Source organism: Populus nigra, chromosome 11 (genome assembly GCF_951802175.1).
Source record: "Populus nigra chromosome 11, ddPopNigr1.1, whole genome shotgun sequence".
In the NCBI taxonomy this organism is placed as follows: domain Eukaryota; kingdom Viridiplantae; phylum Streptophyta; class Magnoliopsida; order Malpighiales; family Salicaceae; genus Populus; species Populus nigra.
The window spans coordinates 7,751,109-7,823,197 of NC_084862.1; the positions used below are offsets into that span (position 1 = coordinate 7,751,109).

General features: G+C 33.7%; 3 protein-coding genes, 4 long non-coding RNA genes and 2 pseudogenes across 13 annotated transcripts; 1 reads left to right on the plus strand and 8 right to left on the minus strand.

Annotated features, from left to right (window-relative positions):
* Nucleotides 1–1,791: 1,791 nt before the first annotated feature.
* On the minus strand, nucleotides 1,792–4,767 carry LOC133706278 (uncharacterized). 2 transcript variants are annotated; one of them, XR_009844482.1, is made up of 3 exons: nucleotides 4,113–4,767; nucleotides 3,330–4,022; nucleotides 1,792–2,739 (listed from the first exon to the last, which is right to left on the minus strand). It is a non-coding gene; the product is annotated as an uncharacterized LOC133706278 (long non-coding RNA). The 2 variants fall into 2 exon arrangements; XR_009844481.1 differs by having other exon boundaries at nucleotides 3,330–3,365; nucleotides 3,457–4,767.
* A 3,923-nt stretch (nucleotides 4,768–8,690) lies between these two features.
* LOC133668700 (uncharacterized) lies at nucleotides 8,691–10,988 on the minus strand. The gene is made up of 5 exons (XM_062088650.1): nucleotides 10,982–10,988; nucleotides 10,656–10,861; nucleotides 10,359–10,439; nucleotides 9,615–9,808; nucleotides 8,691–8,726 (listed from the first exon to the last, which is right to left on the minus strand). Exons 1-4 carry the CDS (start codon nucleotides 10,986–10,988, stop codon nucleotides 9,701–9,703), a joined length of 402 nt encoding a protein of 133 aa, XP_061944634.1. The 3' UTR covers nucleotides 8,691–8,726; nucleotides 9,615–9,700.
* Nucleotides 10,989–12,209: 1,221 nt separating this feature from the next.
* Nucleotides 12,210–17,279, minus strand: LOC133667989 (uncharacterized; annotated as a pseudogene).
* Nucleotides 17,280–30,906: 13,627 nt separating this feature from the next.
* LOC133667990 (uncharacterized) lies at nucleotides 30,907–38,827 on the minus strand. Of its 3 annotated transcripts, XR_009833612.1 has the most exons (9): nucleotides 35,644–38,817; nucleotides 35,491–35,561; nucleotides 33,957–34,014; nucleotides 33,338–33,397; nucleotides 32,842–33,247; nucleotides 32,485–32,569; nucleotides 31,583–31,687; nucleotides 31,332–31,417; nucleotides 30,907–31,229 (listed from the first exon to the last, which is right to left on the minus strand). It is a non-coding gene; the product is annotated as an uncharacterized LOC133667990 (long non-coding RNA). The 3 variants fall into 3 exon arrangements; XR_009833611.1 differs by lacking the exon at nucleotides 32,485–32,569 and having other exon boundaries at nucleotides 30,907–31,417; nucleotides 32,842–32,982; nucleotides 33,103–33,247; nucleotides 35,644–38,827; XR_009833610.1 differs by having other exon boundaries at nucleotides 30,907–31,417; nucleotides 35,644–38,818.
* Nucleotides 38,828–43,963: 5,136 nt separating this feature from the next.
* On the minus strand, nucleotides 43,964–46,154 carry LOC133706323 (uncharacterized). Of its 2 annotated transcripts, XR_009844494.1 has the most exons (6): nucleotides 45,872–46,154; nucleotides 45,736–45,777; nucleotides 45,242–45,627; nucleotides 44,874–45,096; nucleotides 44,739–44,780; nucleotides 43,964–44,627 (listed from the first exon to the last, which is right to left on the minus strand). It is a non-coding gene; the product is annotated as an uncharacterized LOC133706323 (long non-coding RNA). The 2 variants fall into 2 exon arrangements; XR_009844493.1 differs by lacking the exon at nucleotides 45,872–46,154 and having other exon boundaries at nucleotides 45,736–45,829.
* An 8,196-nt stretch (nucleotides 46,155–54,350) lies between these two features.
* LOC133667992 (uncharacterized) lies at nucleotides 54,351–55,958 on the minus strand. The gene is made up of 4 exons (XR_009833613.1): nucleotides 55,474–55,958; nucleotides 54,834–55,362; nucleotides 54,653–54,726; nucleotides 54,351–54,561 (listed from the first exon to the last, which is right to left on the minus strand). It is a non-coding gene; the product is annotated as an uncharacterized LOC133667992 (long non-coding RNA).
* A 712-nt stretch (nucleotides 55,959–56,670) lies between these two features.
* Nucleotides 56,671–60,665, minus strand: LOC133667991 (uncharacterized; annotated as a pseudogene).
* Nucleotides 60,666–63,483: 2,818 nt separating this feature from the next.
* LOC133668561 (phosphoglucan phosphatase LSF2, chloroplastic-like) lies at nucleotides 63,484–66,695 on the plus strand. 2 transcript variants are annotated; one of them, XM_062088488.1, is made up of 5 exons: nucleotides 63,484–63,682; nucleotides 64,894–65,099; nucleotides 65,271–65,441; nucleotides 65,668–65,880; nucleotides 66,381–66,695. In XM_062088488.1, exons 1-4 carry the CDS (start codon nucleotides 63,637–63,639, stop codon nucleotides 65,869–65,871), a joined length of 627 nt encoding a protein of 208 aa, XP_061944472.1. In that variant the 5' UTR covers nucleotides 63,484–63,636; the 3' UTR covers nucleotides 65,872–65,880; nucleotides 66,381–66,695. The 2 variants fall into 2 exon arrangements, with proteins under 2 accessions (XP_061944472.1, XP_061944473.1); XM_062088489.1 differs by having other exon boundaries at nucleotides 64,947–65,099.
* Nucleotides 66,696–67,237: 542 nt separating this feature from the next.
* Nucleotides 67,238–71,166, minus strand: LOC133668562 (uncharacterized). 2 transcript variants are annotated; one of them, XM_062088490.1, is made up of 9 exons: nucleotides 71,098–71,166; nucleotides 70,925–71,021; nucleotides 70,713–70,829; nucleotides 70,140–70,345; nucleotides 69,242–69,355; nucleotides 68,466–68,596; nucleotides 68,158–68,239; nucleotides 67,707–67,823; nucleotides 67,238–67,522 (listed from the first exon to the last, which is right to left on the minus strand). In XM_062088490.1, exons 1-9 carry the CDS (start codon nucleotides 71,107–71,109, stop codon nucleotides 67,445–67,447), a joined length of 954 nt encoding a protein of 317 aa, XP_061944474.1. In that variant the 5' UTR covers nucleotides 71,110–71,166; the 3' UTR covers nucleotides 67,238–67,444. The 2 variants fall into 2 exon arrangements, with proteins under 2 accessions (XP_061944474.1, XP_061944475.1); XM_062088491.1 differs by having other exon boundaries at nucleotides 70,140–70,350; nucleotides 70,703–70,829.
* Nucleotides 71,167–72,089: the final 923 nt, after the last annotated feature.

The following is a 72,089-nucleotide window of genomic DNA, read 5'->3' on the forward strand; positions in this document are numbered from 1 at the left end:
CCCAAATCCTACACTAGGTCATACCAAAGTAGGAAATAAAATACCCAAATAATTCTTAAATAATTGTGTTCTCTAGACCATGTTTTATTATTATCTGCCATCTCACCTATATGAATTAGTTTAATGTGAGGGAAATTTTCAGCTGAAATCATAGCTTATGTAATAATATGTAGAAACTTAGTTGAGGAGATACCTTACATTTTAGCCTATTCTAAGCTACACCCTTATAGTATTCAAGCAGTGTGTTGATGACAAGATAATACAAGAGAATTTCTAAAATGCTTTCTGTTTCTTTCACTAAGAGAGTTACACCCACCTACACACACACACACAAGAATGATCAAATCCCTTAATTTTAGGGTCTAATAAACATAATCAGATCCCTTAATCCTATGCCTAAACAATAATGAAAATCTGAGAGAGATAATCAAGAGATATACAACTATAAAAGAAGAATAATCAACGATATAAGCATGCAGCCCATTGCAGGAGTCATATCAACATCACTAACAATTTAGCTCATGTAAATTTTTAAAAAGCATCTACATTTATGGACAAGCCTTCAAGAATAAATAATGCTCCACGAGTATCCAAGAACATGTCGATCAAATAATTTAAGTTACAACTATCACATCAAGGAAAAATGCTATATGTAGGTACTTTATAGCCTTGCTTGATTTTACACGTGGGACTAATCGACCCCAATTATCAAATTGAAACTATTTCTCACAACTATCCATCCATGGATTCCAAAAGCAATCAATAAAGAGTCGCACCAAAAACTTTCAACCCAAATTTGCAGAACAAGCTAATGAAAAGGTCAACAATCATTTAGCAAAACACGTAGAGATACATAGCACAGGTAATTACTGAGTTTTCAATTGTGTACTGGAGTGATCTTAGGAAGCTATAAATGGTAAGCTAAATCTCCTTTTCTATTTACGAGATGTATATAGCCAGCATGGTAAGCTAATTATAAACATGTATATAGTTAAGGCTTCATAAACATGTATAAGGATAATCATGTAAAATAACATATGAGATTTTTATCGTAACTATCCATAGTTTTGCAGACCACACCATCAATTTATGGACCCATCCAAATCTCCACATATCACGGTATAGGCAAATACTTAGAAGAATAAGAAGAATAATCAACGATATAAGCATGCAGCCCATTGCAGGAGTCATATCAACATCACTAACAATTTAGCTCATGTAAATTTTTAAAAAGCATCTACATTTATAGACAACCCCTCAGGCATAAACAATGCTCCACGAGTATCCAATAACATGTCGATCAAATAATTTAAGTTACTTACAACCATCACATCAAGGAAAAAGGCTATATGTAGGTACTTTATAGCCTTGCTTTTACACGTGGGACTAATCGACCACAATTATCAAATTGAAACTTTTTCTCACAACTATCCATCCATGGATTCCAAAAGCAATCAATAAAGAGTCGCACCAAAAACTTTCAACCCAAATTTTCAGAACAAGCTAATGAAAACATCAACAATCAATTAACAAAACACGTAGAGATACATAGCACAGGTAATTACTGAGTTTTCAATCGTGAACTAGAGTGATCTTAGGAAGCTATACATGGTAAGCTAAATCTCCTTTTCTATTTAAGAGAGTATATATAGCCAGTATGGTAAGCTAATTATAAACATGTATATAGTTAAGACATCATAAACATGTATAAGGATCATCATGTAAAATAACATAAGATTTTTATCGTAACTATCCATAATTTTGCAGACCACACCATCAATTTATGGACACATCCAAATCTCCACATATCACGGTTTAGGCAAATACTTAGAAGAATAAGAAGAATAATCAACAATATAAGCATGCAGCTCATTGCAGGAGTCATATCAACATCACTAACAATTTAGCTCATGTAAATTTTTAAAAAGCATCTACATTTACAGACAAGCCCTCAGGCATAAACAATGCTCCACGAGTATCCAAGAACATGTCGATCAAATAATTTAAGTTACTTACAACTATCACATCAAGGAAAAAGGCTATATGTAGGTACTTTATAGCCTTGCTTGATTTTACACGTGGGACTAATCGACCACAATTATCAAATTGAAACTTTTTCTCACAACTATCCATCCATGGATTCCAAAAGCAATCAATAAACAGTCGCACCAAAAACTTTCAACCCAAATTTGCAGAACAAGCTAATGAAAACATCAACAATCAATTAACAAAACACGTAGAGATATATAGCACAGGTAATTACTGAGTTTTCAATCGTGTGTAGACCAAAACTCAAAACTCAAATCAAAGTTTTTGCTGTATCAATACTATTTCAGTTAGAACAAGCTCGATGGAGAACTAACCTGTACAAATCCTAGGGGAAAATTAGGAGAAAACTTCAACTTCTTTATTAAAGCCACCACGTCATATTGATATGAAGGTGCCTAATTATTAGACTTAATATGTTATTATACCCAACCACCACATGAAATAAGTTGCTCAAAATACATATTGATATGAAGTGCATCATTCAAACGATAAAGTGACCAGGGCAGAAGGTCAAGAGACTGCTAGTGATTATGCCGGACCGTCTGGCAAATTGGGAACACAACTCTAAGAGAGAATATTTAACATAATACGTAAATTACCTACGTGATGTCACGGGTTGTTGTAAGAATGATGCAAGAAGCCAAGTGAGGAATACCTGAACTAATCCAAGAAGCCAAGCAGACAAAGAACCTAGTAAAAACAGGAAAAGAAAAATCAATAGTGTTTAAGTCAAAATGTGAAACCATATGGAGAAGCTTTCTATTAGGATGTCTTAACAATTGAAAAGGCTAGAGCACAAAACATTCAGATCGATAATCATGGTTGCTATCTGATTATAGTAGTGATAAAAAGTGATGTAATAAAATGAATTATGAGGAATCTACAACGAATGTAGAAGAGTTGATATCCACAAGAGTAAGGAAACAAGTAATTACAGAAAATCAAATTTCACTCGACAAGCATATAGTATTAAGACTCAAAAATATGTGTGCCTATATTGGTCCCCCAAATCCTACACTAGTTCAAATGAAAGCAGGTATAAAATCCCTTACAAATTAATTTAAGTAACAAAATATCCAAATAATTCTTAAATAATAATGTTATAATTACTTATTTGCAAATTCTTCATCTACTAGACCGTGTTTTATTATTATCTACCATGTTATTTGTATGCATTAGTTTATTGAAAGTAGAGGATAAAAACCTAATGTGAGGCCATTTCAGCTGAAATTATAGCTTAGATAACAATGTGGAAAATTTTAGTTGAGAAGATACCTTACATTTTAGCATAGCACACGTTAAATCATAGCATCATCCTGAAAGCAAGGCACATGTTAAATAAAAGCATTCAACATTCTTTATCCCCAAAAAATAATTAGCATTTTTCTCTTTGCTAGAGTTTGATACTTTGGCTTGGATATGTCCTGAAATTCTCTCTAGCAGGTCTTTCACATCAAGCTCAAGCTCAGTCTGCTTTTTTACTGCTTATGTTTGTCGTTGAAGTAAAGATAAGTAAATTATTGTTTTAAATATAGTAAATCAATTATAGGATTGATTATTGTTCTAAATAGAGTAAGTCAACTATAGGGCTGTCAGTTATAGGGCTGATTGCAGGGCTGATTTATATGCATTCAATTATAGCTTGATTCTAGGTATTTAGATTAATCCTAGACCTGTATATATACATACTGTACTCATGCATCAAGAATGAGAGAAATATCATTTTCATACTCACAAAACTACAATTATAATCCCACGTTAAAAACAATAAGTAAAACAGAAGATATTTAAGCATTAAAATCCAGTACCATAGTACCTCGTCACTTGCCTCAAGTTCAGCTTGCCTTTTCTGGAGTGCCTCGTCACTTACCTCATGTTGATCTAGTGCCTTATTGTTCATATGGCTGAACTGCTGAAGTTGCTCAATGCACCAATGAAGCATTTTATGCAACTCTTTCACACTCCAGTTATACCTATATGTTCCAATAAAAGAGAGCATGTCACTTCTCAAAAGATGAATGCTTAAGTGGAAGCATAGAAACATCACCTATCTCAGTAAGTACCGAGTACATGTGGGGGCAAGACCAAAACATCATCGTCTAGGATTTCAGTAAAGATATCGGCTGGCAAATCAGATAAATAGATTTCAAACATTAATTACAAGACACAATAGTTTAACAATACATTAAAAGCCAAGAACAAAAAACTGAAGCTCAGACTAGTCATTTATCACGTGAAGAAACAATAAAGCAAATTCACAGTTCAAAGTTCTTGTGTTGTGACTATAAGTCTATCCATCCTATCTTACAAGCTATACATGGTAAGCTAAATCTCCTTTTCTATTTACGAGATTATATATAACCAGTATGGTAAGCTAATTATAAACATGTAAATAGTTAAGGCATCATAAACATGTATATGGATCATCATGTAAAATAACATATAAGATTTTTATCGTAATTATCCATAATTTTGCAGACGACACCATCAATTTATGGACACATCCAAATCTCCACATATCACTGTTTAGGTAAATACTTAGAAGAATAAGAAGAATAATCAACGATATAAGCATGCAGCCTATTGCACGACTCATATCAACATCACTCACAATTTAGCTCATGTAAATTTTTAAAAAGCATATACATTTATAGACAAGCCCTCAGGCATAAACAATGCTCCACGAGTATCCAAGAACATGTCGATCAAATAATTTAAGTTACTTACAACTATCACATCAAGGAAAAAGGCTATATCTAGGTACTTTATAGCCTTGCTTGCTTTTACACATGGGACTAATCGACCACAATTATCAAATTGAAACTTTTTCTCACAACTATCCATCCATAGATTCCAAAAGCAATCAATAAAGAGGTGCACCAAAAACTTTCAACCCAAATTTGCAGAACAAGCTAATGAAAACATCAACAATCAATTAACAAAACACGTAGAGATACATAGCACAGGTAATTACTGAGTTTTCAATCGTGTACTAGAGTGATCTTAGGAAGCTATACATGGTAAGCTAAATCTCCTTTTCTATTTACGAGAGTATATATAGCCAGTATGGTAAGCTAATTATAAACATGTATATAGTTAAGGCATCATAAACATGTGTAAGGATCATCATGTAAAATAACATATAAGACTTTTATCGTAACTATCCATAATTTTACAGACCACACCATCAATTTATGGACACATCCAAATCTCCACATATCACTGTTTAGGTAAATACTTAGAAGAATAATCAACGATATAAGCATGCAGCCTATTGCAGGAGTCATATCAACATCACTAACAATTTAGCTCATGTAAATTTTTAAAAAGCATCTACATTTATAGACAAGCCCTCAGGCATAAACAATGCTCCACGAGTATCCAAGAACATGTCGATCAAATAATTTAAGTTACTTACAACTATCACATCAAGGAAAAAGGCTATATGTAGGTACTTTATAGCCTTGCTTGCTTTTACATGTGGGACTAATCGACCACAATTATCAAATTGAAACTTTTTCTCACAACTATCCATCCATGGATTCCAAAAGCAATCAATAAAGAGTCGCACCAAAAACTTTCAACCCAAATTTGCAGAACAAGCTAATGAAAACATCAACAATCAATTAACAAAACACGTAGAGATATATTGCATAGGTAATTTCTGAGTTTTCCATCGTGTACTAGAGTTATCTTAAGAAGCTATACATGGTAAGCTAAATCTCCTTTTCTATTTACAAGAGTATATATATAGCTTCTTAAGATAACTCTAGTACACGATTACGAGAGTATATATAGCCAGTATGGTAAGCTAATTATAAACAAGTATATAGTCAAGGCATCATAAACATGTATAAGGATCATCATGTAAAATAACATATAAGACTTTTATCGTAACTATCCATAATTTTACAGACCACACCATCAATTTATGGACACATCCAAATCTCCACATATCACTGTTTAGGTAAATACTTAGAAGAATAATCAACGATATAAGCATGCAGCCTATTGCACGACTCATATCAACATCACTAACAATTTAGCTCATGTAAATTTTTAAAAAGCATATACAATTAGAGACAAGCCCTCAGGCATAAACAATGCTCCACGAGTATCCAAGAACATGTCGATCAAATAATTTAAGTTACTTACAACTATCACATCAAGGAAAAAGGCTATATGTAGGTACTTTATAGCCTTGCTTGATTTTACACGTGGGACTAATCGACCACAATTATCAAATTGAAACTTTTTCTCACAACTATCCATCCATGGATTCCAAAAGCAATCAATAAACAGTCGCACCAAAAACTTTCAACCCAAATTTGCAGAACAAGCTAATGAAAACATCAACAATCAATTAACAAAACACGTAGAGATATATAGCACAGGTAATTACTGAGTTTTCAATCGTGTGTAGACCAAAACTCAAAACTCAAATCAAAGTTTTTGTTGTATCAATACTATTTCAGTTAGAACAAGCTCGATGGAGAACTAACCTGCACAAATCCTAGGGGAAAAAAGTGGCTTGCCCTCATTTCAAAGCATTAAGGTGCCTAATTATTAGACTTGATATGTTATTATACCCAACCACCACATGAAATAAGTTGCTCAAAATACATATTGATATAAAGTGCATCATTCAAACGATAAAGTGACCATGGCAGAAGGTCAAGAAACTGCTAGTGATTATGCCAGACCGTCTGGCAAATTGGGAACACAACTCTAAGAGAGAAAATATTTAACATTATACGTACATTACCTATGTGATGTCACGGGTTGTTATAAGAATGATGCAAGAAGCCAAGTGAGGAATACCTGAACTAATCCAAGAAGCCAAGCAGACAAAGAACCTAGTAAAAACAGGAAAAGAAAAATCAATAGTGTTTAAGTCAAATGTGAAACCATATGGAGAAGCTTTCTATTAAGATGTCTTAACAATTGAAAAGGCTAGAGCACAATTCTTAAATAATTCTTAAATAATAATTTTATAATTACTTATTTGCAAATTCTTCATCTACTAGACTGTGTTTTATTATTATCTACCATGTTATTTGTATGCATTAGTTTATTGAAAGTAGAGGATAAAAACCTAATGTGAGGCCCTATGAGCTGAAATTATAGCTTAGATAACAATGTGAAAAATTTTAGTTGAGGAGATACCTTACATTTTATCATAGCACACGTTAAATCATAGCATCATCCTGAAAGCAAGGCACATGTTAAATAAAAGCATTCAACATTCTTTATCCCCAAAAAATAATTAGCATTTTTCTCTTTGCTAGAGTTTGATACCTTGGCTTGGATATGTTCTGAAATTCTCTCTAGCAGGTCTTTCACATCAAGCTCAAGCTCAGTCTGCTTTTTTACTGCTTATGTTTGTCGTTGAAGTAAAGATAAGTAAATTATAATCCCACATTAAAAACAATAAGTAAAACAGAAGATATTTAAGCATTAAAATCCAATACCATAGTACCTCGTCACTTGCCTCAAGTACAACTTGTATTTTCTGGAGTGCCTCGTCACTTACCTCATGTTGATCTAGTGCCTTCTTGTTCATATGGCTGAACTGCTGAAGTTGCTCATTGCACCAATGAAGCATTTTATGCAACTCTTTCACACTCCAGTTATACCTATATGTTCCAATAAAAGAGAGCATGTCACTTCTCAAAAGATGAATGCTTAAGTGGAAGCATAGAAACATCACCTATCTCAGTATGTACCGAGTACATGTGGGGGCAAGACCAAAACATCATCGTCTAGGATTTCAATAAAGATATCGGCTGGCAAATCAGATAAATAGATTTCAAACATTAATTACAAGACACAATAGTTTAACAATACATTAAAAGCCAAGAACAAAAAACTGAAGCTCAGACTAGTCATTTATCACGTGAAGAAACAATAAAGCAAATTCACAGTTCAAAGTTCTTGTGTTGTGACTTCAGCCAATAAGTCTATCCATCCTATCTTGTAAACAAGCCACTCTAGAAACACCTGGAAGAATGGCCATGAATTACAAGCTGCATAAAAAAAATAGAAAAGTTTGTAAAACATAGTCTACAAATTTTCAGAAAATTCTGGATTCATATGGTCAAATGACACGACAAGAAAAACAAACATCTCTTTCTTACCATTGGGTGGCCTTGAGCAGTCTTGAGTAAAGAAAGAGGAAGCTGCAACTAACACAAAAAAAAAATTAAGTGTGTCAAAGAAAACAGGAGAAAGATAGAAAGTTTTCAAATCAAAAACAGTTGAGATGGTTACCATGTTTTTTAGAACCAAAAAGAAAAATAAAGCAACTTGCAAGAAAAGTCAGGGTCAAGAACATAAAATCAACGCATGGAAAGGGATGGGAAATTTTGGAATCTAAAACAGATCAAGGATATTAGGGTTAACGAAAATTAAAGCTAAACGGAGATGGATGTTCATCCAAGCATCACAATTGACCAAATGCTCATCGTAAGTCTCTCCGTTTTTCAATTCCACCAACTGTTACAACATACAACCACCATTACAAGCTGCATAAAAAAAACAGAAAAGAGCGTAAAACAAAGTCTACAAATTTGCAGAAAATTCTGGATTCATATGGTCAAATGACACGACAAGAAAAACAGACATCTTTTTCTTACTATTGGGTGGCCTTGAGCAGTCTTGAATAAAGAAAGAGGAAGCTGCAGTTAACACAAGAAAAAAAAAATGAAACATGCTTTAAATAATTTTATTTCATTTATTTCTTTTCATAACTTGAAAAACAAAGGAAAAATGCATAACATTAAAAAAAAATTGCACGACAATCTGCATTTCTTTCCAAGATTGAAGGAGATGGAATCAACTTGAATGGTTTTGCTTTTAGGTAGTGTTTTTAGAAAAACTGTTGATGTACCGTTTCTTTAAATCAATAAAAGTTCTCTTTTGGAGTTGTTAGAATTGCTTTTTAAATTGTTTTTTTATTTTAAAAAATATTAAATTGAGGTGATTTTTTAGGTATCTTGATTCATTAATGTCAAAAAAAAAATTTTAAAAAAAAGAATATTATTTTTTATAGATTTTAAATTAAAAAAAAACACCTTGCATTACAAAACACACTTAAAATCAAACAAACCTAGATTAAAGTTTACAAGAAACTCAGTGATATGATTATCTAACACTAAAGATCATATAGATGCTCAATCAAACATCATGATAAGGATGGATGAAATTCAATAGGTTGGACTAATCTTCAAATTATTATGCATTCGCCATTTCACTTGCTTGTTATTATGCTTGATTGAGTTCCTGATTTAATTTGAGATTAACATTGAGGTCTATGTGCTAAAGCTTTTGGCATTTCATAGACTGTTTCCTTCCAGATACGTACACTGCAACTTAATGATCTTAGTTTTTAAATTTTTTCACTTGGAAAAAGGTACATCTGAAATGGATGAAAGAATCAATCAGGGATGGATTGGTGATGATGCTTATGGGGATGATCTGCTCACCAAAACTGTATAAAAACAGATTTCCAAATTATAGAGGAGGACAGCACGTGGTTTAATGCTAGAAAAGATCATTCTACTTACCTTCTGGTGTTGTCATTCAAAATAATATCGCCATGCAACTGCAAGTGCACCCACGAACAAGACTTTAAGTATTAATTTAGAATTCATCAATGGTGATGAATCTGAAGGTGATTTGGGAGGTTCCTTTGATCTTCCTCTAGTCTTGGCAGACATTCTAGACACCATTTCATAAAGGCGACCAGTTTTTGCAGAAGCTGCACATAGGGGGAACGAAAAAAAATAAAGATCAGGAGCCAAGCCAAAACAATTGAAAACTGTTTGAGAGAAGGACACTGTCATTTACTAGGATTGAAAATGATCAGCCCAGAACAAATGTCTTGGATACCACGCACAGATTTTAATTTGTGGATATCATCATATAACTAGCATCCAATCCAGCAACTTAAGAGTCTTGTTGATTCACCATCACCCATATTTAGATTGTAAATATTGAATTAATCCATGAGAGAGGGCCATTCATAGACCATATTCTAGTCACAACAAACACAATCCAAGAGACAAAAGTTACCTTTGCTTTCAAGGAATCTTTCCTCCTCTCCAACCCTTCATCCAAGTACATTGATAAGTGACCCAGAATACAGAGCAAATACAGTGCATGTAATTGTGATGACATTTTACGGCATGCTAAAATCAGGAGTTGTCAAAGGTACAAGTAATACTTCAGGGTAAGAGAGAACATGACTCTTTTCCTGCATCACAGATCCATAATCAATCAAATAAACTTGTGCAGAAACATCTACTAACCTTAGCTTTGTATTTCTCTTCTTGAGTGACCACAGTAAACAGAAGTTCTCTTCCAGGCCTGGTCACTACATAAGTAACCACCTGTAAGTAAGTAAAACCAAACCGTGAGGCCTCAAAATGAATGGGACATACTTCCAAGTGTTCTCAACAATTTAAGAGGAAAGTGCATTCACCCAAATAATACTCTAGATAATTGGATACATAAGCATTATTATATTCAAATAGAATAACTGGGAAAGAAAGAAATACAACCCACAATGCTGTTTCACTGCAGGCAAGGGACCAATGGTGACAAACCTTCCGTACAGTCTCACAGATGGCAACTGCTACCCAAGTTGGCCAACCAGCAATAGCAACCAAATTTGAGAAGGCAGCAACCGCAGCAGAGCATATTGCTGCAGTAACCCCACCAAAAGTAAGGATGCGTCCCTGTGTTTGATTTGATAAGCGAAAGCACAACAAATTATAAACGAGAACTCTAATAATGTGAAATGCAATGAACACTGCAGTTTTGTCCCCAGAGATGCACAAACACAGAAAATATTACTTGAAGAAATTTATCAAGCACAATTAAGGAAAGTAATTGCAGATCCCAATGAACAGACAGTAATAACCACCAGAACCTGACATAATGAATTTCTCTGCTACAGATCATGCAATTTGTTAAAGATTCAAGATTGAATTAGTGTAAAAGAATATCATTTCTAAAAACATTTTGGTACCGGAATTCTTCTATGAAGCTTCCTTCTTTACATGTTTTACAGGGACAAATTTCAGATTCAATTGCATAAAGGTACCATGCATGTTCTTTGTATCATCCTGCACAAAAGTCAGTTATTTGCATGCATGGTAGGGACTAATTTCAGTTATCCTTCTAGCCATTGCCAAAACAAAGCATGCATAATTTATATAATTATACTCCCCCTTATTTTATCATATGAAAGTTGAAACCTTGCTGATGTACATTCTGACTGGTTGAATCATGTTGACCCAGGATAATTTCATTTGATAAAGCCGCTACGAGGAGAAACTCAAATCAATCAACTGCAAAGGGCTGGTTTCATGGGACGAGGGAACTTGCAGGGGAGGCAAATGGTAGCTCATGGCTAGAGATGAGCTTGGAACCTGTGCACTTTGTTAAAATAAATGAAAAAAAGTGAAGCAGAGGAACTCCGATTAGCACAGTTTAATAGCAGTAATGGAAGCTTTACCTGTATCCAAATGTACAATAATGGTACTTATGTACCTAATATTGGGAAACTCCGTGAATTAGTGCAGGTGTAATAATAATCTTGGAGGATTTATCAAATATCAATCTTCAGTATCCCTCCCCGACAATGTTACTTCATTGTTAACTGGGAGTAGGGACACGCTCTTGTTGAGGTATTGTTCACTGTTCATAAAAAGAATCGATGTTCGAGCTTTACAGTGGATAGCTAGCGAACGAGAAAACCGCCCTGGACAATGTCTACGGCTATCCCTGTTTATGGCCTGGGATCTTGGGTGTTAGGTACAAATCTTTTTTATTTTATGTTTTTTTGCGCTATGATGACAGATAATGTGGTTCTTGGTCACCCCAATTGGCGCTAGATGGGAGGAAAAGATGACAGGTGAACAGCTCTTACAAAGATTGAAATCCTATTTCAGAGGTGCAATCTTGTGTCTTGAGCTAAGTTGATAGAATCAAATTTATTCACGACTGTGTAACCACCACACAGCAGCACTTTTTTTCCACTGATACAATTGCCTGTGATCTGCACAGATCAACCAACTGCAACTCAACTTAGCATTTAGTAAAATTGCAATGTTTTGCTGGTGAATTGTGTTCTAAAGAAGTCGAGTTACCATGCCTTGAACCGAGTAAAGTTGGAGCAGTATTAGCACAAGGAAACATCATCGTACATGCATTTGACATAGTGAGACATGCTCTACCAGCCATTAACTATCAGCCTATAAAATTATAATCCCAAAGAGGAAATGATACAAAGGAATTATTTATCTTTGTTTCCTTTGTTCAATAACTGTACATAAAATCATTCTTCAAAAACCTAAAAAAGTTTAGACGGCCTGGAGCTTTGCAAGTTGAGCTTGCCGCTGTCCTAAATGGAATGCTGTAAAAATCCAAAGTAAACAGATCTGCAGCACAAAGACGATTAACAAAACCTTGCATTATTCTTGGTTGAAAAACATAATCATAACAAATGAAATGGCATTTTCAGAGCATTACTTGATGTGGTGCAGAACTACGTTGGAATTAAAAAGGTTGGATCAATAACCACCATAATAATTAATCTATAAAATTTGATGGTTATATACGTACAGGCAGAGCATAAAGAGACACAGTTGATGTCCTCCCATGAAGAGTGCTGAATAGTAGTTTGTACATTCCTGCAGCTGTAGCATCTCCGAGCCGTTGAACAATGACATCTATGCAAACCTGTGGTAAGACATAGTGCTGGTTGACATAATGCAGTAGAAGACATGCAAGCAATTATTCAAAATCTAATGGTAATATCAAACAAGAAATGCGTGAAATCCATGTTATTTGCATCAATTGCAAAGGTAAGTGTACTCATGCATGCCTAAAAGAGTCTCAAGGGATTTCATAAAAATGACATCAGACATGAAACGAAATTTCTGCCAAAAGGGGAGAAAAGATTGGAGATCGATAAGTAAGCAACGACATTACTGCTTGTTAACAAAATCTGGTATTAATAGCCCAATTCAATCAGGGATACATAAAACTTACTAGTGCAGAAACATCTACTAACCTTAGCTTTGTATTTCTCTTCTTGAGTGACCACAGTAAACAGAAGTTCTCTTCCAGGCCTGGTCACTACATAAGTAACCACCCGCAAGTAAGGGTAAAACCAAACCGTGAGGCCTCAAAATGAATGGGACATACTTCCAAGTGTTCTCAACAATTTAAGAGGAAAGTGCATTCACCCAAATAATACTCTAGATAATTGGATACATAAGCATTATTATATTCAAATAGAATAACTGGGAAAGGAAGAAAGAAAGAAATACAACCCACAATGCTGTTTCACTGCAGGCAAGGGACCAATGGTGACAAACCTTCCGTACAGTCTCACAGATGGCAACTGCTACCCAAGTTGGCCAAACAGCAATAGCAACCAAATTTGAGAAGGCAGCAACCGGAGCAGAGCATATTGCTGCAGTAACCCCAGCTAAAGTAAGGATGCGTCCCTGTGTTTGATTTGATAAGCGAAAGCACAACAAATTATAAACAGGAACTCTAATAATGTGAAATGCAATGAACACTGCAGTTTTGTCCCCAGAGATGCACAAACACAGAAAATATTACTTGCAGAAATTTATCAAGCAGAATTAAGGAAAGTAATTGCAGATCCCAATGAACAGACAGTAATAACCACCAGAACCTGACATAATGAATTTCTCTGCTACAGATCATGCAATTTGTTAAGGATTCAAGATTGAATTAGTGTAAAAGAATATCATTTCTAAAAACATTTTGGTACCGGATCTCTTCTACGAAGCTTCCTTCTTTACATTTTTTACGGGGACAAATTTCAGATTCAATTGCATAAAGGTACCATGCATGTTCTTTATATCCACCACATCCAAACAAACCATGAGATTATTTTAATTTATTTTATTTTCAGAAATTACCCTCTCTGAGGCTTGGGAATACAAAGATTAAAATTGCTTCGGGGGAAACTCAGTAACAACTAATTAGAGCAAGATGCCTGTTAAATTTGATCATAATTCTGCAACTGATTTCCTTAATAATGGAACTCCAATAAGTATTATCTATTTTCTTGGTTTTACAACCAGTCAGAACATCAAAACATTGAAGAAATATATTTGGTTATTAGCTTACTGTTAAAGTAAGTTGTCCAGCAAGGATAAAAACAGCAATGAAGCTATTTATCTGGGCAAACAATTTTCTTCTTCCAAGAGAGCTTGAAACAGTCATGGCAATTACTGTTACTTTCTACAAAAGAAAACAAGGATTCATTAGTGAGAGGAAATACGCATAATTCATATATAGATGAGGATAAATCATATCTAGAGCAATGGCAACAAATCAAATCATTTTATATCAATAGTCAAGCCTACAAAGTTTAAGCTCCCTAAATTTGAATTTACTTGTAGTGGAATCCCAGCTCCAATAATTACTTATTCTGGTTCATGTTACTTGTACATATTCTATGCGGGTATATAAATGTTTAAGAAATAAGTTTCAGATATCAAAAAATAAAATTAGCCAGCATATGACAGCAAAATTGGCAGATATTCCGGCTATCATAGTGGTAGTCACTTGGCATGAACCGTCATACAGTAAACCTGAGATTAAAATCCCAGTCATACCCAAGATCGGAAGGGTTAAGAGTGGAAGAGAGCGACACTTAGTTATGTTGCTAAGTTTTAAGCCATAAGGATTACAAAATAAATAAATAAAAAGCCGAAAAAAATTGATAATGTGAGATCCACTGAGTTATACGATAAGGATAAGCATCTTGTTATCTCTGACAAACTGAGAAACAGAGTGCATCTATAAAAAACACGGTCTGATCCTTTTTTACTTTCAATCCACTCTTCCTCTTCCCTCTTGCTTTTCTCATGGTTAATAATAACAAAATCAACAAAAAGCAAGATAAATTATAGATAGTTCTCTAAATTAGTTTACTTCCTATTCAGTCAAATCATAAAATCTGGTTTGGAAAGGGTGATTTAGAAATTCAGAGTACATGAACAGGAGCAGAGTTCCATTTTACCTGAAAATAGAAGAATGACGAAATAACTGCACTCAGCCACAGGAATAGAGACACATTCAACAAATAAGTTGAAGATAATACAAGCCGAAACCCATCTAAGATGACCCAAAGCTGAGGCCTCATCCTGGATGAAGGAGACTTTGGAGAAGAGACTTTGAAAGCTGGTGATGATCGTCCATCAGCCTCACTATGCTGATCAGCATCAACTTTTCTAAAAAGCAAAAGCATCCCAATAAGCTACATGAAAGCACCTGAAAAGCTCTTTCACTCTTCCGGAGATGCAAAATAATATGACCTACATGAATACATTTTTTTTTCTTGACAGGTGAGTAGCATGTAGTCTAAGAAGCTAAAAAAGTACTAGTGGATCATCCAGACTGTTCAAATGTTTTGACTAGAAGTGAAGGCTCCATAGAGAAAAGAAAAGGGTAAAAGAAATGCATCAGATACAAACAACAAGAATTTGCATTCACTCCGAAAGAACAGTTTGTACAAAACTAGGACATTGATTATCCATGAACTAAGAGACAGTAACAAGTCATCACTACTAAACAGACAGTAACAAGTCATCACTACTAATGGCTGACCATATGGGAGATAATTCATGAGGAAGATGGGATACATCCTTGTCGATCCCTTTTGATGACTGTGCAGCTAGTTCCATCAACAAAGCAGCAAATAGAAGTAAGACTGCAATTGCATTGAACCAACCAATCATTTAAAACCAAATTCAAACAAACAGAAACTCAGACACTAAACAATCTCATTTTCCGAAGCATACATACAGGGACCCAACCAAGCCATTGATGTAGCAAACAACGATCCAAATAGCTGACCAAGTGTAGCACCAGCACCAATGAACCCAAACAATCTTGAACCTGACTGAATACAACCGAAATGTCAAATGCAGAATATAAAACCATGATGATTTTAAGGTCTCCACGTTGCAGCATCTAACCTCACTATCCATCACATCAATAACCCTAGCCCAAGTCGACGATATGGTAATAAGATTAAGCAGCGCAACCTTCAAAAAAAAGAAAAAAATTCCAACCATAGAAGAAACTCAAAAAGTCAAATCACAAGGCAATCAGTCAACATTTAATTTAGGAAATAACTAAAACCAATAGAAGCTTTCAAACTCATCATACCCAGAGAAACAATCCAATTCTGACAGAAATATAAAACCATCCATGATCATCCCAACTTCCAGAATATGTACACCTGGTTCTGTCATCATCAACCTTCAAACCCTCTTTCAATTCAGTTGATATAGCAACAGTACCCTAATCATTAAAAAAAAGAGACAATTTACTCAGAAATTAAGACAAAAAAACTGTTGGTAATTAAAAATAATAATAAAAAATACCTTTGACTTGAAGAGCGAAAACTCAGCAGAAGCAGAGGAAGAGAAATGCCATGGAAAGAACAAGAGAACAAGAGAAACGCTAAAAAACCTGTGTATCAAAAACAAAGCCTGGTGGTGGTGGGGGGCATGAAATCTCAAGAATTAATGATTGAAAATCAAAACCCATTTCAGTGATTTTATTATTACAATCACAATAATAATGAAAGAAAAAAGGGAAATGGTAACCAACCTTGGATTTAGAGAAATTAGGGAAAGAGAAAAGGAGAGTTGATAAAGGAGCAGCAATCAAGGTGAGGAATAAGGATCCGATAAAGAGAGCTGGAAGCTTCGATAAACCTAGAGAGATTGCACCTTCATCCCGCAATGGTAACACTACAAAAGATGCACTCAAAATCTGCAACGAGAAACACTAAAATTAATTTATGAATTCTTGATATTGATTTAAAGAACAAAACAAAAGAAGAACAAGATTTAATTATTATCATTACGAAGAAAAAGCAGGAAGAGAAGTTAAGGAGAGGTAAGGTTTCGTGAGGGTAGATGGACACGAAGGTGGAGAGGATCGCATCTAATTGAGGCCTCCACCTATCCATTACCATGTTCAGTACTGACATTTTCTTCTTCCTTTTCATTCACTTCCAAACCTTCTCTTCTTTTTCTTCTTCTTTTTTCTCCTCTTTCCTACCAATTGCACATCAGAGTTTTATTTTGTTTTATTCTTTTGAAAAAAGATTGGACTTTTTCAAAGGATTCCGTTGCCCGCACAAAATTCATGAAAAAAATCTTCAGGCATGCAGACAATCTACAACGGTAACACTAATTATCTAAATTAATAAAAAATCAAATAAAAATAAAGAAAGAATAAAATCATACATTTAAAACCTAAAAAACATATGAAAAAATATTAACGTTAAGATATCAAGATTCACACGAAATTGAATTCATGAAAACAAACTAAAAACCACAAAAATCTATCTCAGCACATTAAAAAAAATCTCATCGAATGAACAAATCAAAGTTTAAAAAATATAATAATCAAGATTAACAAAAATATAACCCGTAAGCTATCCTTGTCTTTATCATCAATGCCATGTCAAGAATTCTCCTAAATCACCACCACCATCTCTGCCACCTCCACAAGAAAGATCAGTACGCCGCAATCAAAAATATCAAAGCCGCCACCGTCACCTAGATCTCTCGGCACTAAAAACTCCAGCATTGCGGTTTCAAACATTCCACCTTGCAGTTTCACCTCTCTCTCTAATTTTAGTCGATCGCTGAATCAAACAATGGTAAATCCTATAATAATGAGAGAGACGGAGAGAGCGTTTTGAAGAGTAAAAGAGAAAGACTATTTCCAGAGAGAAAGTGGTATTTTCATTTATTTTTTTAGAGAGAGAGAGAGAGAGGATACCGTTGTTGATGGTTGAATTCAACAGAGAAGGTAGAGCTCGGGAATTTTTTTCAAAAAAATTAAGGTTGGTTTTCTATTAAGACAGCCCTTGATATTGTTTTGTCAATTACGGGATTGTAAATTAAGGATTCTGTAATTTGGTTGGAATTATAATTATTAGCTCCAAAAATTACACCCTAAATTAACCTTGTGTATGTACTATTTTATTTGTTGTTTCGGGTTCTGTTAATTTTTTAAAATATTAAAAGTGCTAATAAATTTTTAGTTGTATAATTAAATATGATTTAAAAGATTAATTTTCAAATCTTATAACCTATTTCTTTAAATATAGTTGTAAACTAAATTACGCTGAAGTTGGTCCCGAACAAAAATAATTGATTTCATGAGTTCAAATATAAACTTAATTACTAGTAAAAACATGATTTAGCTTGTAAAAAAACTTCAATATCATAATTATTTTAAAAAAATTATTGAGACAAGAACATATTGAATCTGAGCCTAATGACCCATGTCATGGATTCCATTGAGTTTAATAAGTTTTTATACAATTTTTTATTAATTGTATGATAAAAATATATTGTCATAAAATTGAGCACTAGCTTATATAAATAATCTTTATAAAAAGCAAACAAAAATAAATCATGTGGTTTATTTTCAAACCAATCTAATATTGAAGGGTAAAATTGAGAAACAAATTAAAAATAATTAAAGAACCAAAAACAAAAAACAAACCTCTAAATCAAACCTATAAATCAAGTAACTGGGACTAGCACATCAAACCTGCGAACCGGGGTATGGGCTCCAATGGGATTATAATTTGTTTTTTTTTCAAAATTATATGATAACAAAAATAGACAATCGCAAAATCAAACATCAACTCAATACGATCGCATGCAGGCCTACTAGTTCAGGCCTGCGCACATGGGCCTATAATGTTTTTTTTTTAAGTTAAAGGTGCAGATGACATCTCATCTGCCCCGATGCTTTAAAAATATAAAAAAAGATGAAGTGTTGTTTGAAATCCCAGAATCATGCCACTGGAGTGGCAAGAAAATCAAGGTCCATTGTTTTTTTTCCTTTTAAAAACTCATTTTCAACTTTTTTTTACCAACACCCTATGAACCTTGTTAAACCTAACCATGACCTATAAAAACACAAAAAAAACTAGCCTGAAACATAAAATCAACTAGAAATCAAAAATCTTCTTGGGCTCGGATTTGTTTTTTTGGTGTTTTCAAGATAAGAAAACACATAATTTAAAGTCCTCTTATTATATGGAACCTTTTAACACAAACACTGAATGTTTTGGTGGCCTAAAGCTTCCCCAACAATAACTTTCTCTCTCTAAATCGGGATTTGACGATCCCCTTTGTCTCCTCTATAATAAAAGGACTAAGAAAAGAGAAAAATAAAGTTTGGTGTCAAAATATATTTTTTGAAAATTATAGGAACCGGATACCTAAATGCTTAAAAAAATGGTGGACGACAATGAAATTCTCAAACAAATTGCATACCTGCTATTAATTTTACCCGCTTTTGTCACTTCAGTTTCCTAGCTTTCAATTCCAACCCCCACCCCTAAAAAACATGCTATGGAGTTCTAATTTTGGCTCAAAATGACTCAATTGTGCAAAAGAGAAGCTTTGGGATCAAATTGAAAATTTTAAAAGATTTCACTACGGTAATCCATAGTGAAATGTGAAAGGATAAACAGTAATTAAATTGCAGTAAAAACGGCACACCATTTAGCTTTTCTTATAATAGATATCATAAAAATCAATTAGATGAAGTTTCTATCTTTAAACACTAATCTTCTCTTCTCTTGATTATCTAAACCTAAATTAATGAGATATGTTGAAAGCTCATAAATCATGGAAGGAGAATTCCAATTTTGGAGTTTTATTTCTTTGAGTGAGTGACCTTTTTTTAGTGACACTACGTAAAGCCTGGGAACCGGGGAGGGGCAGAAAGTAAAAGAATAATAGCCAGGTGAATTAATAGTGAAAAATGACATGTGGAAACTCCCAAAAAATCTAGGTTTTTCTATTCATTTTCATATGCACGAAGTATCTATGTTTTTTCACTTGCTTTTTTTTTTATTGAGCAATTATGATGATTTTTTGGATGTCATTGGTTAATTGGTTTTTTGTGTTTGTTGGGTGGAGCTCTCCTAGTGCAAGAAAATAGTCATCAGAAAGTGGTTCAACATCACCAAGAGAAAAAATAAAAAATTTCAAGCTGATGATGTTTACAGAGGTGGTCATTTTCATTTCTTTTCTTGGGATTTTGTTGATGGACGCATAACCACTTTGCATATGGCAACACTAAATTGACATGTTGAAAGAGTGCAGCAACTACTCTTGGACTTGGGAGCTTATGTTTATGAGGTCATTATAAAAGATGGATCTTGTTAAAAGCGTGGACTTGGGAGCTTCTGTTGTGGCAATTAAAGGCACTGTCATATTTCAATTCCAAAGATAAAGACAACACATGCATGAAATGGTGATCATATTAACCAAGCAACATCCATGGCCAATATCATCTCTTGGAAATTGCAATAGTTTGCTCTCTTCCTCGACAAATTAAGTCAATCATGCCCAATGATTTGATTTAATTTTGAGGATTCAAAATCATGGAGTAGTGATAAAGGGTGCTAGTTTGTCCATCTTTTTAGGTTTGTGTTGTTGAAAAATATGAAATTGGAGTTGATTTTGTATTGCCTGCGCACGCGAAATACCAAGTTATAGTTCCTTTATATATTTTTTTGACAGAGTTTAATATTAATTTGATGGCAAAGTTGTCATATTAATATTGCAAGGGCTCTTTAATCAATAAATAAAAAATAATGGTAATTTTGTAAATTCTCATATATTTTTTGTTGATTTTGTTTTCTTGCAATGATATTTAATGTTACCACGAGTATACAAGTACAAGATGCGCAATCCATACAAAACTTGTCAAGGGCGATTTTTTCTCATTGTTATGGTTAATTGGTTATTAGAAGATTTAGGCAAACCTTGGAATAAATCCCTTAACTAATTATCAACTTTTTGGTTATTAGAAGAATAAATTTGAATGCCGGTAGCGTAAGGATTATACACGAAAATTTAGGGAATTTAAGAACTAGTATTTGAATACATAAGTTAGTTGTTAGTAAATAAATAGTTGAATGTGAAATGAATAGAGGATAACAAAAGGGAATTGATAAGAAGTAAATATCTCTGATGGAGGATTTATAAATTAAGAAATTCATGTAGTTAAATTCATATTGATATAATGATGTGTCAATGAAAGGAAAAAAAAAAGAAATAATGATGCTGAATTGTACAAGTGAGATTAAAGTAATGTGAAAATTTACATAATATGATACTTATTAGTATGTTTACTAGTTGCATGATCCGCGCGATGCCGCGGGTCAATAATTTTTGCATAAAAATATTAAAAAAATTAAGATATAAAAATATTAGATCTTTTTACAAAGCCATACCCAAGAGTCTTGGGTGTGGCTGCAACGCTTGATCCAAGAGTAATATTTATAATATTAATAATAACATTAAACTTGCATGACCCAAGTTTAAGAGGGTCTGACTACAATACCAGACCCAATAGTCTTGGATGTACTTCTGGATGTAAGGTCGTGTCATAAAAGTGTGATAATTAAAAAGAAAAAAACAAAAAAAAAACCAAAAGGAAGAAAAAAATTAATGAAGAAAAAGAAAAAAATATGAATTAACTGGGTTAACCCTTCAAACCTTGGATTCATGTCGTGAAAGTTTGATAACTAAATAGAAAACAAAATTGACAGGTTAACACAAAATTAACTGGGCTAACTTGTCAAACCAGGTTAACCCGTTTGAACATTAACAAACTAAATTATAAAAAAATTAATTAAAAAGGAAAAAAACAAACAAAAAGGCATCAGTCATTTCACTGTGTACTCCAGTGCGCAGTCCACAGTTAAAGGCATAAAAACAGCAAAAAAGCAAAAAGAAAAACTAAAGGCATCATTCGATAACTAAATAGAAAAAAATTTAATATTGATGAACTAAATTAAATAAAAAAAATATTAAATAAAAATAAATAATAAAAGAAAAAAAATTATAAGAAGAAAAAAACTAATAAAGAAAAAGAAAAAAAATCTAAATTAACTAAGTTAACCCGTCAAACCTGAGATCCATGTCATGAAAGTCTAATAACTAAATAGAAAAAAATTTAACATCAACAAACTAAATAAATAAATTAATTAAAAAGAAAAAAAAAAGACAACAACACAGTGAAAAACTGAACAGTTTTAGTATATGTTATTAATTAAAAAAGCAAAAAAAAAAATTCAGGTTAACTCGTCAAACTCGGGATCCGTGTCATGAAAATCTAATAACTAAATAAAAAAAATTAACATTAACAAAAAAAATTAAACAAAAAAAATTCATAAAAACACACAAAAAAATGCAAAAAAAATAACCATATAAAAGCATAAAAAACAAAAAAAAATGAAAAAAAAATGAAAAACAGAAAAAAAAGAAAAAAAAAGAAAATGAAGACTACTCAGTATTTACTGTGAAATACTTAACTGAGCAGTTTTAGTTTATTCTTAATCTTAATGATAATCAGGAGAGGCACCTAGGAGAAGACCAACTGCTAGTGGAGTTCGTAGGACTGGAAGAGTAGGTAGGTATTTTGTTATAAACCTTATTTTGTTAATTTTACGTCACCTTGGATTTCTAGGGTTAGTAAGTCCTGTTCTATCGGGACTCGCGTAGGTAAATATTTTGCCTTTGATTTTTAGGGTTAGTAGATTTCATTTCGGGAAAGCTCGGGTGGGTAGGTATTTTACATTGGATTTCTCAGGTCAGTAGGTCCCTGGCCTATCGATACTCATGTTAGTATATATTTGCCCTGGATTTATAAAGTCGGTATGTTTCAGCTCGTCATAGCTTAGGTCAACACATATTTACCTTGGATTTCTAAGGTCGGTAGGACCCAACTCGTCTGTGCTATTTCACCACCCTCAAATTACCAAGAGTCAAAGACTTCTAAATTATGATTCTAGGCTTTAATCTTGATGTTACTTTCAATATGTGTCTGCCTAACTAGGCACATAGAGATAAACAAGAATAATACAATTCAGTTCAGCTCAAATTGGTGCATTGCTTGATTCAATCAAACTTTTAGTCTATTTTATGTTTTCAAACTTAAAGAGATGAACTAGTAATACCATCATTACTGACTGTTAAAAGCAAAAAAAAAATTAGAAAAACAATAATGAGTCCCTTGAAAAGATAAAAATGCAATGCAGGGAAATAGAACGAGAGTTAGAAATAGATATTTCTATGATTATATAATAGTTGATGAGAAAACAAGTCAAAGTCTAGAAGAAAAAAATCTTCAGCAACAAGATTTAAAATGTACTCCTTGAAATTATATGGTCTTTTCACTAAAATTATACCGTCTGGATTCACAAGTTAATCTTAACAATGAGAGGCAGCATAAACACCTATAAACCCATCTATCTACAAATTGAATCTCTTACAATTTAAAAAATCAAAACCCTAACCTTAATTCTAATCCTATATAGCAAAACAACTAGAGATCAAATAATTTTGTTTGTTGTGATGCATTACTAATAAGAGAGAGAGAGAGAGGCAAATGTTTTTCTTTCTCCAGTGCATTCACGAGGTACATACATATTCGGTTGACTAGAATTTCCAGATATTTTTCTTTGTGCAATGCCGGTAGTGAGACAAGAAGTGCCAAACAAAAAAAAAATTGTAACATAAAGAAATTAGTGTATAAATGAGATACACATTTGTGAAACATGCCAATAAGATCATCAATGAAACGAGACTCATATTTAAAACATCAGGATACCATTATTGGGCTTGGATCATAAAGTGAGTCGGCACCCTTTAATCAAGGAAACAACCAGATTCTTCCCACAACATCATATGCAATATTCTAGCTATGTTCCTTGCCCTCAACTGTCGACAATACTTTTTTTCATTGTGCATTAACATAAAATTCGAGTGGTGTTTTCGTGAAGGGAAATGAAAGCAAGTGTAAAATGAAACTTCAAGATCCACTAATTCAATCACAACTCTCCTAAAGCTTTGTACACGAGAAAACAACTAACATGGCAAGTGGGGTGCATTTAAAACATCATCATTGAACCAACTAAATTGGCAAAGCAATAGACCCACAAAGTGCTAGAAATAGAGTTGAATGGGGCCACTCCTAACATTGCTATTCCTTTTTTTTCTTTTACCATAAGTAATGAGATAAAAAAAACACAGCAACATCCATACATAAAGTATTATTATTGAAATAACAACAACCATAAACTAGATTTGAAGGATAAAATTAAAGATCACATAAACTTTGACAAAAGGACAGAATAAAAAAAAATCCAAAGAAAAGAAACCAAATTGAAATTAGTATTATTCTTATTGAAGAAAAAATTAAAAAAACCTGTTATGATCGATAAAATTGAAATACATAAAAACTTTGATAAAAGAGCAAAAGAAAAAAAAAATAAAGAATGGAAACTAGAAGGACCGAATTGAAAAACTTACATTTAGAAATTAAAATTGAAGGATTAAATTGAAAAAAGATAAAACTTTAATAAGGAAAAAAAGAGAAAAATAAAAAAAAATCAGAACTTAAAAGACTAAATCTAAAACATCAATAACCATAGGGATTGGAGTTGATTTTTTAGGCTAGAAGAGTATGAAGGGGGAAAATAGGAAGGGCCATGGGCGACAAACCAACCACCTTTAGATGCCATGTGCCACCAATAAAGGAAGAGAACACGAAGGAGAACCAAATGAGATGACGAAAGCTTATTTTACACTACCAGGAGATGGTGCACGCGCCGCCCAAAGTGTGGAGCGTCGTCCACGCGCCAACAACTTTTTGCATTTAAAAATCATCAATTAAATGGTAAATTACGTTATAACCATCAACCAAATCAATAATTACAAAAAAAAAACAGTGAGAAAAAGACACCAAAACCCTTGTTTCAATGGCATAATATTTATGTCCTTAAAGTTACATACGTAATCTTATTATATTCTAAAAAAGAAAAAGACAACACCCTTGCCTTACAATGCTAGTTTTTTTTTTTATTTATTCCAGGGGTATTTTGGTTCTTTTACTATTCATAAATATATTGAATGGACAGAAATACCCCCAGACAAATCCATAATGACTGATTATTGTATGAAAAGATAAAAATACCCTTGGCTTAAAGGCAAACAATATATCATTGACTAAATACATGCATACTTCATATATATGTATTCCTATTTTTTGTTGAATATTGAATAATAGTTGAATAATGGATACCCGAAACCCGATCCATGAATATCTATTATCATCCCTAATTTCAAGCTTAAATTACACACCTTCCCAATTGAGCTTTAATAGGTGAGAGATTGAGCTTGATCTTAATTTTCTAATCACATGCGTTAGAAAGGGCCTAATAAATACTTTACAATACTAGGATAGAAGCATGGACACTAATCAGACTAAGATAATGAATTCTCTGATGCATTTACCAGAACTACATGACCAGCCATAATCAGTTAACTAAACATATTTGCATGCGTTTCTTATTTCCTTTAATTATCAATAATTACCCACTACCTCTATTATTATGGATTGCGTCTGCTTCTTTTTTTTCTTTATTTGTCAATAATTGCCCACTTTCTCTTGATTTATGAACAAGTGGTGGAACATGGGTGTTGGTTTATGTAACGGATAGTTAGTCGTTTAATCTTTCAATTTCAGTTATTTGTAATTCGATTATTTAAAGCCTGATTCTGACTATTAGAAGCAGTTTAGTTTTATGAAGTTTTTGTTCATTATTTGGAGAGATTCCAAGTGAGCTTTCAGATATTAGTGAGATTCTAATTTTCTGAGGGCTACGCTATTTGTGTCTATAGTGTCATCATTCTCATAAGCTAGAAAATAAGTGGTAACCTCCTTGAGGGCATGTTAGGGTGACCATGGTCTCTCACCCTCTTAGCCAAAACTCTAGGCACTTATTTCATGATTGCACAAAGAGTCCGGTGTGATAACATGATGACTCTACTAAGAAATGAAGGTTAAATCCCATGTTTTTCTTGTTTTTAGAAATTCATTCCGGATCTTTTGATATCCTATGATGCATATATATTATGTGCCTTTTCTGTACCATTTCTTAGTCTTTAGCATGTATATGAAGTGTTGTCCCCTTTGCACACACCTACAATCCACATTTAAAGAAATTTTGAGTTGAACACACCTTGGACCCTTATACTAAGATTAAAGATATGAAGGTGACACTAGAAGGTCTTAAAGCTCGCACAACCAATTCTCAACTAAATAGGAAATTTGCTCTCATATATGGGACCACAAAAGAAAACCTGGTAGCCTAAGTAGAGTTTCAATTAACTTATTATGGTTGAACTTGAGCCCACAATAAGAGCCTATTATTGATGAAGAAGTTAGATTAGCTATCTAATAACCCAATTCTAGGTTATTCCCCAAAAATCAATTTTTTTCAAAATAAAAATAATAATAAAGGCTGGTAATATGGAGAAAGCAAATCAGGGAATCAAACTACAATTTTAAAGGAAATTAAAGACCTAATTGTACCCCCATTATGCCCCAAAATAGAGAGAAACATCAAATTCAAGGTCAAATTAAATGATTATTGGACGAATTTGCATAAAAATTAAATCCAATGACATAATTAAATTTTTAAGAGGCCAATTTGATTTAATCATGGGCCAAATTGAATTTTAATTATGTTTAAGAATTAATTTGGATCCAATTGAAGGATTTAATTAAGTGCAAGGACTTAATTATAATTTAAATGGGTCAAATTAATTTTATTTGGGGCTTAATTGGTGAAAAATTAAGTTTGGGAGCCTAATTGGGCTTAATTGAAAATATTAAAATTATAAAAGACCAAATTTAATTTTTACCAAGTTAATTGATTGAAATCAGGGGCAAAATTGCAAGAAATTTGAAGTTTTTGGTCAATTAAGGGCTAAATTGAAGAAATTGGCAGCCAATGACGTTTTTATAAAAGGCGCCAAACTATAGGGGTGAAATAAACAAAAATCAGGGGTTAAATTGAAGAAATTGAAACTTTAATGGTCAATTAGGGGTTCAATTGAACGAATCCAAAACTAAGGACCATACCTTAATAGGCACGTAACTTCGGGGTTCCAATTGAAGTTCATCGGGGGTTTAATTGCATTAAATCAAAAGTTTAGGGTCAATTAGGGGTTCAATTGAAAGCTAGAGAACTACATTGAAAATCAGTAAAAATCCCTAATTCAACCTAAAATGACGTCGTTTGAGTAAAAAAAATAAAAAGACGACCAAACGATGTGTCGTGTGGTCACTGTTCATTAGCTTCTGTATTTTTTTTTTCGAAAAAGCTAGTCTGGTCAAATCCTTTGTAGGTGCATTTAATGCACCTAACATCCACCAAATTTGCCAAACCCTTGAACCAATGGTTGGAATCCTTCCCAACTGAATCAATGGTTGTAATTTTTCCCCAGTGTAGACATGATTTCCCTCTTTCACCACCTATAAATAGAGGTAGATTTCATGGCTTGAGGGAGGAGAAAATCAGGTCCAAAGGCGGCCAAAACCAGCCATTTTCCCTTGTTTATGCAATCTCTCTCTCTTTCCTCTCCCTCTCTCTCCACTATGGCCTTCGACCACCACCATTCCAACCACCGTCATTTCGTCACTGTCTCCACTACCAGTGGTCGAGTGAACTCCTCATCAGCGGCAAAGCATACACCGTTGATGCCTCTCTCTCTCTCCTGTAGATTTTCTTCTCCTTCTTTCTTCCTGCTCTGCCACCTGTAACCAACTCCAATCGTTGGCCTCATCACCACATGCCGTCCTCCACGGCCAGACCACCACCGCGTCAGGTAGCTTTCTTCTTCTTTTTCTTCTTCTCCATTGTCTCTGCTCACAGCGTGAACAGTGGGCATGAATTATATAATTCACGTCCACTATTCATGCAGTGGACTATATTTATTTAAAAAAAATCCAAAAATTTTCAAAAACAAATCATTTCAAAAAATTGTGATTTTCTCAAATATTTTTCTAGAAATTTTGCATAATATCAGGTTGTATATTTACACTTTTAAATACAAATCCGGTATTAAAATAGCTGATTTTCTCCGAAATATTTCAAAAAAAATCAAAACATTTTTTTTTAAAATCTCAAAAACGTTTAAATTAATTTTCCCTTTTCAAAAAAAAAATATTTTGTTTTTTTGTGTACGGCCAAATCCTTAAAAATTTTTGAGCAAATTTTCATTAAAAAATTGCATCTTTTTCATGTTTTGAAGATAAAAAAAAAATGAATATCATAACCAGTTTATGATCATCCATTAGAGTTTGACCAAAAAATCAAAAACCTTTTTCCAATCCTTTTTTAGGGTCCAGATGTAGATTTTAATATCTATGGGGTGTAAAATTATATGATAGAGTACACCTTCAGTTATTAAAGATACAAGGTGTAAAAATACGATGCTAAAATTCAGATTTTAGAACGGTTAGGATTTAACCCAATAAGGTAGAGACTTTCTCATGAAGAGAGATCTGCCTTAAACCTTAGGAAAGACCAGCGAATAGAAACCTGGCCTAGAAAAACAATCAAACAACAATGTAGCTTACTTTAGGTAGGGTGTACTAGGGGTAACGCCTCTTCCCCTTGCACAACCAGTTCCTTACCTAGACTCTCACAGACCATAGGTTCCTAGTGACCATAATACTAGGTGTCACCTCCTAAACATTAATCATAATTTTAGAATTAAATCCAAAAAACCTTCCCAACACACAACACCTCACAACAGGAGGCACAACAAAAAGCCTTTGCTGTCGCTAGACAACGTCGCGTCGACGCTCGCGCACCCGCTACAAGCTAGGTTACCCCATTCACATATAGATGAAACGTAAACCTATCCTTTGGTTACCTTTAGGACATGAGGCATACAACCATGTTTTTGTTTCTTTTATTATGCAGTGTTAAAGTTGACAGACCATTCTTGATGTTTTCAAATAGGTTAGTGTCAGCTTCTAACAAGGCTAAACTGTTAACGATCCTTTGTGGATTTCCTAGTTGAATATTATGAGACACTACAACATCGTGAGGAGAATTGTCTAAACTTGGAAAATGCATTAACTTCAACACTTAATGTTACTAGGACAACCAATGAAGTCACCAAGCTAAAGGCTATTTTGAGAGGTTAAGCATGAAAGACCAAAGTTTATTTAGTGAATGTTAGGACGTTATAGCTAATCTGTTAAGGGTCCTTGTACAAGATGATGCTATCAAAACCATGGTTCTGTATTGGAAAATGAATTTATGGTAATTTACATAGACCTAACTCCTATAATGGAGAAATATCAAGCATTGCTAAAATTCCCAAAGTGACTATACTGAAACTATACATATATCCAAGTGATGAAACACCACATCTCCTAGAAGTTCAATTAGGCTTGCAAGCTACTAAGTTGAAGGCTAACATTAGAGACAAAGCTAAGGGGTGGCTTTAGTCACAATAGAAACCAAGATTTTACACACACACACACATACTCAAACTTGAAGTGCACGAGGATAGCTTTGAAACAAACAATGCTTTTTTTCTTTTAAATTTTAAACTCAAATTGTTAATTCCATATTATTAGTTATTTCAAAAACCATTCCAAGCTTTAAACTACATCATAACAAATGAGACTGGTATAATAATACTTAGCTTTTACATATCTTGATTGTAAGCCATTTACGGCCTATAATGCTAGCATTTTTCCTATATATGATATAAGAGAGGAATAACATCAATGACTTTCATTGTCATCAATGGACTGATATGACCTTTGAGAAATAGAAGAGCACGTATCATGAGTTGTAAATATTGGGTTAAAATTTAAGGTCAATCATAGAGTTCAAGAATATCTTGCGATACAGGCAAGCAAATACAACATGAATTTTGTTAGTTGTTGTCTTTTTTTTTATCTTGTAGACTTTCTATTTGAAAAAGATTTTTTTTGCTAACAATGCAAGGATATTTAACAACTAATTTTGAGAGATTTTATAATTATACAAGACTCTTATTGGCATAAATAAAGTTTTCATTATATGATAGGGATTATTTAATAAAATCCTAACTACAAAAGAAAACAACCTAATAGACAGCAATAAAGGGAAATCAACCTAATTATTAGTTTTTCATTTTTTGCTAGGATTTCCTAACATAGTTTATTATGTGCAACTACGATAAGTAATTAAATTCAAAAGTTTTCATACTTGGAGAGGGCATTATTTGTTATTTGTTGTCTTTTGTCTATTTGAAGAAGATTCTTGTTATAATAGGAATCCAAAGCGTCATGTAGTTTTTTTTATATATATTTTGGCCTTTTTCCTCAGTTATTGATTTTTTTATTTTTAATTTAATCCTTCCAATTTGTGTTAATTGGGATTTAAAGTTGATAATTTATTTTAATTTGCATTTTATTTACTTATCTTAGTATCAAAAAATACTCCAACATCAAGTTGGTACTCGATTTTGTAAGATATTGTTAAATTCTTTACTTTTCTAAAGATTGAGTCAAGTAAAAGGATCCCCCACACATACCTATATGATGACAAAGTGATGATATATATATTAAATGTTCATAATTCTAATAAATGACAGACTTATGGAACTACCATAATTTCTAAACATTAATCTCAGTACACTAGATTACAAGATAAACAATTTCTTTTAGAAGAATTCTATATTTTATGGGAAGAAGTTTCTGATCTAGTTACATTTCTCTAGTAGTTGCAATATAACAGTAAACACTCATTTGAAAATCTTTGCCACGGACGCTGCATAGAAATGCCCTAATCCATGTAGTTTTTTAGAGGGAAAGTTAAGGGACCCTAGAACAAAAGCTCGTTAAGTGCATTGTTTTCTTGGATAGCAATGCAAGAGATAAATTTGACTATTAACACATAAAAAAGGAATAATCCTTCAGTCCATAAATTTAAAACACTCATCACTCAATATATTATATAGTAGACACACAACAAATAAATAAGATAACATATATAAAAAAATAATCACAATGAAAAACTAACTTACAAACACAATTAACTTTCGAACTGAAATGGGCTAGGTGTATGGGGTTGCGCTATCCAAGTTTTGGATAAGGAAATCCTTACAGACCAAACACACTCTTACCAGTCCCGTAAAATACGCTTTTCAAGCACATAATAGCCAAGCCCCTCCCTCTTTTCCCTAATGAATGCAGCAATTCAACAAGTTAACCTACAAAACATAAGATATTAATGATAATGTTTCCTTGTCGAGAAAAGAACACATAAGATAATCAGGAAACCCTCTTCTTTGAAGAAACCCAATTGCCATTACCCCCAATCTAAGTGAACCCTTAAACTTGGAACATGGTAAGCAAATCAAAACAATATTACCAATATGATACCCGATACATGATATTCCTGAAAATAGAACACCACCAGAAAAAAAAAAACAATAGATTAAACCAAACAACAAAGCTGAGCAACAAAAAACAAATCCAGAAATGCTCTTAAACTGCAGATAAAATAAAAAATTATTAGCCATAATGGATAACCAAAATCCATAAAGTAATGGTATAACAATACCTTTTCTAACTGGCAACAGAGATCATGATTATTAGAGGCCTCTTGACAAGATTTATGAAGATCATGCTCTAGTGCAGTGACTTTTGCATGTAAAGATGTGAACTCCTATTAAATCGAGTTGAAAAGAAGAAGGATTAGAAATTTATTGTCAAAACATGTTGTGCTTCGAGGAAATCATTCCACAAATTGCAACGACAAAAATAAAAGCAACAATAAAATCTAACAAATTACAGGAATTTTACAAACATGAACAATTTAAAACTAAATCACTGAACTGATACCTCTAAAGATGAGCAATCACCATTTTAGAAGTGCTCTTTGGGCCAACTATCCTATGTAATGAATATATGTCATTCTAGACAAATTTATAGAGACCACATGCGTACAACTCTCAACATTAAGTTGCAGAGTAGCAGTTCAATATGTATGACAAACATTTCCAGTTGTGGTCTTTTAGTGGCCTTTGCACCCAAATTATAATGGGTTTAGACAACAAATTTAGTTCCTTACAATCAATTACAAAAATTTATCAATGCAATAAGCAACAATGAGTTCCAAAACGAAACTTGCCACCTAAAGATCCATGGGAACAATGATAAATGGCCTCCAAACCAAATTCAATTCAAGCATAACAAAAAATAATATTCATAACTATTTTCATGATGTCATTTACAAGTCACTACAATCTCTTCTCATGGTTATGATAGTAAACATTAAATGATGTCCATTTCCTTCTTGGTTACAAATGGTTGATGATATCCAAAAACATTGATCAATAAGTTGTGATTAAGTTGGAAAGAGTGCAATTAAGGCATCATGTTACATAATATACTTTTTTATTTCTATCTCCTTGTTTCTGCAAAAAAATAAACACATATAACATAGCGACGACATATTCATACCTTCATTTTCACAGTAACATATTTCCCTCCAAATTTGCTTCATGACATCCATCATCGTCACAATTATCATATTCGTGATCAACATCTTGTCAAGATACCACAAAATTTATAGAACTGTTTCAACGGCTATCTAGATTGACCACAAATGTATGACATGAAACTTTAAAATGCACTCATATGGTTATCTCAAAATTTCAACTTAAAAGACCAAAAAATATACTGATTAAACTTGGAAAACAATAAAAAGACAAAGGAAGAACGTCAAGGCATTGCACAAGACTAGCAAGGGAAAAATGAACGATATGAGTAAATAAAAGAACAAATGAAACAAAGACATAAAAGGCTCCTTTAACTAACCTTTTTCTTCATCATAGCCAAATGACCACGACCACCTTGCACGAGTTCAAAGAATACTTCGCTAAAGTGCTCAACAACTCCTTTGACAGTGCAATATTCATTGTCTCGCTGATCTAAAACAAATATCAGTTCTATGATTTTCTGCACACAAGCATTGAAGTAATAAAACATAATCTCATTGAAGTCAAGATACATAAATCTTAATATCATGTTAAAAACAATAAGTACAACATAAGATATTTAAGCAATAAAATCCAGCACCATAGTTCAACTTGACTTTTCTGGAGTTTCTCCTGTTTCTCAGTGATATTTACATGTTGGTCTAGTGCCTTCTTGTTTACATGGCTGAAGTTGCTCATTGCACCTATGAAGCATTTTATGCAACTCTTTCACACTCTACTTATACCTATATGTTCCAATAAAAGAAAGCATGTCACTTCTCAAAAGATGAAAGCTTAAGTGGAAGCATGCAAACATGACCTATCTCAGTAAGTACCAAGTACATGTAGAGGCAAGACCAAAACATCATCTTCTAGGATTTCAACATAGATATTGGCTGGCAAATCAGGCAAGATAAATAGATTTAAAATAATGATTACAAGACAATAATACATAAAAAGCCAAGAACAAAAAATTAAAACTCAGACTAGAGCAAATTCATAGTTAGTCATTTACCACATAAAAACAGGATAAAGCAAATTCACAATTCAGAGTTCCTATGAACTTGAACAAATAATATGCTAGAAAGGCTAATCATTTCTTTAGATATAACTCTTGTTAAGTCCAGTTTACTAAAGATACCCAAACAATTCAAAAAAAAAAAACCCTTAACATTGTGTTTTGATCATGGAATTATCTGATAAGAGGGCCTGGTCCTTTCCTAATTAAATGATGAGCATGAGATAAGAAAGTGCCACCTATAGAAAGATTCTGACAACACCAGCATGCATCTACATTGATGTTAAAGTATCAGAATAGACTAATCTAAACTCTTGCTTGAGCCAATTTGAAGAAAAAAGACGTAAATCATCATTTTCCATTTACAGCCTTTTGTCACGAATAGCTTTGCTGGAAAATGGGTTGCCCGACCTTGTTTTTCGATAAAGGATGCTCACCTGCTTTTCACACTCCATTATACTGCAAGTTGCCAAAACCGTTTATGAAAGAAAGACACTGCACAAAGAAAAATTCCTTCTACCAAATAAAAGTGCTATTTTGGCATAGAAAGAACCATCAAGATAAGGAAAGAAAATACAGCTCTTGACCTTTGAGAAAAGTCTTCAATTGAAAATCCCAAGCAGTATAATTTTTGCTAATGAATATGACACAAACATTATTTGACTTCTCCATAAGGACTAAGACTATGATTGAGAGAGAGAACTATGAGTGGGTGCTTTGATATCATTATAGAATGGTTAGAATTCAAAATGAATTAATTTTCACTAGGTAACCATTACATATAGGGCCAACTATTGGTTTGTACAAGGAACTAATTATACAGGGAAACCAGGCTAGCTGCTAGTTATAGAACGAAACTAGAGTCTTTCATCAATGTCAATGATGGTATCTATCAGCAATAACAAAAGGTTCAAAGAGTCAAACCATTCCTTAATGCACTACATTGTATGGATTGGAGTGAGAGAACCCACCACTTTCCACTAAATTCGTAACTTAAGTTTTCCTAAAAATTATTAGACTTTCTGTCATTGATCTTCTAGAAACAGAGCAAAAGGCAGTGAGAAATAGAGTGTATAAAGAACATTGATTCTTTTCTACGGAGATGCAATTCCTCCTTATCAACATGTTGATAAGTGAAAACATGTTAACAAATGAGAGGACAAGAAGAAAACAAAAGTTGAACGCAAAATAGCCATTTTATAAAGCATTGTATAAAGCATTTTGCAGTCATATTAAAATAACATAGCAACATGGAAGCACTAATCATATTTTTCCTTTTACATAATTCTCTCATGACACACACCCAACAATAACTAAACTTCAATAACAAGGTAACCCATAAAAAGTGTATCATCCATTTACTATCACAAAATAGCCATGCCAGCAACTTGCTGTTTGAGTTGGCCATCAACAGTGAAGATGGTCCTGGTTGGTTGATTTAGACACTGAACAAGTGAAATAGAGACTTCCAACCCAACCCATTTAGCTTCCATAAGAGTGAGGACTAGGCATGACATCAGTTAAGTTTAAACAATGCGTCAAGATCGATAAAGTTGAAGAGGTAGTAATTGAAGACAACATCTATGTGATAACAATGTTCAAAAAGAACAACACGTAGATTGAGCACTTTCGAATAAGAAAAGAGTAATCAGGTTTCCTTTCATCTTTTGAGGGTTGGGAGGGATGAAGAACATAGATAAAAAAAATTGTATGCCTGCAAATATAGAGCACTTTTCGGGGCCCCCCATAAAGCATTACAAGGTTTCCAATTTCATGCATGGATGGAAGGATAGTGGCAGGATCCTAGATTGTTATCCCATTCAATGGTTGCCACAGTTTGACTTTCTAAACTACTCAAAAAAAATTATGCCTCATTACATAACAACTAATTCTCCTTTCATAATAAGATCTAGACCATTATTTACACTCCATACTTCAGAAAAGAAAAGGAAGTAGGTTATGAAGTATTACCGAGATGCGATTGTCGGAATTATCAACACAATCTCAATGAAAGCAAATAAAACTTGATCCCCTGCACCTTCCTGTTAAATAACAGCAATCATTAGAATACAAACTTAAAAGGGTGACATTGAGAAAATACCTCAATCTCATGATGAAACATACATCGAGTAGTTGATGCCCATCATCATTGCATAGGTTGTGGAAGAGATCACTCAATACAAAACGAATGGCTACTAAAGAAACAAACTGTAAGCCCATAACATAATTTTGATATCAATATATTACATAGTAGACAAAAAAACAAATGAATAAGATTAAATATAAATAATAAATCACAATGAAAAACAAACTTATCAACATAATTAACTTTCGAACTGAAATGGGCTGGGTGTATGAGGTTGCGCTATCCAAGTTTTGGATAAGAAAATCCGTATAGACCAAACAACACTCTCTTACCAATCCCGTAAAATACGTTTTTCAAGCGCATAATAGCCATGCCCCTCCCTCTTTTCGCTAATGAATGCAGCAATTTAACAAGTTAACCTACAAAACATAAGATATTAATGATAATGTTTCCTTGTCGAGAAAAGAACACTTATATAATTAGCAAACCCTCTTCTTCGAACAAACCCAACTGCCATTACCCCAATCCAAGTGAACCCTCAAACTTGGAACATGGCAAGCAAACAAAAACAATATTACCAATGGAATACCCGATACATGATATTCCTGAAAGTAGAACACCACCAGGAAAAAAAAAAATAGATTAAACGAAACCACAAAGTTGAGCAACAAAAAAAAAATTCAAAAATGCTCTTAAACTGCAGATATAATAAAAGATTATTAGCCATAGTGGATAACCAAAATCCATAAAGTAATGGTATAACTAAAACCATATTTTATTTTACCAAAAAAGCATGAGCCTGTTACTACCATCAACCAACTATAGTCAAAAGCAACTAGCAGAGTTTAGCAACCTAGAAGTTAAACAAAGAAAATTTTGCATTACAATAAAATTTCTTATATATTTTTTTCCTTGTTAAATGATGTCCATTTCCTTTTTGGTTACAAATGGTTGATGATATCCAAAAAAATTGATCAATAAGTTGTGATTGAGTTGGTAAGAGAGCAATTAAGGCATCATGTTATATAATATCCTTTCTTATTTCTATCTCCTCCTTTCTGCAAAAAAATAAACACATTTCCCTCTAGATTTGCTTCATACCTTCATTTTCACAGTAACATATTTCCCTCTAGATTTGCTTCATGACGTCCATCATCGTCACAATTATCATCTTCGTGATAAACATCTTGTCAAGATACCGCAAAATTTATAGAAACGCTAATAAGAGCATCCCACAGTCACAGTATAAAGACACATCCAAGGTTTAAAAACAAACTATCATTGCCAGCAAAACATATAACAGCCTTATTGGCATCCTAGGAAAGCACGAAAAAGATCTAGGAAAATATAACGGGCAGGAGCATGTGTAAACACAAAAAATAGGCATAAAGAGAAAACACGTCAACGATGTGCATCACTATTGATAAAAATAATTGTGCCGACATTCTGAACAGATGAAACAACAGACAAAATTGAAATGCTGATTAAAATCACGCATATCAAAACAAAAGACTGCAACGCAAGCTTACCAAAGGATTTAAGGAAAACAAAAACAAAAAATCACCCAACAATTAGTGAAGAAAAGAAACCTAGAAATCCACAAGAAGCTTTCTTGAATCTACAAGGAAAGTAGAAGTCGACATATCCACAAGAGTAAGGAAACATGCAAAAAATCAAATTTCACTCGACAAGCATCTAGCATTACGACTCGAAAAATGGGTGCCTATTCAGGTCCCCAAATCCTACACTAGGTCATACCAAAGTAGGAAATAAAATACCCAAATAATTTAAGTTACTTACAACCATCACATCAAGGAAAAAGTCTATATGTAGGTACTTTATAGCCTTGCTTGATTTTACACGTGGGACTAATCGACCACAATTATCAAATTGAAACTTTTTCTCACAACTATCCATCCATGGATTCCAAAAGCAATCAATAAAGAGTCGCACCAAAAACGTTCAACCCAAATTTGCAGAACAAGCTAATGAAAACATCAACAATCAATTAACAAAACACGTAGAGATATATAGCACAGGTAATTACTGAGTTTTCAATGATGAACTAGAGTGATCTTAGGAAGCTATACATGGGAAGCTAAATCTCCTTTTCTGATTAAGAGAGTATATATAGCCAGTTTGGTAAGCTAATTATACACATGTATATAGTTAAGGCATCATAAACATGTATAAGGATCATCATGTAAAATAACATATAAGCTAATTATAAACATGTATATAGTTAAGGCATCATAAACATGTATAAAGATCATCATGTAAAATAACATATAAGATTTTTATCGTAACTATCCATAATTTTGCAGACCACACCATCAATTTATGGACACATTCAAATCTCCACATATCACGGTTTAGGTAAATACTTAGAAGAATACGAAGAATAATCAACGATATAGGCATGCAGCCCATTGCAGGAGTCATATCAACATCACTAACAGTTTAGCTCATGTAAATTTTTAAAAAGCATCTACATTTATAGACAAGCCCTCAGGCATAAACAATGCTCCATGAGTATCCAAGAACATGTCGATCAAATAATTTAAGTTACTTACAACTATCACATCAAGGAAAAAGGCTATATGTAGGTACTTTATAGCCTTGCTTGATTTTACACGTGGGACTAATCGACCACAATTATCAAATTGAAACTTTTTCTCACAACTATCCATCCATGGATTCCAAAAGCAATCAATAAAGAGGCGCACCAAAAACTTTCAACCCAAATTTGCAGAACAAGCTAATGAAAACATCAACAATCAATTAACAAAACACGTAGAGACATATAGCACAGGTAATTACTGAGTTTTCAATCGTGTACTGGAGTGATCTTAGGAAGCTATAAATGGTAAGCTAAATCTCCTTTTCTATTTACGAGATATATATAGCCAGCATGGTAAGCTAATTATAAACATGTATATAGTTAAGGCTTCGTAAACATGTATAAGGATAATCATGTAAAATAACATATGAGATTTTTATCGTAACTATCCATAGTTTTGCAGACCACACCATCAATTTATGGACACATTCAAATCTCCACATATCACGGTTTAAGTAAATACTTAGAAGAATACGAAGAATAATCAACGATATAAGCATGCAGCCCATTGCAGGAGTCATATCAACATCACTAACAATTTAGCTCATGTAAATTTTTAAAAAGCATCTACATTCATACACAAGCCCTCAGGCATAAACAATGCTCCACGAGTATCCAATAACATGTCGATCAAATAATTTAAGTTACTTACAACTATCACATCAAGGAAAAAGGCTATATGTAGGTACTTTATAGCCTTGCTTGCTTTTACACGTGGGACTAATCGACCACAATTATCAAATTGAAACTTTTTCTCACAACTATCCATCCATGGATTCCAAAAGCAATCAACAAAGAGTCGCACCAAAAACTTTCAACCCAAATTTGCAGAACAAGCTAATGAAAACATCAACAATCAATTAACAAAACACGTAGAGACATATAGCACAGGTAATTACTGAGTTTTCAATCGTGTACTGGAGTGATCTTAGGAAGCTATAAATGGTAAGCTAAATCTCCTTTTCTATTTACGAGATATATATAGCCAGCATGGTAAGCTAATTATAAACATGTATATAGTTAAGGCATCATAAACATGTATAAGGATCATCATGTAAAATAACATATAAGATTTTTGTCGTAACTATCCATAGTTTTGCAGACCACACCATCAATTTATGGACATATCCAAATCTCCACATATAACGGTTTAGGTAAATACCTAGAAGAATAATCAACGATATAAGCATGCAGCCCATTGCAGGAGTCATATCAACATCACTAACAATTTAGCTCATGTAAATTTTTAAAAAGCATCTACATTTATAGACAACCCCTCAGGCATTAACAATGCTCCACGAGTATCCAATAACATGTCGATCAAATAATTTAAGTTACTTACAACCATCACATCAAGGAAAAAGGCTATATGTAGGTACTTTATAGCCTTGCTTGCTTTTACACGTGGGACTAATCGACTACAATTATCAAATTGAAACTTTTTCTCACAACTATCCATCCATGGATTCCAAAAGCAATCAACAAAGAGTCGCACCAAAAATTTTCAACCCAAATTTGCAGAACAAGCTAATGAAAACATCAACAATCAATTAACAAAACACGTAGAGATACATAGCACAGGTAATTACTGAGTTTTCAATCGTGAACTAGAGTGATCTTAGGAAGCTATACATGGTAAGCTAAATCTCCTTTTCTATTTAAGAGAGTATATATACCAAGTATGGTAAGCTAATTATAAACATGTATGTAGTTAAGACATCATAAACATGTATAAGGATCATCATGTAAAATAACATATAAGATTTTTATCGTAACTATCCATAATTTTGCAGACCACACCATCAATTTATGGACACATCCAAATCTCCACATATCACGGTTTAGGCAAATACTTAGAAGAATAAGAAGAATAATCAACGATATAAGCATGCAACTCATTGCAGGAGTCATATCAACATCACTAACAATTTAGCTCATGTAAATTTTTAAAAAGCATCTACATTTATAGACAAGCCCTCAGGCATAAACAATGCTCTACGAGTATCCAAGAACATGTCAATCAAATAATTTAAGTTACTTAAAACTATCACATCAAGGAAAAAGGCTATATGTAGGTACTTTATAGCCTTGCTTGCTTTTACACGTGGGACTAATCGACCACAATTATCAAATTGAAACTTTTTCTCACAACTATCCATCCATGGATTCCAAAAGCAATCAATAAAGAGTCGCACCAAAAACTTTCAACCCAAATTTGCAGAACAAGCTAATGAAAACATCAACAATCAATTAACAAAACACGTAGAGATATATAGCACAGGTAATTACTGAGTTTTCAATCGTGTGTAGACCAAAACTCAAAACTCAAATCAAAGTTTTTGTTGTATCAATACTATTTCAGTTAGAACAAGCTCGATGGAGAACTAACCTGCACAAATCCTAGGGGAAAAAAGTGGCTTGCCCTCATTTCAAAGCATTAAGGTGCCTAATTATTAGACTTGATATGTTATTATACCCAACCACCACATGAAATAAGTTGCTCAAAATACATATTGATATAAAGTGCATCATTCAAACGATAAAGTGACCAGGGCAGAAGGTCAAGAAACTGCTAGTGATTATGCCAGACCGTCTGGCAAATTGGGAACACAACTCTAAGAGAGAAAATATTTAACATTATACGTAAATTACCTATGTGATGTCACGGGTTGTTATAAGAATGATGCAAGAAGCCAAGTGAGGAATACCTGAACTAATCCAAGAAGCCAAGCAGACAAAGAACCTAGTAAAAATAGGAAAAGAAAAATCAATAGTGTTCAAGTCAAATGTGAAACCATATGGAGAAGCTTTCTATTAAGATGTCTTAACAATTGAAAGGGCTAGAGCACAAAACATTCAGATCGATAATCATGGTTGCTATCTGATTATAGTAGTGATAAAAAGTGATGTAATAAAATGAATTATGAGGAATCTACAATGAAAGTAGAAGAGTTGATATCCACAAGAGTAAGGAAACAAGTAAAATTACAAAAAATCAAATTTCACTCGACAAGCATATAGTATTAAGACTCAAAAATATGTGTGCCTATATAGGTCCCCCAAACCCTACACTAGGTCAAATGAAAGCAGGTATAAATTCCCTTACAAATTAATTTAAGTAACAAAATATCCAAATAATTCTTAAATAATAATGTTATAATTACTTATTTGCAAATTCTTCATCTACTAGACTGTGTTTTATTATTATCTACCATGTTATTTGTATGCATTAGTTTATTGAAAGAAGAGGATAAAAACCTAATGTGAGGCCCTATCAGCTGAAATTATAGCTTAGATAACAATATGGAAAATTTTAGTTGAGGAGATACCTTACATTTTAGCATAGCACACGTTAAATCATAGCATCATCCTGAAAGCAAGGCACATGTTAAATAAAAGCATTCAACATTCTTTATCCCCAAAAAATAATTAGCATTTTTCTCTTTGCTAGAGTTTGATACCTTGGCTTGGATATGTCCTGAAATTCTCTCTAGCAGGTCTTTCACATGAAGCTCAAGCTCAGTCTGCTTTTTTACTGCTTATGTTTGTCGTTGAAGTAAAGGTAAGTAAATTATTGTTTTAAATATAGTAAATCAATTATAGGATTGATTATTGTTCTAAATAGAGTAAGTCAACTATAGGGCTGTCAGTTATAGGGCTGATTGCAGGGCTGATTTATATACATTCAATTATAGCTTGATTCTAGGGATTTAGATTAATTCTAGACCTGTATATATACATACTGTACTCATGCATCAAGAATGAGAGAAATATCATTTTCATACTCACAAAACTACAATTATAATCCCACGTTAAAAACAATAAGTAAAACAGAAGATATTTAAGCATTAAAATCCAGTACCATAGTACCTCGTCACTTGCCTCAAGTTCAGCTTGCCTTTTCTGGAGTGCCTCGTCACTTACCTCATGTTGATCTAGTGCCTTCTTGTTCATATGGCTGAACTGCTGAAGTTGCTCATTGAGTAAATAAAGAAAAACAGATGAGACGACAAGAAAAACAGACATCTCTTTCTTACCATTGGGTGGCCTTGAGCAGTCTTGAGTAAATAAAGAGGAAGCTGCAGCTAACACAAGAAAAAAAAATAAGTGTCAGAAAACAGGAGAAAGATAGAAAGTTTTCAAATCAAAGACAGTTGAGATGGTTACCATGTTTTTTAGAGCCAAAAAGAAAAATCAAGCAACTTGCAAGGTCAAGAACCTAAAATGAAAGCATGGAAAGGGATGGCAAATTTTGGAATCTAAAACAGATCAAGGATATTAGGGTTAAAGAAAATTAAAGCTAAACAGAGATGGATGTTCATCTAAGCATCACAATATACCAAATGCCCATCGGAAGTCTATCCGTTTCTCAATTCCACCAACGGTTACAACATACAACCACCATGAATTACAAGCTGCATAAAAAATTGTAAAAGAGCGTAAAACAAAGTATACAAATTTGCAGAAAATTCTGGATTCATCTGGTCAAATGACACGACAAGAAAAACAGACATCTCTTTCTTACCATTGGGTGGCCTTGAGCAGTCTTGAGTAAGGAAAGAGAAAGCTGCAGCTAACACAAGAAAAAAAAAATAAGTGTCAGAAAACATGAGAAAGATAGAAAGTTTTCAAATCAAAGACAGTTGAGATGGTTACCATGTTTTTTAGAGCCAAAAAGAAAAATCAAGCCACTTGCAAATTCAAGAACCTAAAATGAAAGCATGGAAAGGGATGGCAAATTTTGGAATCTAAAACAAATCAAGGATATTAGGGTTAACGAAATTAAAGCTAAACGGAGATGGATGTTCATCCAAGCATCACAATTGACCAAATGCCCATTGTAAGTTTCTCCGTTTTTCAATTCCACCATCTATTACATCATAGAACCACCATGAATTACAAGCTGCATAAAAAAAAAAGGAAAAGGCTATAAAAGGAAGTCTACTACAAATTTGAAAAAAATTCTGGATTCATATGGTCAAATGACACGACAAGAAAAACAAACATCTCCTTCTTACTATTGGGTGGCCTTGAGCAGTCTTGAGTAAAGAAATAGAAAGCAACACTTAACACAAGAAAAAAAAAATAAGAGTGTCAAAGAAAACAGGAGAAAGATAAAAAGTTTTCAAATCAAAGACAGTTGAGATGGTTACCATGTTTTTTAGAGCAAAACAGAAAAATCAAGCAACCTGCAAGAAAAGCCAGGGTCAAGAACATAAAATGAAAGCGTGTAAAGGGATGGCAAATTTTGGAATCTAAAATAGATCAAGGATATTAGGGTTAAGGAAAATTAAAGCTAAACGGAGATGGATGTTCATCCAAGCATCACAATTGACCAAATGCCCATTGTAAGTCTCTCTGTTTTTCAATTCCACCAACTGTTACAGCATACAACCACTATGAATTACAAGCTGCATAAAAAAAATGATAAAGGCCGTAAAACAAAGTCTACAAATTTGCAGAAAATTCAGGAATCATATGGTCAAATGACACTACAAGGAAAACAGACATCTCTTTCTTACCATTGGATGGCCTTGAGCAATCTTGAGTAAAGAAAGAGGAAGCTGCAGGTAACACGAAAAAAAAATTAAGAGTGTCAAAGAAAACAGGAGAAAGATAGAAAGTTTTCAAATCAAAGACAAATGAGATGGTTACCATGTTTTTTAGAGCCAAAAAGAAAAATCAAGCAACCTGCAAAAAAAGCCAGGGTCAAGAACATAAAATGAATGCAAGGAAAGGGATGGCAAATTTTGGAATCTAAAACAGATCAACGATATTAGGGTTAAAGAAAATTAAAGCTAAACGGAGATGGATGTTCATCCAAGCATCACAATTGAACAAATGCCCATTGTACTCTCCTTTTTATAATTCCATCAACTGTTACAGCATGCAACAACCATGAATTATAAGCTCCAGAAAAACAATGATAAAGGTCGTAAAACAAAGTCTACAAATTTGCAGAAAATTCTAGATTCATATGGTCAAATGACACGACAAGAAAAACAGACATCTCTTTCTTACCATTGGGTGGCCTTGAGCAGTGTTGAGTTAAGAAATAGGAAGCAACAGTTAATACAAGAAAAAAAAATAAAGTGTCAGAAAACAGGAGAAAGAAAGTTTTCAAATCAAAGACAGTTGAGATGGTTACCATGTTTTTTAGAGTAAAAAAGAAAAATCAAGCAACCTGCAAGAAAAGCTAGGGTCAAGAACATAAAATGAATGCATGGAAAGGGATGGCAAATTTTGGAATATAAAACAGATCAAGGATATTAGGGTTAAGGAAAATTAAAGTTAAACGGAGATGGATGTTCATCCAAGCATCACAATTGACCAAATGCTCATCATAAGTCTCTCCGTTTTTCAATTCCACCAACTGCTACAACATACAACCACCATTACAAGCTGCATAAAAAAAACAAAAAAGAGCGTAAAACAAAGCCTACAAATTTGCAGGAAATTCTGGATTCATAAGGTCAAATGACACGACAAGAAAAACAGACATCTCTTTCTTACCATTGGGTGGCCTTGAGTAGTCTTGAGTAAAGAAAGAGGAAGCTGCAATTAACACAACAAAAATAAAAATTAAGTGTCAAAGAAAACAGGAGAAAAACAGAAAGTTTTCAAATCAAAGACAGTTGAGATGGTTACCATGTTTTTTAGATCCAAAAAGAAAAATAAAGCAACCTGCAAGAAAAGCTGGGGTCAAGAACATAAAATGAAAGCATGGAAAGGGATGGCAAATTTTGAAATCTAAAACAGATCAAGGATATTAGGGTTCAGGAAAATTAAAACTAAACGGAGATGGATGTTCATCCAAGCATCACAATTGACCAAATGCCCATAGTAAGTCTTCATTTTTCCATTCCACCAACTGTTACATCATACAACCACCATGAATTACAAGCTGCATAAAAAAATTTGAAAAAGATCATAAAACAAAGTCTACAAATTTGCAGAAAATTCTAGATTCATATGGTCAAATGACAGGACAAGAAAAACAAAGATCTCTTTCTTACCATTGGGTGGCCTTGAGCACTTTTGAGTAAAGAAAGAGGAAGCTGCAGCTAACAAAAGAAAAAAAAAATTAAGTGCATCAAAGAAAACAGGAGAAAGATGTTTTCAAATAAAAAACAGTTGAGATGGTTACCATGCTTTTAGACCTAAAAAGAAAAATCAAGCAAACTGCAAGAAAAGCCAGGGTCAAGAACATAAAATGAACGTATGGAAAGGGATGGGAAATTTTGGAATCTAAAACAGATCAAGGATATTAAGGTTAACGAAAATTAAAGTTAAACGGAGTTGGATGTTCATTCAAGCATCACAATTGACCAAATGTCCATTGTAAGTCTCTGTTTTTCAATTCCACCATTTGTTACGACATACAACCGCCATGAATTTCAAGCTGCATAAAAAAATGAAAAAGGTCATAAATCAAAGTCTAAAAATTTGCTGAAAATTCTGGATTCATATGGTCAAATGACATGACAAGAAAAACAGACAACTTTCTTACGATTGGGTGGCCTTGAGCAGTCTTGAGTAAAGAAAGAGAAAGCTGCAGTTAACACAACAAAAAAAAAATTAAGTGTGTCAAAGAAAACAGGAGAAAGACAGAAAGTTTTCAAATCAAAGACAGTTGAGATGGTTACCATGTTTTTTAGAGCAAAAAAGAAAAATCAAGCAACCTGCAAGAAAAGAGAGGGTCAAGAACATAAAATGAACGCATGGAAAGGGATGGGAAATTCTGGAATCTAAAACAGATCAAGGATATTAGGGTTAAAGAAAATTAAAGCTAAACGGAGATGGATGTTCATCCAAGCATCACAATTGACCAAATGCCCAATGAAAGTTTTCCTTTTTTTAATTCCACCAACTCTTACACACCATACAACCACCATAAATTACAAGCTGCATAAAAAAAAAAGATAAAGGCCGTGAAATAAAGTCTACAAATTTGCAGAAAACTCTAGATTCATATAGTCAAAGGACACGACAAGAAAAACAGACATCTCTTTCTTACCTTTGGGTGGCCTTGAGCAGTCCTGAGAAAAGAAAGAGGAAGATGCATTTAACAAAAGAAGAAAAAAATTAAGTGTCAAAGAAAACAGGAGAAAGACAGAAAGTTTTCAAATCAAAGACAGTTGAGATGGTTACCATGTTTTTTAGAGCCAAAAAGAAAAATCAAGCAACCTGCAAAAAAAGCCAGGGTCAAGAACATAAAATGAACGCATGGAAAGGGACTGGAAATTTTGGAATCTAAAACAGATCAAGGATATTAGGGTTAAAGAAAATTAAAGATAAACGGAGATGGATGTTCATCCAAGCATCACAATTGACCAAATGCCCATTGTAAGTCTTTCATTTTTTCAATTCCACCAACCCTTACAGCATACAACCACCATCAATTACAAGCTGCATAAAAAAATGGAAAAGGCCGTAAAACAAAGTCTACAAATTTGCTGAAAATTCTGGATTCATATGGTCAAATGACACTACAAGAAAAACAGACATCTCTTTCTTACTATTGGGTGGCCTTGAGCAGTCTTGCAGTAAAGAAAGAGGAAGCGGTAGCTAACACAAGAAAAATAAAATTAAGAGTGTCAAAGAAAACAAGAGAAAGATAGAAAGATTTCAAATCAAAGACAGTTGAGATGGTTACTATGGTTTTTAGAGCAAAAATAAAAATCGAGCAACCTGCAAGAAAAGCCAGGGTCAAGAACATAAAATGAACGCATGGAAAGGGATGGCAAATTTTGGAATCTAAAACAAATTAAGGATATTAGAGTTAAAGAAAATTAAAGCTAAACAGAGATGGATGTTCATCCAAGCATCACAATTGACCAAATGCCTATTGTAAGTCTCTCCGTTTTTCAATTCCACCAACTGTTACATCATACAACCACCATGAATTACAAGCTGCATAAAAAAAATGATAAAGGCCGTAAAACAAAGTCTACAAATTTGCACAAAAATCTGGATTCATAAGGTAAAATGACACGAGAAGAAAAACAGACATCTCTTTCTTACCATTGGGTGGCCTGAGCAGTCTTGAGGAAAGAAAGAGGAAGTTGCAGTTAACACATGAAAAATAAAATTAAGAGTGTCAAAGAAAACAGGAGAAAGATAGAAAGTTTTCAAATCAAAGACAGTTGAGATGGTTACCATGTTTTTTGGAGCAAAAAAGAAAAATCAAGCAACCTGCAAGAAAAGCCAGTGTCAAGAACATAAAATGAACGCATGGAAAGGGATGGGAAATTTTGAAATCTAAAACAGATCAAGGATATTAGGGTTTAAGAAAATTAAAGATAAACGGAGATGGATGTTCATCCAAGCATCACAATTGACCAAATGCCCATTGTAAGTTTCTCCGTTTTTCAATTCCACCAACTGTTACAGCATACAACCACTATAAATTAAAAGCTGCATAAAAAAAATGATAAAGGTCGTAAAACAAAGTCTACAAATTTGCAGAAAATTCTGGATTCATATGGTCGAATGACACGACAAGAAAAACAGACATCTCTTTCTTACCATTGGGTGGCCTTGAGCAGTCTTCAGTGAAGAAAGAGGGAGCAGCAGTTAACACAAGAAAAATCAAGCAACCTGCAAGAAAAGCCAGGGTCAAGAACATAAAATGAACGCATGAAAAGGGAGGGGAAATTTTGGATTCTAAAACAGATTAAGGATATTAGCGTTAAAGAAAATTAAAGCTAAACGGAGATGGATGTTCATCCAAGCATCACAATTGACCAAATGCCCATTGTAAGTCTCTCCGTTTTTCAATTCCACCAACTATTACAGCGTACAACCACCATGAATTACAAGCTGCAAAAAAAAAATGGAAAAGGCCGTAAAACAAAGTCTACAAACTTGCAAAAAATTCTGGATTCATATGGTCAAATGACACGACAAGAAAAACAGACATCTCTTTCTTACCATTAGGTGACCTTGAGCAGTCTTGAGTAAAGAAATAAGAAGCTGTAGATTAGTTGTGAAATTAGTCTCTAGAATCCATCTGAAATAAGTTGCTCGAAAGACATACTGATATGAAGTACATCATTTAAACGATAAAGTGTCCATGGCAGAAGGTCAAGAGACTGCTAGTGATTATGCCATATCGTCTAGCAGATTAGGAACACAGTATAAGAGAGAATATTTAACATAATAGAATAGAATAGGTAAATTACTTGCGTGATGTCACGGGTTGTTATAGGAATGATGCAAGAAGCCAAGTGAGGATTACTTGAACTAATCCAAAAAGCCGAGCAGACAAAGAACATAGTAAAAATGGGAAAAGAAAAATCAACAGTGTTTGGGCAAAATGTGCAACAATACGGAGAACCTCTCTATTAAGATGACTTAACAATTGAAAAGGTTAGAGCACAAAACATTCAAATCAATAATCATGGTTGCTATCCAAGTACATTAGTGACTAAAAGTGATGTAACAAAATGAGCTGTGAGGAATAGAAGCAAAAGAGCTTAATGGGGTTCCTAAAGGTAAACAATATTGGAACGCTATGAATGTTGCGCAGGTGTACTCACCAAAAGATCCCAAACTCATCATTTGGCCTTAACTACTCAAATGCACTCAGGTCATATATTCTCTCAAGATAAAAATTAAATAAATCAATGGTTGCATGTAGAAAGTGACACAATGAAAATGTAAATGAACCAACACAATTGTGCAGAAACCATCCATCACAAAGGCATCTCCAATGAAAATGAATTCATTAGATAAGGCATCTATAAGGGAACCCATTCAATCCACCATGCATAATAAAGTAGAAAACCAGTCATTGCATGAATATAATGGAAACTAGTTTTGTTAAAAATAAAGGCAGTCGCCAAATCAATTATATTCTCAATTGATTTCTCCAATAAGTGTAGTCAAGTTATAGGAGCAACAATTTTTTCCTAATTGAATAATGCTCATAATGCTTTCCAACATCGATTACAGAAACGCTAATAAGAGCATCGCACAGTCACACTATGAAGAGTCATCAAAATTTAAAAACAAACTATCATTGCCAATAGAACACGTAAGAGCCTTATTGGCAGCCTAGAAAAGCACGAAAATGATCTGGGAAAAAATTATAAGCAGCAGCATGTGTTAACACAAAACATGGGCATAAAGGGCAAATTATGTGAATTATGTGCATCTATTGATAAAAATAACACTCATAATCCTTACCAGCACCCATTAAAGAAACGCTAATAAGAGCATCGCACAATCACAGTATAAAGACACATCCAAGGTTTAAAAACAAACTATCATTGCCAGCAAAACATATAACAGCCTTATTGGTATCCTAGGAAAGCACGACAAAGATCTAGGAAAATATAACGGGCAGGAGCATGTGTTAACACAAAACATAGGCATAAAGAGCAAACACGTGAACGATGTGCATCACTATTGATAAAAATAATTGTGCCGTCATTCTGAACAGATGAAACAACAGACAAAATTGAAATGCTGATTAAAATCACGCATATCAAAACAAAAGACTGCAACGCAAGCTTACCAAAGGATTTAAGGAAAACAAAAACAAAAAATCACCCAACAATTAGTGAAGAAAAGAAACCTAGAAATCCACAAGAAGCTTTCTTGAATCTACAAGGAAAGTAGAAGTCGACATATCCACAAGAGTAAGGAAACATGCAAAAAATCAAATTTCACTCGACAAGCATCTAGCATTACGACTCGAAAAAATGGGTGCCTATTCAGGTCCCCAAATCCTACACTAGGTCATACCAAAGTAGGAAATAAAATACCCAAATAATTCTTAAATAATTGTGTTCTCTAGACCATGTTTTATTATTATCTGCCATCTCACCTATATGAATTAGTTTAATGTGAGGGAAATTTTCAGCTGAAATCATAGCTTATGTAATAATATGTAGAAACTTAGTTGAGGAGATACCTTACATTTTAGCCTATTCTAAGCTACACCCTTATAGTATTCAAGAAGTGTGTTGATGACAAGATAATACAAGAGAATTTCTAAAATGCTTTCTGTTTCTTTCACTAAGAGAGTTACACCCACCCACACACACACACACAACAAGGATGATCAAATCCCTTAATTTTAGGGTCTAATAAACATAATCAGATCCCTTAATCCTAGGCCTAAACAATAATGAAAATCCGAGAGAGATAATCAAGGGATATACAGCTATGAAAGAAGAATAATCAGCGATATAAGCATGCAGCCATTGCAGGAGTCATATCAACATCACTAACAATTTAGCTCATGTAAATTTTTAAAAAGCATCTACATTTATAGACAAGCCTTCAGGCATAAACAATGCTCCACGAGTATCCAAGAACATGTCGATCAAATAATTTAAGTTACAACTATCACATCAAGGAAAAAGGCTATATGTAGGTACTTTATAGCCTTGCTTGATTTTACACGTGGGACTAATTGACCACAATTATCAAATTGAAACTTTTTCTCACAACTATCCATCCATGGATTCCAAAAGCAATCAATAAAGGGTCGCACCAAAAACTTTCAACCCAAATTTGCAGAACAAGCTAATGAAAACATCAACAATCAATTAACAAAACACGTAGAGATATATAGCACAGGTAATTACTGAGTTTTCAATCGTGAACTAGAGTGATCTTAGGAAGCTATACATGGTAAGCTAAATCTCCTTTTCTGTTTAAGAGAGTATGGTAAGCTAATTATAAACATGTATATAGTTAAGGCATCATAAACATGTATAAGAATCATCATGTAAAATAACATATAAGATTTTTATCGTAACTATCAATAATTTTGCAGACCACACCATCAATTTATGGACCCATCCAAATCTCCACATATCACGGTTTAGGCAAATACCTAGAAGAATAAGAATAATCAACGATATAAGCATGCAGCCCATTGCAGGAGTCATATCAACATCACTAACAATTTAGCTCATGTAAATTTTTAAAAAGCATCTATATTTATAGACAAGCCCTCAGGCATAAACAATGCTCCACGAGTATCCAAGAACATGTCGATCAAATAATTTAAGTTACTTACAACTATCACATCAAGAAAAAAGGCTATATGTAGTTACTTTATAGCCTTGCTTGATTTTACACGTGGGACTAATCGACCACAATTATCAAATTAAAACTTTTTCTAACTATCCATCCATGGATTCCAAAAGCAATCAATAAAGAGTCGCACCAAAAACTTCCAACCCAAATTTGCAGAACAAGCTAATGAAAACATCAACAATCAATTAACAAAACACGTAGAGACATATAGCACAACTAATTACTGAGTTTTCAATCGTGTACTAGAGTGATCTTAGGAAGCTATAAATGGTAAGCTAAATCTCCTTTTCTATTTACGAGATATATATAGCCAGCATGGTAAGTTAATTATAAACATGTATATAGTTAAGGCATCATAAACATGTATAAGGATCATCATGTAAAATAACATATAAGATTTTTATCGTAACTATCAATAATTTTGCGGACCACACCATCAATTTATGGACACATCCAAATCTCCACATATAACGGTTTAGGTAAACACCTAGAAGAATAAGAAGAATAATCAACGATATAAGCATGCAGCCCATTGTAGGAGTCATATCAACATCACTAACAATTTAGCTCATGTAAATTTTTAAAAAGCATCTACATTTATAGACAACCCCTCAGGCATTAACAATGCTCCACGAGTATCCAATAACATGTCGATCAAATAATTTAAGTTACTTACAACCATCACTTCAAGGAAAAAGGCTATATGTAGGTACTTTATAGCCTTGCTTGCTTTTACACGTGGGACTAATCGACCACAATTATCAAATTGAAACTTTTTCTCACAACTATCCATCAATGGATTCCAAAAGCAATCAACAAAGAGTCGCACCAAAAACTTTCAACCCAAATTTGTAGAACAAGCTAATGAAAACATCAACAATCAATTAACAAAACACGTAGAGATACATAGCACAGGTAATTACTGAGTTTTCAATCGTGAACTAGAGTGATCTTAGGAAGCTATACATGGTAAGCTAAATCTCCTTTTCTATTTAAGAGAGTATATATAGCCAGTATGGTAAGCTAATTATAAACATGTATATAGTTAAGACATCATAAACATGTATAAGGATCATCATGTAAAATAACATATAAGATTTTTATCGTAACTATCCATAATTTTGCAGACCACACCATCAATTTATGGACACATCCAAATCTGCACATATCACGGTTTAGGCAAATACTTAGAAGAATAAGAAGAATAATCAACGATATAATATGCATGCAGCCCATTGCAGGAGTCATATCAACATCACTAACAATTTAGCTCATGTAAATTTTAAAAAAGCATCTACATTTATAGACAAGCCCTCAGGCATAAACAATGCTCCACAAGTATCCAAGAACATGTCGATCAAATAATTTAAGTTACTTACAACTATCATATCAAGGAAAAAGGCTATATGTAGGTACTTTATAGCCTTGCTTGATTTTACACGTGGGACTAATCGACCACAATTATCAAATTGAAACTTTTTCTCACAACTATCCATCCATGGAATCCAAAAGCAATCAATAAAGAGTCGCACCAAAAACTTTCAACCCAAATTTGCAGAACTAGCTAATGAAAACATCAACAATCAATTAACAAAACACGTAGAGACATATAGCACAGCTAATTACTGAGTTTTCAGTCGTGTACTGGAGTGATCTTATGAAGCTATAAATGGTAAGCTAAATCTCCTTTTCTATTTACGAGATATATATAGCCAGCATGATAAGCTAATTATAAACATGTATATAGTTAAGGCTTCATAAACATGTATAAGGATAATCATGTAAAATAACATATGAGATCTCGTAACTATCCATAGTTTTGCAGACCACACCATCAATTTATGGACACATTCAAATCTCCACATATCACGGTTTAGGTAAATACGTAGAAGAATACAAAGAATAATCAACGATATAAGCATGCAGCCCATTGCAGGAGTCATATCAACATCGCTAACAATTTAGCTCATGTAAATTTTTAAAAAGCATCTACATTTATAGACAAGCCCTCAGGCATAAACAATGCTCCACGAGTATCCAAGAACATGTCGATCAAATAATTTAAGTTACTTACAACTATCACATCAAGGAAAAAGACTATAAGTAGGTACTTTATAGCCTTGCTTAATTTTACACGTGGGACTAATCGACCACAATTATCAAATTGAAACTTTTTCTCACAACTATCCATCCATGGATTCCAAAAGCAATCAATAAAGAGTCGCACCAAAAATTTTCAACCCAAATTTGCAGAACAAGCTAATGAAAACATCAACAATCAATTAACAAAACACGTAGAGACATATAGCACAGCTAATTACTGAGTTTTCAATCATGTACTGGAGTGATCTTAGGAAGCTATAAATGGTAAGCTAAATCTCCTTTTCTATTTACGAGATATATATAGCCAGCATGGTAAGCTAATTATAAACATGTATATAGTTAAGGCTTCATAAACATGTATAAGGATAATCATGTAAAATAACATATGAGATTTTTATCGTAACTATTCATAGTTTTGCAGACCACACCATCAATTTATGGACACATCCAAATCTCCACATATAACAGTTTAGGTAAATACTTAAGAATGATGCAAGAAGCCAAGTGAGGAATACCTGAACTAATCCAAGAAGCCAAGCAGACAAAGAACCTAGTAAAAATAGGAAAAGAAAAATCAATAGTGTTTAAGTCAAATGTGAAACCATATGGAGAAGCTTTCTATTAAGATGTCTTAACAATTGAAAAGGCTAGAGCACAAAACATTCAGATCGATAATCATGGTTGCTATCTGATTATAGTAGTGATAAAAAGTGATGTAATAAAATGAATTATGAGGAATCTACAACGAAAGTAGAAGAGTTGATATCCACAAGAGTAAGGAAACAAGTAAAATTACAAAAAATCAAATTTCACTCGACAAGCATATAGTATTAAGACTCAAAAATATGTGTGCCTATATAGGTCCCCCAAACCCTACACTAGGTCAAATAAAAGCAGGTATAAAATCCCTTACAAATTAATTTAAGTAACAAAATATCCAAATAATTCTTAAATAATAATTTTATAATTACTTATTTGCAAATTCTTCATCTACTAGACTGTGTTTTATTATTATCTACCATGTTATTTGTATGCATTAGTTTATTGAAAGTAGAGGATAAAAACCTAATGTGAGGCCCTATCAGCTGAAATTATAGCTTAGATAACAATGTGGAAAATTTTAGTTGAGGAGATACCTTACATTTTAGCATAGCACACGTTAAATCATAGCATCATCCTGAAAGCAAGGCACATGTTAAATAAAAGCATTCAACATTCTTTATCCCCAAAAAATAATTAGCATTTTTCTCTTTGCTAGAGTTTGATACCTTGGCTTGGATATATCCTGAAATTCTCTCTAGCAGGTCTTTCACATCAAGCTCAAGCTCAGTCTGCTTTTTTACTGCTTATGTTTGTCGTTGAAGTAAAGATAAGTAAATTATAATCCCACATTAAAAACAATAAGTAAAACAGAAGATATTTAAGCATTAAAATCCAATACCATAGTACCTCGTCACTTGCCTCAAGTTCAGCTTGCCTTTTCTGGAGGGCCTCGTCACTTACCTCATGTTGATCTAGTGCCTTCTTGTTCATATGGCTGAACTGCTGAAGTTGCTCATTGCACCAATGAGGCATTTTATGCAACTCTTTCACACTCCACTTATACCTATATGTTCCAATAAAAGAGAGCATGTCACTTCTCAAAAGATAAATGCTTAAGTGGAAGCATAGAAACATCACCTATCTCAGTTAGTACCGAGTACATGTGGGGGCAAGACCAAAACATCATCGTCTAGGATTTCAGTAAAGATATCGGCTCGCAAATCAGATAAATAAATTTCAAACATTAATTACAAGACACAATAGTTTAACAATACATTAAAAGCCAAGAAAAAAAAACTGAAGCTCAGACTAGTCATTTATCACGTGAAGAAACAATAAAGCAAATTCACAGTTCAGAGTTCTTGTATTGTGACTTCAGCCAATAAGTCTATCCATCGTATCAAAAACACCTGGAAGAAGGGCCATGAATTACAAGCTGCATGAAAAAAATGAAAAAGGTCGTAAAACAAAGTCTACAAATTTGCAGAAAATTCTTGATTCATATGGTCAAATGACACGACAAGAAAAACAGACATCTCTTTCTTACCATTGGGTGGCCTTGAGCAGTCTTGAGTAAAGAAAGAGGAACCAGCAGTTAACACAAGAAAAAAAAATAAGATTGTCAAAAAAACAGGAGAAAGATAGAAAGTTTTCAAATCAAAGACAGTTGAGATGGTTACAATGTTTTTTAGAGCCAAAAAGAAAAATCAAGCAACCTGCAAGAAAAGCCAGGGTCAAGAACATAAAATGAAAGAATGGAAAGAGATGGGAAATTTTGGAATCTAAAACAGATCAAGGATATTAGGGTTAAAGAAAATTAAAGCTAAACGGAGATGGATGTTCATCCAAGCATCACAATTGACCAAATGCCCATTGTAAGTCTCTCCTTCTTTCAATTTCACCAACTGTTACAGCATACAACCGCCATGAATTACAAGCTGCATGAAAAAAATGAAAAAGGTCGTAAAACAAAGTCTACAAATTTGCAGAAAATTCTTGATTCATATGGTCAAATGACACGACAAGAAAAAAAAAGACATCTCTTTCTTACCATTGGATGGCCTTGAGCAGTCTTGAGTAAAGAAGGAGGAACCAGCAGTTAACACAAGAAAAAAAAATTAAACATGCTTTAAATAATTTTATTTAATTTATTTCTTTTTCATAAGTTGAAAATGATCAGCCCAGAACAAATGTCTTGGATACCACGCACATATTTTAATTTGAGGATATCATCATATAACTAGCATCCAATCCAACAACTTAAGAGTTTTGTTGATTCACCATCAACCATATTTAGATTGTAAATATTGAATTAGTCCATGAGAGAGGGCCATTCATAGACCATATTCTAGTCACAACAAACACAATCCAAGAGACAAAAGTTACCTTTGCTTTCAAGGAATGTTTCCTCCTATCCAACCCTTCGTCCAAGTACATTGATAAGTGACCCAAAATACAGAGCAAATACAGTGCACGTGATTGTGATGACATTTTACGGCATGCTAAAATCAGGAGTTGTCAAAGGTACAAGTAATACTTTAGTTTTAGAGAGAACAGGACTCTTTTCCTGCATCACAGATCCATAATCAATCAAATAAACTTGAGCAGAAACATCTACTAACCTCAGCTTTGTATTTCTCTTCTTGAGTGACCACAGTAAACAGAAGTTCTCTTCCAGGCCTGGTCACTACATAAGTAACCACCTGCAAGTAAGGCTAAAACCAAACCGTGAGGCCTCAAAATGAATGGGACATACTTCCAAGTGTTCTCAACAATTTAAGAGGAAAGTGCATTCACCCAAATAATACTCTAGATAATTGGATACATAAGCATTATTATATTCAAATAGAATAACTGGGAAAGGAAGAAAGAAAGAAATACAACCCACAATGCTGTTTCACTGCAGGCAAGGGACCAATGGTGACAAACCTTCCGTGCAGTCTCACAGATGGCAACTGCTACCCAAGTTGGCCAAACAGCAATAGCAACCAAATTTGAGAAGGCAGCAACCGGAGCAGAGCATATTGCTGCAGTAACCCCAGCTAAAGTAAGGATGCGTCCCTGTGTTTGATTTGATAAGCGAAAGCACAACAAATTATAAACAGGAACTCTAATAATGTGAAATGCAATGAACACTGCAGTTTTGTCCCCAGAGATGCACAAACACAGAAAATATTATTTGAAGAAATTTATCAAGCAGATTTAAGGAAAGTAATTGCAGATACCAATGAACAGACAGTAATAACCACCAGAACCTGACATAATGAATTTCTCTGCTACAGATCATGCAATTTGTTAAAGATTCAAGATTGAATTAGTGTAAAAGAATATCATTTCTAAAAACATTTTGGTACCGGAATTCTTCTATGAAGCTTCCTTCTTTACATTTTTTACGGGGACAAATTTCAGATTCAATTGCATAAAGGTACCATGCATGTTCTTTGTATCCACCACATCCAAACAAACCATGAGATTATTTTATTTTCAGAAATTACCCTCTCTGAGGCTTGGGAATACAAAGATTAAAATTGCTTCAGGGGAAACTCACTAACAACTAATCAGAGCAAGACGCCTGTTAAATTTGATCATAATTCTGCAACTGATTTCCTTAATAATGGAACTCCAGTAAGTATTATCTATTTTCTTGGTTTTACAACCAGTCAGAACATCAAAACATTGAAGAAATATATTTGGTTATTAGCTTACTGTTAAAGTAAGTTGTCCAGCAAGGATAAAAACAGCAATGAAGCTATTTATCTGGGCAAACAATTTTCTTCTTCCAAGAGAGCTTGAAACAGTCATGGCAATTACTGTTACTTTCTACAAAAGAAAACAAGGATTCATTAGTGAGAGGAAATACGCATAATTCATGTATAGATGAGGATAAATCATATCTAGAGCAATGGCAACAAATCAAATCATTTTTTATCAATAGTCAAGCCTACAAAGTTTAAGCTCCCTAAATTTGAATTTACTTGTAGTGGAATCCCAGCTCCAATAATTACTTATTCTGGTTCATGTTACTTGTACATATTCTATGCGGGTATATAAATGTTTAAGAAACAAGTTTCAGATATCAAAAAATAAAATTAGCCAGCATATGACAGCAAAATTGGCAGATATTCTGGCTATCATAGTGGTAGTCACTTGGCATGAACCGTCATACCCAAGATCGGAAGGGTTAAGAGTGGAAGGGAGCGACACTTAGTTATGTTGCTAAGTTTTAAGCCATAAGGATTACAAAATAAATAAATAAATAAAAAGCCGAAAAAAATTGATAATGTGAGATCCACTGAGTTATACGATAAGGATAAGCGTTATCTCTGACCAACTGAGAAACAGAATGCATGTATAAAAAACACGGTCTGATCCCTTTCTTACTTTCAATCCACTCTTCCTCTTCCCTCTTGCTTTTCTCATGGTTAATAATAACAAAATCAACAAAAAGCAAGATAAATTATAGATAGTTCTCTAAATTAGTTTACTTCCTGTTCAGTCAAATCATAAAATTTGGTTTGGAAAGGGTGATTTAGAAATTCAGAGTACATGAACAGGAGCAGAGTTCCATTTTACCTGAAAATAGAAGAATAACGAAATAACTGCACTCAGCCACAGGAATAGAGACACATTCAACAAATAAGTTGAAGATAATACAAGCCGAAACCCATCTAAGATGACCCAAAGCTGAGGCCTCATCCTGGATGAAGGAGACTTTGGAGAAGAGACTTTGAAAGCTGGTGATGATCGTCCATCAGCCTCACTATGCTGATCAGCATCAACTTTTCTAAAAAGCAAAAGCATCCCAATAAGCTACATGAAAGCACCTGAAAAGCTCTTTCACTCTTCCAGAGATGCAAAATAATATGACCTACATGAATACATTTTTTTTTCTTGACAGGTGAGTAGCATGTAGTCTAAGAAGCTAAAAAAGTACTAGTGGATCATCCAGACTGTTCAAATGTTTTGACTAGAAGTGAAAGCTCCATAGAGAAAAGAAAAGGGTAAAAGAAATGTATCAGATACAAACAACAAGAATTTGCATTCACTCCGGAAGAACAGTTCGTACAAAACTAGGACATTGATTATCCATGAACTAAGAGACAGTAACAAGTCATCACTACTAAACAGACAGTAACAAGTCATCACTACTAATGGCTGACCTTATGGGAGATAATTCATGAGGAAGATGGGATACATCCTTGTCGATCCCTTTTGATGACTGTGCAGCTAGTTCCATCAACAAAGCAGCAAATAGAAGTAAAACTGCAATTGCATTGAACCAACCAATCATTTAAAACCAAATTCAAACAAACAGAAACTCAGACACTAAACAATCTCATTTTCCGAAGCATACGTACAAGGACCCAACCAAGCCATTGATGTAGCAAACAACGATCCAAATAGCTGACCAAGTGTAGCACCAGCACCAATGAACCCAAACAATCTTGAACCTGACTGAATACAACCGAAATGTCAAATGCATAATATAAAACCATGATGATTTTAAGGTCTCCACGTTGCAGCATCTAACCTCACTATCCATCACATCAATAACCCTAGCCCAAGTCGACGATATGGTAATAAGATTAAGCAGCGCAACCTTCAAAAAAAAGAAAAAAATTCCAACCATAGAAGAAACTCAAAAAGTCAAATCACAAGGCAATCAGTCGACATTTAATTTAGGAAATAACTAAAACCAATAGAAGCTTTCAAACTCATCATACCCAGAGAAACAATCCAATTCTGACAGAAATATAAAACCATCCATGATCATCCCAACTTCAAGAATATGTACTGCTGGTTCTGTCAACATCAACCTTCAAACCCTCTTTCAATTCAGTTGATATAGCAACAGTACCCTAATCATTAAAAAAAAAGAGACAATTTACTCAGAAATTAAGACAAAAAAACTGTTGGTAATTAAAAATAATAATAAAAAATACCTTTGACTTGAAGAGCGAAAACTCAGCAGAAGCAGAGGAAGAGAAATGCCATGGAAAGAACAAGAGAACAAGAGAAACGCTAAAAAACCTGTGTATCAAAAACAAAGCCTGGTGGTGGTGGGGGGCATGAAATCTCAAGAATTAATGATTGAAAATCAAAACCCATTTCAGTGATTTTATTATTACAATCACAATAATAATGAAAGAAAAAAGGGAAATGGTAACCAACCTTGGATTTAGAGAAATTAGGGAAAGAGAAAAGGAGAGTTGATAAAGGAGCAGCAATCAAGGTGAGGAATAAGGATCCGATAAAGAGAGCTGGAAGCTTCGATAAACCTAGAGAGATTGCACCTTCATCCCGCAATGGTAACACTACAAAAGATGCACTCAAAATCTGCAACGAGAAACACTAAAATTAATTTATGAATTCTTGATATTGATTTAAAGAACAAAACAAAAGAAGAACAAGATTTAATTATTATCATTACGAAGAAAAAGCAGGAAGAGGAGTTAAGGAGAGGTGAGGTTTCGTGAGGGTAGATGGACACGAAGGTGGAGAGGATCGCATCTAATTGAGGCCTCCACCTATCCATTACCATGTTCAGTACTGACATTTTCTTCTTCCTTTTCATTCACTTCCAAACCTTCTCTTCTTTTTCTTTTTCTTTTTTCTCCTCTTTCCTACCAATTGCACATCAGAGTTTTATTTTGTTTTATTCTTTTGAAAAAAGATTGGACTTTTTCAAAGGATTCCGTTGCCCGCACAAAATTCATGAAAAAAATCTTCAGGCATCCAGACAATCTACAACGGTAACACTAATTATCTAAAACAATAAAAAATCAAATAAAAATAAAGAAAGAATAAAATTATACATTTAAAACCCAAAAAACATATGAAAAAAAATCAAGATTCACACGAAATTGAATTCATGAAAACAAACTAAAAACCACAAAAATCTATCTCAGCACATTAAAAAAAATCTCATCGAATGAACAAATCAAAGTTTAAAAAATATAATAATCAAGATTAACATAAATATAACCCGTAAGCTATCCTTGTCTTTATCATCAATGCCATGTCAAGAATTCTCCTAAATCACCACCACCATCTCTGCCACCTCCACAAGAAAGACCAGTACGCCGCGATAAAAAATATCAAAGCCGTCACCGTCACCTAGATCTCCCGGCACTAAAAACTCCAGCATTGCGGTTTCAAACATTCCACCTTGCAGTTTCACTTCTCTCTCTAATTTTAGTCGATCACTGAATCAAACAATGGTAAATCCTATAATAATGAGAGAGCAGGAGAGAGCGTTTTGAAGAGTAAAAGAGAAAGACTATTTCCAGAGAGAAAGTGGTATTTTCATTTATTTTTTTAGAGAGAGAAAGAGAGAGAGAGGAAACCGTTGTTGATGGTTGAATTCAACGGAGAAGGTAGAGCTCGGGAAATTTTTTCAAAAAAATTAAGGTTTGTTTTCTATTATGACAGCCCTTGATATTGTTTTGTCATTACGGGATTGTCGAAGCTTTGAAGAGTATGGTGTGGTTGTTTTGGAGGGTAGTTTTGGGAGAGAGAGCTCAACGGGCTAAATGTCAATGCTCATTATTTTATGGATATAAAGGTGGTTTTTATTGTTATTATTATTAATTTGGAAAATTAAGTATTCTGTAATTTGGTTGGAATTATAATTATTAGCTCCAAAAATTACACGACTAAATTAACATTGTGTATGTTCTATTTTATTTGCCGTTTCAGGTTCAACTAATTTTTTTAAATATTAAAAGTGCTAATAAATTTTTTATTTAATTATACAATAACAAAAATAGACAATCGCAAAATCAAAACATCAACCCAATACGATCGCGTGCAGGCCTACTAGTTCAGGCCTGCGCACATGAGACTGTAATGTTTTTTTTTTAAGTTAAAGATACAGATGACATCTCATATGCCCCGATGCTTTAAAAAAAACGAAGTGTTGTTTAAAATCTCATTTGAAAAATTAAGCATTCTGTAATTTGGTTGGAATTATATTTTTTAGCTCGAAAAATTACACGACTAAATTAACCTTGTGTATGCACTATTTTATTTGTCGTTTCGGGTTCAACTAATTTTTTTAAATATTAAAAGTGCTAATAAATTTTTGGTTGTATAATATATTAAAAAATCATGTCTCTAATTCTCTGGTGTTTTCTGATTTATGCTTTGCATGAAATTGAGATTACACCTTCATTTTAGGTAAGATTTACCCTCTAAACCACAATTTAAGAAAGACAATTGATAAAATCCAAGCAATACTAAAAAATATGTTAGAAGTTCTAGTTGGTCTAGAGATAAAATTTAGAACCAAAAGGTTCAAAAAGGGTTGTATCTGACTTTTTCAAGAAACATGTGCTAAGATGGACTTCAATAAGATGTTTAAATAATGAAGTCTTGATTAATTTAATTCATATTCAAGAAAGGCTTGTAGATGGACATTCATAAATTACAAAAAGATTCAAATCTATCTTTTGACCTTTCTCTACTATTTTGGTAAAAATTGGAGCTATAAAAGGGATTTTAATTCAATTCTAGTTGGATTAATCAAGGCTTTTAATGATGCGATCCAAACAATACCAAGAAATACGTTAGAGGTTCCAGTTGGTTCAATGACAAGACTTAGAGCTACAAAAAGGCTTTCAATGGCTTCGAAACACATAGGCTAAGGTGGATTTCAAGAAGATAATAAATAATAAAGTACAAGCCTTGATTAATTTATTTCATGTTCAATAAAGACTTGTAGGTGGTCATTTAGACATTATAAAAACATTCAAATTTGTCAGTTTGACTTTTTGATATTGTTTTGGTCATAACTTGAGCTACAAAAAGAATTTTAATACGATTCCAGTTGCATTGGAAAATAGACACCCATAAATTTCCATTGATGCATGAAAAACCTTTTAATTCATTAATACGAGGGAAAACCATGAATTTGAAGTTAAACTTTGATTTTTCTAATAGATCATAAAAAAGATTTTAGTCTTATTTAAATTAATTAGGCTATTATTTTATTTATCTTTTAGTTGTTATTAGGCCTTTAGAGATATTAGAGCCTTTAATTAAATTTATGTTCATAGAATTATTATTATTTATTAGGTTTATCCATTTTTATTAGGGATATCCTATTGGACTTAGAGTTATTTTTAGTATAAATACTATTTTGTAGAAACTTGTTTTTTTAAAAAGATTATTTTTAAGAAAAAAAATTAGCATTCTTGTTATTTTTTGTATGGTTGAGTGATTCTCATACTAAATTTTTTATTGAATTTGCAAATTCTTCAAATAATTAATCAATTTCGTCAACTTCATTGTGATTTAATTTTATTTATTTGCATTTCTTATAAACGTAAAGTGATGATGATCATTATGTATAATTTTGATTTTTCAAGAAAAATTCTTGATGGGTTAAGTCACAATCCATTTAAATCAAATTCTAGAAGGTGTCTGCATCAATTAAAGTTACCAACGTATTTTAAAAAGAGTCTGCATCAACAACCAAACAGTAATATTTGTAACCGAGAAGAAAAACGACAATTGTCATGCTTTCAAACAATCACTCAATAGTCAGAACTGGAATTTTATGGTCTTTAAGAGTTGCTTTAAAATGGGCAGAACTGGAATCCATTGTAAGTTACCAGCTCATAGTCATGGGAGTGGAGTTGAGGACAACCCCACAGGAAAGAACTTATCATTGACCTCAACAAACAGGATGTAAGAGTATAATATTGCCATGAAAAGGATGATGAGGAACCCATACGAGTATCATCATGATCTTGGTTAGTTAGTTTCCCTTTTACCTCCATGTTCCTAATTATTTCTTGCTCTTGATCTTCATCTTTCATTTCCATCTAAGATTTTGGTACTGTGTTTGTTCATCCGTTTCTGTGTGTCAGTGTTTTGTGTTCCTTTTATACTTTCAGTTTGTTTTTCTCTGGTGGATTGCAAGTAAGGAGAATGTGCAGGTTGGCGGATATGTTTTTCTGGGTTCTTCTTGCTTTTGCCATACAATGAAATTTCCATAATACTAAATACTTTAAGTTGTGTTGTTGAATTCAATTCTGAAGTAATCCAATAACAACCCATTCTGTGGTTTTTAATTTTTTGAAATGGTCAATGACTATATAATTTAGGCAGCATCTGAATCTGGATGGCATCCTTTTATCCTTAATTTATTTAATTTTATGTTGTCAGTTCATTCGTAAGTATGAAGCTTAACACAGAAAAGGTTGTTACTTTTTCCATGAATTCTTTGCTCTCTATCTTTTAATGGAGTTGACCATGCTCACGGTAATGCTTCCACTGTCACCCTCTAATTTCGGATGCAAGTTATTGAGAATCACAAATCAATAGTTGTATAGACACACTTTAGGGAAAAGCTTGAAAAAATAATCCTGATCTGTGTCACTTCTGAGAAAGATGACTTATCATTGCTATTATATTACCTTTCAGCTGAATGAAAGCATTTTATATATGTCTAGATCTTATGGAAAAGGGTTGGGATCGACCCAGCCATTTTTTTAAAAGAAAGACTTTTGATACAAAATTTGTATCAGTTTTATTTATTACAGCCCGACATGCATGGGTCTAAAGGTGTAGGGATTAAAATAAAAGGTTCAAGTTTTGAAATTGCTTAACCTTTTGACTAACTTGGAAATAGAAAAGTCTGAAGCCGCACTGTACAAGTATTCTTTTGAATGGCTACAGAAATCATTGATAAAGATGTGTGTGAGTGTGAACTGTAGACACCCATATCAACTAGTTTGTAAATGAGGTTTGGTTTTGTTGATAGAGCTACTACCATCATCAACACAAGTCTAAAATCTAAACGATTGCAAAGAAGTTATGTATCTTGCAGTATAGGCTCCACCATTAGCATTCCACTTTTGGCTCCCCTGCACCCGAACTTTTTATGGTAAATGCATTCCAGTTTTCTTACCGTGTGTGTTGTGTTCCTTAATTCAGTCGATAACTGACATGCTATATTCAGGTATGAACTACACATTGATAACTGATAATGTGATTGTGGGATCCCAACCTCAGAAACCTGAAGATATAGAACATCTAAGACATGAGGAGAATGTGGCCTACATTCTAAACTTGCAGCAGAACAAGGACATCGAGTATTGGGGCATTGACTTGCTGTCTATTATACAGAGATGTCAACAACTTGGAATCCGTCATATGAGAAGGCCTGTAAGAAAGTGCTACTCATTGAAAATTGAAACATGTAGAAGACTCGAATTTCCAAAATTAGTTATTATATGTTTCAACCATTTTTCATGTGTTCATGCCTGCGTTTTATTTTTTTACCAGTGTTTTCTTGGTGCTAACTGGATGAATTTGCAAATATAATTCTTTCTTCAGGCTACAGATTTCGATCCAGATTCCTTGAGAAGTGCATTACCCAAAGCTGTTTCATCGTTGGAATGGGCTATTTCTGAGGGAAAAGGCAGAGTGTACGTACATTGCACAGCTGGACTGGGAAGAGCCCCTGCTGTTGCTATAGCTTACATGTTCTGGTTTTGTTGCATGAATGTTAGTTCTCAACTCTTCTACTATTTATTTTTGTCAAAAATTATTATTTTAAATTTCGGACTTGTATTGATATGATTTCTTACAAAACTGTGGGCTATATTTGGTATGGATATCATGATATTATCGGACTTCTAGAGTGATTGTTTTGATACAATTTCTTGATTGATTGATTCGCTAACTGGAACACATTTTTCTGATTGTCATTTTTGCTACTGGTATGGGACAGCTTAATACAGCTTATGATACACTAACTTCGAAGAGACCTTGTGGACCCAGTAAGAGATCGATACGAGCAGCTACTTATGATCTAGCCAAGAATGATCCATGGAAGGAACCCTTTGAGAGTCTACCAGAATATGCTTTTGAAGATATGGCAGATTGGGAGAGGCACTTGATTCAAGATCGTGTCTGTTCCCTCCGTGGAACATAAGCATTTAAGGTAAACATTTTGTTGTCTTGCAAAGCATTTAAGGTAAACATTTCTAGTTCAAGATTCTGAGGCTGTGATCTGATAAAGTAAGGGATCTCTCCTGGAGGTTATTTTGTCTGATCATTACTAGATGGATTAGCAGCGCATCTCGCTATTCAGCATATCCATAAAAATGTGAAAACAAAATAATTATATTTTAATCTGGTGAAATTACTAATACCTGCCTTGACCACGTGTGAAACGCAAGCAAACCTGATGAAATAAATAGGAGACACAGATTCATCTAGCCCTGACACCCTCTAGTGCCCTCAAAGTCTGAAGGGCGACTATCATCCTGCACAAAAGTCAGTTATTTGCATGCATGGTAGGGACTAATTTCAGTTATCCTTCTAGCCATTGCCAAAACAAAGCATGCATAATTTATATAATTATACTCCCCCTTATTTTATCATATGAAAGTTGAAACCTTGCTGATGTACATTCTGACTGGTTGAATCATGTTGACCCAGGATAATTTCATTTGATAAAGCCGCTACGAGGAGAAACTCAAATCAATCAACTGCAAAGGGCTGGTTTCATGGGACGAGGGAACTTGCAGGGGAGGCAAATGGTAGCTCATGGCTAGAGATGAGCTTGGAACCTGTGCACTTTGTTAAAATAAATGAAAAAAAGTGAAGCAGAGGAACTCCGATTAGCACAGTTTAATAGCAGTAATGGAAGCTTTACCTGTATCCAAATGTACAATAATGGTACTTATGTACCTAATATTGGGAAACTCCGTGAATTAGTGCAGGTGTAATAATAATCTTGGAGGATTTATCAAATATCAATCTTCAGTATCCCTCCCCGACAATGTTACTTCATTGTTAACTGGGAGTAGGGACACGCTCTTGTTGAGGTATTGTTCACTGTTCATAAAAAGAATCGATGTTCGAGCTTTACAGTGGATAGCTAGCGAACGAGAAAACCGCCCTGGACAATGTCTACGGCTATCCCTGTTTATGGCCTGGGATCTTGGGTGTTAGGTACAAATCTTTTTTATTTTATGTTTTTTTGCGCTATGATGACAGATAATGTGGTTCTTGGTCACCCCAATTGGCGCTAGATGGGAGGAAAAGATGACAGGTGAACAGCTCTTACAAAGATTGAAATCCTATTTCAGAGGTGCAATCTTGTGTCTTGAGCTAAGTTGATAGAATCAAATTTATTCACGACTGTGTAACCACCACACAGCAGCACTTTTTTTCCACTGATACAATTGCCTGTGATCTGCACAGATCAACCAACTGCAACTCAACTTAGCATTTAGTAAAATTGCAATGTTTTGCTGGTGAATTGTGTTCTAAAGAAGTCGAGTTACCATGCCTTGAACCGAGTAAAGTTGGAGCAGTATTAGCACAAGGAAACATCATCGTACATGCATTTGACATAGTGAGACATGCTCTACCAGCCATTAACTATCAGCCTATAAAATTATAATCCCAAAGAGGAAATGATACAAAGGAATTATTTATCTTTGTTTCCTTTGTTCAATAACTGTACATAAAATCATTCTTCAAAAACCTAAAAAAGTTTAGACGGCCTGGAGCTTTGCAAGTTGAGCTTGCCGCTGTCCTAAATGGAATGCTGTAAAAATCCAAAGTAAACAGATCTGCAGCACAAAGACGATTAACAAAACCTTGCATTATTCTTGGTTGAAAAACATAATCATAACAAATGAAATGGCATTTTCAGAGCATTACTTGATGTGGTGCAGAACTACGTTGGAATTAAAAAGGTTGGATCAATAACCACCATAATAATTAATCTATAAAATTTGATGGTTATATACGTACAGGCAGAGCATAAAGAGACACAGTTGATGTCCTCCCATGAAGAGTGCTGAATAGTAGTTTGTACATTCCTGCAGCTGTAGCATCTCCGAGCCGTTGAACAATGACATCTATGCAAACCTGTGGTAAGACATAGTGCTGGTTGACATAATGCAGTAGAAGACATGCAAGCAATTATTCAAAATCTAATGGTAATATCAAACAAGAAATGCGTGAAATCCATGTTATTTGCATCAATTGCAAAGGTAAGTGTACTCATGCATGCCTAAAAGAGTCTCAAGGGATTTCATAAAAATGACATCAGACATGAAACGAAATTTCTGCCAAAAGGGGAGAAAAGATTGGAGATCGATAAGTAAGCAACGACATTACTGCTTGTTAACAAAATCTGGTATTAATAGCCCAATTCAATCAGGGATACATAAAACTTACTAGTGCAGAAACATCTACTAACCTTAGCTTTGTATTTCTCTTCTTGAGTGACCACAGTAAACAGAAGTTCTCTTCCAGGCCTGGTCACTACATAAGTAACCACCCGCAAGTAAGGGTAAAACCAAACCGTGAGGCCTCAAAATGAATGGGACATACTTCCAAGTGTTCTCAACAATTTAAGAGGAAAGTGCATTCACCCAAATAATACTCTAGATAATTGGATACATAAGCATTATTATATTCAAATAGAATAACTGGGAAAGGAAGAAAGAAAGAAATACAACCCACAATGCTGTTTCACTGCAGGCAAGGGACCAATGGTGACAAACCTTCCGTACAGTCTCACAGATGGCAACTGCTACCCAAGTTGGCCAAACAGCAATAGCAACCAAATTTGAGAAGGCAGCAACCGGAGCAGAGCATATTGCTGCAGTAACCCCAGCTAAAGTAAGGATGCGTCCCTGTGTTTGATTTGATAAGCGAAAGCACAACAAATTATAAACAGGAACTCTAATAATGTGAAATGCAATGAACACTGCAGTTTTGTCCCCAGAGATGCACAAACACAGAAAATATTACTTGCAGAAATTTATCAAGCAGAATTAAGGAAAGTAATTGCAGATCCCAATGAACAGACAGTAATAACCACCAGAACCTGACATAATGAATTTCTCTGCTACAGATCATGCAATTTGTTAAAGATTCAAGATTGAATTAGTGTAAAAGAATATCATTTCTAAAAACATTTTGGTACCGGAATTCTTCTATGAAGCTTCCTTCTTTACATGTTTTACAGGGACAAATTTCAGATTCAATTGCATAAAGGTACCATGCATGTTCTTTGTATCCACCACATCCAAACAAACCATGAGATTATTTTATTTTCAGAAATTACCCTCTCTGAGGCTTGGGAATACAAAGATTAAAATTGCTTCAGGGGAAACTCACTAACAACTAATCAGAGCAAGACGCCTGTTAAATTTGATCATAATTCTGCAACTGATTTCCTTAATAATGGAACTCCAGTAAGTATTATCTATTTTCTTGGTTTTACAACCAGTCAGAACATCAAAACATTGAAGAAATATATTTGGTTATTAGCTTACTGTTAAAGTAAGTTGTCCAGCAAGGATAAAAACAGCAATGAAGCTATTTATCTGGGCAAACAATTTTCTTCTTCCAAGAGAGCTTGAAACAGTCATGGCAATTACTGTTACTTTCTACAAAAGAAAACAAGGATTCATTAGTGAGAGGAAATACGCATAATTCATGTATAGATGAGGATAAATCATATCTAGAGCAATGGCAACAAATCAAATCATTTTTTATCAATAGTCAAGCCTACAAAGTTTAAGCTCCCTAAATTTGAATTTACTTGTAGTGGAATCCCAGCTCCAATAATTACTTATTCTGGTTCATGTTACTTGTACATATTCTATGCGGGTATATAAATGTTTAAGAAACAAGTTTCAGATATCAAAAAATAAAATTAGCCAGCATATGACAGCAAAATTGGCAGATATTCTGGCTATCATAGTGGTAGTCACTTGGCATGAACCGTCATACAGTAAACCTGAGATTAAAATCCCAGTCATACCCAAGATCGGAAGGGTTAAGAGTGGAAGGGAGCGACACTTAGTTATGTTGCTAAGTTTTAAGCCATAAGGATTACAAAATAAATAAATAAATAAAAAGCCGAAAAAAATTGATAATGTGAGATCCACTGAGTTATACGATAAGGATAAGCGTTATCTCTGACCAACTGAGAAACAGAGTGCATGTATAAAAAACACGGTCTGATCCCTTTCTTACTTTCAATCCACTCTTCCTCTTCCCTCTTGCTTTTCTCATGGTTAATAATAACAAAATCAACAAAAAGCAAGATAAATTATAGATAGTTCTCTAAATTAGTTTACTTCCTGTTCAGTCAAATCATAAAATCTGGTTTGGAAAGGGTGATTTAGAAATTCAGAGTACATGAACAGGAGCAGAGTTCCATTTTACCTGAAAATAGAAGAATGACGAAATAACTGCACTCAGCCACAGGAATAGAGACACATTCAACAAATAAGTTGAAGATAATACAAGCCGAAACCCATCTAAGATGACCCAAAGCTGAGGCCTCATCCTGGATGAAGGAGACTTTGGAGAAGAGACTTTGAAAGCTGGTGATGATCGTCCATCAGCCTCACTATGCTGATCAGCATCAACTTTTCTAAAAAGCAAAAGCATCCCAATAAGCTACATGAAAGCACCTGAAAAGCTCTTTCACTCTTCCAGAGATGCAAAATAATATGACCTACATGAATACATTTTTTTTTCTTGACAGGTGAGTAGCATGTAGTCTAAGAAGCTAAAAAAGTACTAGTGGATCATCCAGACTGTTCAAATGTTTTGACTAGAAGTGAAAGCTCCATAGAGAAAAGAAAAGGGTAAAAGAAATGTATCAGATACAAACAACAAGAATTTGCATTCACTCCGGAAGAACAGTTCGTACAAAACTAGGACATTGATTATCCATGAACTAAGAGACAGTAACAAGTCATCACTACTAAACAGACAGTAACAAGTCATCACTACTAATGGCTGATCTTATGGGAGATAATTCATGAGGAAGATGGGATGCATCCTTGTCGATCCCTTTTGATGACTGTGCAGCTAGTTCCATCAACAAAGCAGCAAATAGAAGTAAAACTGCAATTGCATTGAACCAACCAATCATTTAAAACCAAATTCAAACAAACAGAAACTCAGACACTAAACAATCTCATTTTCCGAAGCATACGTACAAGGACCCAACCAAGCCATTGATGTAGCAAACAACGATCCAAATAGCTGACCAAGTGTAGCACCAGCACCAATGAACCCAAACAATCTTGAACCTGACTGAATACAACCGAAATGTCAAATGCAGAATATAAAACCATGATGATTTTAAGGTCTCCACGTTGCAGCATCTAACCTCACTATCCATCACATCAATAACCCTAGCCCAAGTCGACGATATGGTAATAAGATTAAGCAGCGCAACCTTCAAAAAAAAGAAAAAAATTCCAACCATAGAAGAAACTCAAAAAGTCAAATCACAAGGCAATCAGTCGACATTTAATTTAGGAAATAACTAAAACCAATAGAAGCTTTCAAACTCATCATACCCAGAGAAACAATCCAATTCTGACAGAAATATAAAACCATCCATGATCATCCCAACTTCAAGAGTATGTACTGCTGGTTCTGTCAACATCAACCTTCAAACCCTCTTTCAATTCAGTTGATATAGCAACAGTACCCTAATCATTAAAAAAAAAGAGACAATTTACTCAGAAATTAAGACAAAAAAACTGTTGGTAATTAAAAATAATAATAAAAAATACCTTTGACTTGAAGAGCGAAAACTCAGCAGAAGCAGAGGAAGAGAAATGCCATGGAAAGAACAAGAGAACAAGAGAAACGCTAAAAAACCTGTGTATCAAAAACAAAGCCTGGTGGTGGTGGGGGGCATGAAATCTCAAGAATTAATGATTGAAAATCAAAACCCATTTCAGTGATTTTATTATTACAATCACAATAATAATGAAAGAAAAAAGGGAAATGGTAACCAACCTTGGATTTAGAGAAATTAGGGAAAGAGAAAAGGAGAGTTGATAAAGGAGCAGCAATCAAGGTGAGGAATAAGGATCCGATAAAGAGAGCTGGAAGCTTCGATAAACCTAGAGAGATTGCACCTTCATCCCGCAATGGTAACACTACAAAAGATGCACTCAAAATCTGCAACGAGAAACACTAAAATTAATTTATGAATTCTTGATATTGATTTAAAGAACAAAACAAAAGAAGAACAAGATTTAATTATTATCATTACGAAGAAAAAGCAGGAAGAGGAGTTAAGGAGAGGTGAGGTTTCGTGAGGGTAGATGGACACGAAGGTGGAGAGGATCGCATCTAATTGAGGCC

Excerpts from the sequence above, each read along its gene's own strand:
- LOC133668561 (XM_062088488.1), top strand. The coding sequence starts at position 63,637 with ATGAAAAGGATGATGAGGAACCCATACGAGTATCATCATGATCTTG. Across the intron at positions 63,683-64,893 it reads CGAGTATCATCATGATCTTG|GTATGAACTACACATTGATA; the intron begins GTTAGTTAGTTT and ends TGCTATATTCAG. Across the intron at positions 65,442-65,667 it reads TCTGGTTTTGTTGCATGAAT|CTTAATACAGCTTATGATAC; the intron begins GTTAGTTCTCAA and ends GGTATGGGACAG.
- LOC133668562 (XM_062088491.1), bottom strand. Across the intron at positions 68,597-69,241 it reads CTGGACAACTTACTTTAACA|GGACGCATCCTTACTTTAGC; the intron begins GTAAGCTAATAA and ends AATCAAACACAG. Across the intron at positions 67,824-68,157 it reads AAGAGAAATACAAAGCTAAG|GTTTGCATAGATGTCATTGT; the intron begins GTTAGTAGATGT and ends GTCTTACCACAG.
- LOC133668700 (XM_062088650.1), bottom strand. Across the intron at positions 10,440-10,655 it reads TCTGTGAGACTGTACGGAAG|GTGGTTACTTATGTAGTGAC; the intron begins GTTTGTCACCAT and ends ACTTACTTACAG. Across the intron at positions 9,809-10,358 it reads AAGAGAAATACAAAGCTAAG|CTTCTGCAAAAACTGGTCGC; the intron begins GTTAGTAGATGT and ends CCCTATGTGCAG.